The sequence below is a fragment of the Odontesthes bonariensis genome, chromosome 3 (genome assembly GCF_027942865.1).
Source record: "Odontesthes bonariensis isolate fOdoBon6 chromosome 3, fOdoBon6.hap1, whole genome shotgun sequence".
Classification (NCBI taxonomy): Eukaryota; Metazoa; Chordata; class Actinopteri; order Atheriniformes; family Atherinopsidae; genus Odontesthes; species Odontesthes bonariensis.
The window spans coordinates 24,049,559-24,121,647 of NC_134508.1; the positions used below are offsets into that span (position 1 = coordinate 24,049,559).

Sequence of the window (72,089 nt, forward strand, 5' to 3'; positions counted from 1 at the left end):
AGGTTTGATATGATGGTTCCTACGGCTTTCTTTTCATGTCAAGGTAACTTGCAAAAGGAGAGCTACTGAAACACATTTGATACTTCCTACAACTGGAAGAGACAACTACGCAATGCTTCTCCTTAATCAGGATTTCTGAGCATGTGATCCGTAAAGACGTGCCTACCTGTAGGCTAAGTAGTTCAAGTTTCAAGTTATTCAAATTTGCTTTAAAACTATGACCTACTGTACAGGCTGATTTTTACATTGTAGTTTTACATGCCAAAGCACAGTATTTGTTTCACCACTAATATGGTGTATATTAGTCTAATGTCTTTTTTATTTTAGTTTTTTTTTTTTTTTGGGGGGGGGGGGGGCACAGGGGGTTGGGGGGGGGGGGGGGGTAAATATCATGACAAATAATTGCAATTACGGAAAATAGACATCAGGCAGTATAAGTACAATGAACACAAATTGACTGGAATCGAGATGGAAATTACTTAGACCGAGAAGAAGGAAAAAGGTCCGGTAAAACAAAGATAAAAGGCGGAGTTTTTACCGTCCCTCTCAGAAACAGTAATCCGTCACACCGCGCGTCTTATCGGGCAGTGAAGTGTACTTTTATTTCGGTGCTTGCACATCCCGGTCTGGGTGTGCAGGCAGGCAAGCAGACTGTCACGCTGCTCTGTTGTTGATATGTGTTGTCAGCTGAGCGGAGAGGACAGCCTGCTGCGGAACAGGCTGTTCCCGGCCTGGCACGGAACGGGTTACAGGTCAGGGTGTCTATTGGAACACAGTGTTCTCATCAGCAGCGGCAGCGGTACAGCTACAGTACAGCCGGAACATTGTGTTACTTTGTGGCTGCTTTCCAAGACCTGCCCTTAATTTTACACTAAACGCCCTCCCACAACTCTACTCGTCCCCCCCCCCCTCTCTGTGTTTCTTTTTTTCTCTTTTTTTATTATATGTGTATCTCTGCCTCTCTACAGTATCTCAGTGTCATTTTGAAGTCAGAGCTCCATGTGGCTACTACACCGGCACGTTCATCAGCGCGGACAGAGCTAAAGGAGGGGGGGTGGGTTAACGACAAAAAGAGCGCTACCTAATAACCACATGGACAGAACACTTGGTACCCTGCTGAACACGATATAAGAGGGAAAAAGACAAGCTTGCGGAGAAAGAGGAGCATTCTAACATTGACCGAGTGAATTTTCAGCTGTTCGTCGGCCGGTTCGGGGAAGAATTTTTACAAGCGGTTCTCAAAGAGATGTAAGTCTTTTTTTTATTATTATTATAAATATGACTGAATATTCTGTCACTCAAAGGCACGATTGAGGAGCTAATTAAGTCATTAGGTATATCGGCTTTTCAACGCTTCTGCTCACGCCTGACTGAGTTACGTGGACACTTGTTAAACATAGCCTAATGATTCGCTTTTAAATCAAAGTCTGCCTGATTATGGAAAAAGTATTATTATTAGATGGATGTTGAATTTTGACACTCGAGTTAAAGCTTTGCTTCTGAAAAATAATAAGAAAATGTGCGTGCGTGTGTGCGTGCGTGTAGGTGAGAGTGTATGAATGTGGTGCTTGGTTGTTGTTCCCAGAGAAGGTGGGTGAGAACATCCAGAATCCCAGAAGGCTTAGGTGTATCTTCATAAATTACAGGCTTCCTGGCTGTTTCTGAGAATTATAACATGAACTCCTCATTATGTGCTGATTCATTTTCACCAAGTTGCACATTACAGGGCGTGATTGTAGTTTGTGAGGAACTCTAAGTCTGTGGGTGTATTTAGATTAAGACCAGGTGGGGGATACAAGCAAAGGTGGTCATCTGAAATAGACTGAGGCAAAACCCTAAGGATTCTAAAAAAAAAAAATAGACCTTTTTGTCCAGTGAGATATGTTCAAAAGGTTTCACTTTTTTTGTTGCCTAACGCCTGAAAAAAAAGTTCAAGTTAGGGGTTCCATTTCACATTAAACATACACAAAGACCAAGTCTTCTCCACTCTATAAAAGAGTGATGTGAATAAAGGAAACTTTACAAGTTTTTCCTGCATCATTTTAACACCCTGTCCTGTTGAAAAAGGCTCCGTCAGTGCGTTTGGATGACAGTGTATAGGCTTACCCTGCACAGAGTGTACTCACATGTTCAGGTATGAATCAGCAGCCAACTACGGATGTGAGACAGAATGTACAGATACACTGTGTGCGTCTGTGGATGTGGTCTTTGCTTCATTGTGTTCTGGTCCTGCATTCCTCCACAGAGTATCTTAGTTTTGGTACATGAAGTCTACATGCCTACTTATCTGTGTTGTAACTATTTGTACCCTGTTTCCTTTTTCTGTGTGTCACAGCTGTATATATTTTATGCTGGTAGAGGAACAAGATATTAGAAAAGATCAAACTGATGCACCTGGGAAATTTCCCTTATGAGAAATGATTTAAGATGATACCTAGTTAGAACATCACTGTGTTTGCCCCCCCCCCCCCCCCCCCCACCAGTTTGAATAATTTTCACAGCGCTATAAGTGTATGTTCAACTGGACAAATGTGAAAAAAGTGTTTTTGTCCAAACATTAAAGCCCGCTTGTACGTGAGGGGGTCTTAGATTGGTTTACACTCTCAGACTTTGCCAGTGGGGAACTGTGAATAGAAAGAACATTGTGTTCAGAGACACACACGTAGACACAAACGTGTGTGTGTTACATCTAAAATGAGATCCAGGAAATGTAAAAGATACAGGACAAGGTGTTGCTACTGATGGATGGACATTTTGTGCTGGTACATGCACTCGTTGTTTGAGAGAGGCAAAAAACTGAAGAAGCAAAGCAAACTGATTTCAGTGAGACAGATCTTTGTGCCTTCACCCTGTGGGTTGAGGCTCATGAAAGATGCAGTGGTTTACGGTTTATAGAAAATCACTCAAATCAGATCAAATCTATTTTCTTGATCAATTTTGAAAACGCAGTGTTGGTTCTTGTGACTCAGGCTGAGTGCTGTTGACTAATATCATCTATTTATTTACTGGATCTTTAATAAGCTTGTCACCGAAGCAAAAAAATATGTCTATCTGCTCTTTCACAGCATCTTGGATGTAAGGCAGCTCAGAGACAGAGCAACTGATGGAAAAAGAAAAAACAGCAATAATAAAGCAGAGAATAAGAGCTGCTGTTCCTCTCTGTTAAAGTAACCTGCTGTTGAGCAAAGTTTATCATCTCATATCATCATTGTGGAAATCCCAAATGACCAAAAAACTGTCTGATCAGCGCTCTGCATTACCCATCCTGAGTCTCACATTACTCCCCGTGGCCTTTTCAATCAAGATTTTACGTGGATCATCAAATTAAACATGATTTCAGTGTTTTTGTTGAGAAACGGAGCAGTAAAGGTCACATTTGTGCCTGCAGTGAAATGATCTCTTACCGTCAAACATCTCGTCTTGTAAACATAAACACAAAACGTAGCGTCTGTATACTTGCAAGCATAAAACCAACAATTTAAGAATCCTGCATTTACCTTTCAAGCAGTCAGAGTTGCATATTTGGCTTGCAGTGGTTTCATTTTGAGATAGAAATGTATTGTCTCCTCTGTAGACACATTTGTAATTTGTGAGAAACACAAAGTTCTTGTCTCTGACCTTCGCTGCACTGTGGAATGTTAGAAAAGAATAACTTAATTACACTCAGAAAACCCTCTGTACCTGATGCAGAGCCAGTTTGGGCTCAGAAGGTTGCACGTCTAAATTTAATCAAGCTTTTAAATGGAGCATTTTTTTTGTTTTTTAGCATTGTGAGTCCTCGAGAAGCGAAAAATACTTATTGGTATCACTGACGTGGGTTCTCTCTTATTGTAAAAGCGAAATTATTTTCCTTCACAACTTTGACCAAAAGTGCTAACCTTAGTAACATCGCTACACGGTCCAGAGCAGCTGTGATCTGACACTATGCGAGCAAGCGTTAATGTCTCAGCTGCTGCATGTGATTATAATCACCCAGTAGTGTTTGCCAGCATGTATAACGTAGCCAAGTTGTTTTTTCATTGTCTTCACTCAATGTCAAGATTGTTGTGCCATGCAGGCTGATAATTCTGTGTATAACTGGGCAGATAGACAATGTGCGCTACTGCGATGAAAGAGGCAACATTTAGCAGCAAATTTTTTTTTTTATTGCTCTGGCAAAGCTTGTGTTGAAACTCTTTTGGCAACACTAAGGTGTGAGACTTTGGCATTAAACTTCGGTTTGTTTGTCAGGGTACATACTGAACATTTTTGGTACGGACATATTTCCGAAAGATCAAGTTTCAAATACCTCTCCCTTATCATCACTAATTTCTGCGTAATTTCATACAGGAAAAGCACGTGTGCTGCTGCCTGTGTTAAGACACCAATTTACATTTAATGGAAGCTTGCTTTTTAATATCTAAAAATGGCTGGCATTCGATTTGGCAAAGAAAGGCTTCTGTTTTGGTATTAGGACTAAAACCCTCTTGCTGAACTGACTCCGTTGTAAGATAGTTCAAATTATATTTAGTTGCTTCGTATAAAAAAACTACTATTCTATAAAAGTGTGGCAGTTTTGTAATTTTGCAAACTAATTCTTTGATTAGATTGAACCTCATTAAAACTATATATATATATATATATATCTATATATATATATCTATATCTATATATAGATATAGATATAGATATAGATATATGTATATATATATATATATATATATATATATATATATATTATTAAAGTTGGGTTGTAAAGTCAGATTAAGTTGAGTTGTGAGGGAAATTATAAAAAAGATAAAAGAAAATGAATAAAAACACATTGAATCTCATATTTATTTGGACTTTCATTTCATTTCACTGCACGCAGCATAAAGATATTTCTTGTTTTGTCCTGTCAGGTTACTTTGATTTGATGACATGAGCTGCATGAATTTCTGTATTTCTGTAACACCAAAATATTTGGGACAGTAAACCTTTCCATTCCTTCTTAAAAGACGCTCTGGCGCTGAGCATACCAATCGATGAAGCGCTTCGGTTTTTGTTTAGTCCCATTCTTCCTTAAGATCTGTCTTAAGGTTTGCAACAGTATGAAAATGTCATAGTTGCATTTTTCCTCTCAAACTTCTCTCCACATTCTCTGTTGGGGAGACGGGTCGGGACTGCATTTAGTTCAGTCCAGCACCAGTATCCCTTTTCTTCCTCAGCCATGCCTTGTAATGTTTGCAGAATGTGGTTAATAAGAAGAATAAGCTTCTCTAAGATCTATATGAACCTTTCTGCTTTAATGTTGCCATAACAGAGGTGTAAACGGCAAGGGGCATTATTTCAACCCCATACCGTCACAGAGCCTTGCTTTTGGACTTTGCGGAGACTTGGTGTGACCACAATACATATTTCCACTGCGTGACGGTTCATCCCAGATGCCTCAGAAGTCGATGCTGCCTCAGAACAAGGTTAAAATAAGACTTTGGAGAGAAAAGTTTCAAGTGGGATTTGTGAACATAACTTCATAGTGCTTGACAAAGGTTTCCCACCGTCATCCCTTGACCACATGGTTGTATCATCTGTTCATGAATGGCAGATCTTGATGCATTGCCGTCTGAGGGATAAACAATCATGGCTGTCCAGCTTTGTGCCCTTTCCCTTTATGCACTAAAATTTCTCCATGCTTCATCAATAATTGAATGATTTTCTTAAATTTTTTTGACAAACTGGAAATACTCTGTTTCTCTTTGCTCCTCAACAATTTTGCTGAATACTGTTTTTGTACCAGTCGTGATTATAATCAGCTGCTAAGTGTTCATCATCTTTTTCATGAAAGACCAACAGCCCCTTCTCAAATTTTTATATTATTATACCATCTAAATGAATATATGAATAAATAAATAATAAATGCAAAATAAAACGTAAATGTAAGAATGATAGTTGCTTTTAGATTCGATTTTTTCAGTTTTTTCAGATTTGAGGTTTTAAGTAAAAAACAATCAATCAGCTTCAAATAACACATTTTCGTCACTTAGCTGTAGTCAACCTGCATGAGTGGGTGTGTAGAGGAACTGCTTGCGTCATGCTCATGGTGAAACTCTGAAACAGCGAGCAGACAAGAGGTCAGAGCAGTGAAACCGTGACATCGATGATGGCAAAAAGTGTCTCAAACATTTTTCTGTTTATTCAGCGCCTGATAATGGATGTGGAAACTTACGTGAAAGTGATGAAACTTTGTCTATTCTGGCATCATGCTGGCTAAAATGTTGGGCACATTCTGATTCGTACACACACTGGGTAATGATTGAAATCATGTCCAAGTCCAGTCGATAACTGAGTTTACATGATAGGACTTGTGATGATGCTAGCCAACACTCGGGTATCAGATAAATACATTTCAAGTTTCAGTCTATCTTCTGACAGTTTGCAGGGCTGGCTACTGAACCTGTATGCTCCATGTGGAACAAAAGATGGCATCAAACATTATGTCGAATCTACAGTATACATAATATGTATCTTTTGTATTGTTCATAATTTTTTCATCACAGCAACTAGAATTCCTTATCTTATTGATTGATATTATTCTACAGAGAAAGCATTATGATAATTGCAGCGCACTCACTATTTAGATGACACTGTAAGGTGAATAAAAGTGTAAAAAAGAGTTTTAACATTGGTGACAAATGCCCTCACAGTTTATTTTATGAAGCTAGATTAATCAAATTACTACAAGAAACGCAAAAAAAAGAAAAGAAATCAACATTTGAGTGATATCAAAGCACGATCAGACAAAACCAAACAAAATGCAACCTCAAATTCTGATAAGATACCGTATCATTGAATTGATCAGTTTGTGATGATGCATCTCTATCAGCACAGAGTGCGTGTGTATTCTTGAGCCCACGCTTTCTCTTTGTGTATGAGGCTCTCAGATAAAAGACTACACTAATGTTGAAATCATTAGAAAATGAACAGCAAGGGCATCTGAATGTGGCTCAGCTGAGTTGCAGGTTTAATATTGGTGCCGGTAAAATGTCCAGATATCATTTATAGATTGCATGAGATCATGTATCCCTCAAGAGCAACAAGTTGTATGATGTACTGGAAAAAGTTGCTTTTACCGAAGGAGCTATGGAGATGCTGGTTTACATTTCTTTATCCAGGATTCTGATTTTCCAGTCCTGCTCCTCAAATCTGATTCATATCATGTCATTTTCAATGCTTTTAGCTCCCAAAGTGAAAACATGCGACACCAGGAAATTTAAATAATTAACAGTCCTCAAGTTGTTAACATGCAGGCTTTTGTGTTTGTTTATATCTTTTACAGTGTTACCGTGTGATGCCCATACGCAGAAATGACCACTGATCAGGATTTGCCCATGGATGGCCCATCAGCCACAGCCCTGTTTGCTGCAAAAGGCATTGATGTAACACCAAATAAAGACCAAGGAGTTATCAAGGTTTCTATTGATATTGTTTCAGTTTTGACATTTTTTATGCAGGCACTCAGTAAAATCATTTTACCATCACATGGCAAGTCATGACTTTGTCTTTAGATCTTACAGCTGATGCAACTTTAGGTGTCTTTGCTAACTGCAAAAGTTATCCCTCTGCGTACAGGTTGTGAAGCGTCAGGGGCTCGATGGGGAGCGGCCAATGATTGGTGACAAAGTCATGGTCCACTACACTGGAAAACTTCTCACTGGGAAGAAATTTGACAGCAGTCGAGATCGCAAAGAGCCCTTTTGCTTTAGTGTGGGCAGAGGTGGGTACCAATATGCATTACTACCATGGTATGGTTGAACCATACCATAAATTCTCATCATCTTCTTTGTTGTGAGATATTGATTGAGTCTGTATGATGAACCTTTATCCTCTCACAGGACAAGTCGTCAAGGCCTGGGACATTGGGCTGTTGACCATGCAAATAGGGGAGGTGTGCACCTTTCTCTGTAAGCCAGAGTATGCTTATGGAGCTTCTGGAAATGCCGGCAAAATTCCTCCCAACTCTTCAGTCATGTTTGAGGTAGGTATGCCATTTGTGCCACGAATTAGTTATTCGTCACTCCCAGGGACTGTGATCATTTAGAAGCATGCCTCGTGTCTTTGAAGATGGAACAGTCGGGTCATAAAATTAACTGGTTTGTCTATTTTAATCCTCCTTCAGTCAAACAGCCGGCATTGTCTGGGTGCCACAGTATAGGGTATAGAGCTATTTGGGGGAACATTTCTAATGTTCACTCTCAGTAATAATTAGAACTGAGCTCAGAGAAAAAACAAGAGCTTTATTGGTCTGTTTGAGAAGAGTTATCCCCTGTAGATGGTTAATTTATGCCAATGATGGCAAAAAATGGCATTTAACGCCAATTTTAAGCCGCAGCTATGAGCTGTAATAACCAGGTGTAAACTTGATATGTGAGGAATCATCATATGTCACACAAGCAAACCTTTGAAATAATGTATTTGCCAGCCAATAAAAATCTACCATCTAAACGTGAGAGATACTACATAAACCAGTAATGAATGATGAAAGGATCAAACAAAGTTAAAGTAATATGGAATAAAATGACCTCATAAAGAATAGGGGGCAGTTGTTGTCATGTCGAAACTCTTGTTTTAGAGTTAAAGTTGCTTTATTGGTAGATCCTGTGATGTTTTCATGTAACATCTGTCTGAGAGCATTTACGGAACTATTCCATATGTTAAAGGAATTTTAAAAGAGCTCACACATAGCCATGTCAAACTTTTTGGCTAACCTTGTTTACAACTGGCAACTTACTCACAGCTCCGTCTTATTTGAAAATAGACTACACAACATTTACCTGTTCAGTCAGTGCGCGATCCTCTCATTTTGTTCTCACTTTTGCTGAAACTGTTCCCTTCGTCACTAAATTGCTCTGCTGCCTTGCAACAAAAATAGCTTTTTTTTGGCATAACCGGCACGGATCTTCCATTCTTTTATCTCTGCATTGTTGGTATGACTTCTGCAAGGAGGAAATAAGCATCCAGCAAACAGCTGCTTTGGTCTCCTTTATCTGTCATATCAGTTCCTGTAGCCTACTTTGCTTTTTTAGACTTTCTCACAACTAACCTTAAAGTTAGTTCACCTCTTTTGACATGAAGCTGTATGATATCCCATATTAGCAATATCATTTATTAAATTTGACTTACTCCTTGCTGCGTCCTGTGAGCCGAATTCCAGCCTCGTTTTGGCATTGACGAAGCTAGTTGGCTGGGGCCACAAAAATAAAGCATTTTGCTTCTCAAAATAATATGTGTTCAAAAGAGTAATACATTTGCATCACCAAATCGTTCATCCAGAAAAAGTCAGACCTCACAATCGCTTGCCGCTATTTTCTCTACCTTCATATCACTGCACGCTGCCACCTGCCGATAGCCGCACCTGTTACGGTGTTTACTGCTTGGAAGCAGGGGACTGCTGGGTCTACACAGTCTGTGTTGACCGCAGTGATACGAAGGTAGAGAGACTTTTTCTGGATGAACGATTTTGTGATGCAAATGTATTTATCTTTTGAACACATATTGTTTTGAGAAGCAAAACGCTTTATTTTTGTGGTCCCAGCCAACTAGCCGGACTACTTTTGCCAACGCCAAACGAGGTTGGAACTCGACTCACAGGACGCAGCAGGGGGTAAGTCAAATTTAATAAATGATATTGCTAGTATGGGATGTCATACAGCTTCATGTCAAAAGAAGCAAACTATCCCTTTAAAGCAATACAATGGGCCTCATGCAAGAACCGTTCGTACGCACAGATTTGTTCTTCAGTCGTGCGTAAGAGTGATTTAAGAGAATTTGTGCATTCACCAATCTTTTCGTATTTTACGTTTTCTTTCAGGTACGAACAGAATTTACGAGTGATCCAGACCTGTCGTAGGAGTTTCGTATAATAGTCCGCTGTTATTCAAATCAAGTTTGCTTGACTAATGGATTGTATATTTAATTATTTTGAAGAAAAAATAAATAAATATCAAAAGCATCAAAACTCTCATCAGTTTATCACCCATGGCACATCAAATTCCCATACACCGCTGTCCAACAAGTACAAATTAAGAGGGACTTTCATGCCTTTCATGGCTGGACTGCCAATCATAATTGGAGCAAGAGACACATATACGCAAAGCACCCGTGCCGTTGTGGAGCGCACTAAGCTGAAGGCCAGGTGGGTGTGTCTCGATACAGCGGGGGGGGGGGGGGGGCAAACTGCTCTGTAGCCCAGAGAAGGCACACCAGATTTGCACAATATTGCCATGAACGAGGGTCTCCAACTGAACCAGCCCAGGCAGACCAGAGGGTGTGGTGCCAGGAGACCCCCCTCATGGACCACCCCATCAAAGTGCCATCATGATGAGGCAACAACTGATTGCACGGCTTTAGTTGCAGTCATCGAGCGCCTGGCTATGGCGAGACGTTTTTTTTTTTTTTTTTTAAGCTATTTTCATATTAAACTATTTTTTTTTTTTTATTTCGGTGAGATTACGAACTACAGGTGACATTGAATAAACAGCACTCCTAATTGCTTCCCATTTCTTCGCTTTAGTAGGTCCTGTAATTCCACTGCTGACACTGCTAAAATGACAGATTTTCCTTTTTGGGTTTCTGAAAGCAGAACTTCAGTCTCAGAGCCCGTAAAGTTGTTCTTTATGCGCCTTGATGCCATTTTCATCACTCAACACTTCCTGGCACAGGAGAGAGGAAGCACAGCCTTATATGGTATTATTTTGGGCGTGGAGTATGCAAATTTACTATCCTCGTGCACTTGCCCCTTAAATACGCACAAGTGTGATTCATCATTTACGCAGGTCGTTTACACACTTTTTCCGAAGTTAAGAGCGTTTGTTGAATCTGATGTGGCATGTTCGTACGAGACCTTACGAAAAAAGTGAGAGAAATTTAGAATAAAAATACGAAAATGTTCTTGCATGAGGCCCAATGTAACTTCTCAAAAAGCCCATTATGGAGCTCCCCCTACAGGCTTGGAGGTAATGTACGGTTACACTGTTGTAAATACAACACCCTTTCGCTTTCACGTTTCACGTTTGTTGACGAACCGGCGAGGAGTCAGAAGGTGCAAGCTATGTCGACCGAGAAGGTAAGAGTAATCAAATGTACCTGGGAGCGTGAGAGGGGTCTATTTGTTTTTGCGGTAGGTGTGCCAGAAAGCAAGTCGAAGTACTTCCGCTCAGTTCCCGGGCCGCTACCGGGCCGGTCCAGCAAAGTTACATAGCGCAGTTTTTCCAACTCAGACCCCCGAAGGGCATAGGAGACAGGCCAATCGTAATATTAAAACTCATCCAAGCCGCACAATTTTTTTCAAAGCTGTTATTTTAACTCTTTCGGTACCATTGACGTCTATAGACGTCAATTTAAAAAAAAACGTTCACTGCCAAAGACGTCTATAGACGTCAATTGCGTTTTTTAACGGAGCGGGCTGGGGGACAATCTAGCGGAGTTCGTCACTAAATCTTAGGCTTGTAAACACTAAACAGAGAATATACTGGCAAAATTACCCGCTAGGTGGCAGCAGTGCCACTTTGCACAAAAAAAGAAAAAGCGTGTTTTCTCCGTTTTTTGGGTCAAACAGCTGATTTTGGTGAAACCAACCTATGTTCTACTGTCTATTACTAAAAGACTGAAAATGGTAGAAACAAACTTTTTTTTCCTGATCAAAGAAGAGAGTCTACTCTTTCTTTTGGTAATTTCGGTGTGTACATAGTCATAAGACACACTTTTCTGTGGGTCTTGGAAAATCAGTCAAAATACTGAAAAACACTTGGCAGTATGGGTGGCTCTGAACTGAAAATGGCTGGCAGCCAATGAGTTAAGGTAGAAATGTTATATAGTATTGCTTTAACTTCACCATCAGAACTGATAAATGAGCAGCTTGAATTACATTTACAATGACAAAGTACGTTGTGGCAGATTTTAGTGGAATTCTCAAGGCCTGTAACCCAACAAGTGAAATGAATGGAAATATTTGAAATTTTTTTTTTCACTTTGATTTTTGACTCGGACATATACATATATATATATATATATATATATATATATATATATATATATATATATATATATATATATATATATATATATATGTATATGTATTAATAGTTTCTCTATTGAGTTTTTTTGTATTCTGTCATGCATTTGTAATTATGAGGAACATTGATGAAATGTTTTCCCCACAAAACAGATGGAGTTGCTCAATATTGAAGGAGAGATTCTCACAGAAGATGGTGGTGTCGTAAGAAGAATAAAGGGCAAAGGGGACGGTTACAGTAACCCCAATGAAGGAGGAACTGTCGACGGTAGCAATATTATCTTCCCACAGATAACTGTTGAAATTGCGCCAGTTGACAAATAGCTAGAAGATGAAATAATAAAATCTGAGGATTAAAATGTGACATCTTTTCTACAGTGCACCTGGAGGGACGGTGTGATGGCCGATTGTTTGACTGCAGGGATGTCAGCTTTATAGTTGGACAAGGGGAAGATAAAGGCATTCCTCTGGGAGTGGACCGAGCTATGGACAAGATGCAAAGAGGAGAGTGCTGTTTACTTTACTTAAAACCAAAGTAAGTTACATGCAAATCTTGAAATGTGTGCAATATGTGTCTACTCTGTCAGTGTCCTTACAGTGACTTATTCTCTGTGTGCAATTTCTATATCAGTTGATATTGAATTCTCATCAGAAATTAAACCCACATTTTTTTAAATATCATCTCTTGCTCTTTACCAACATCTTGCATTTTAGCAGCGCTGTTGCTACTACATTTAACTGTACATATTTAGAAAAAATGTGAGCAGTAAAATCATGGAGTCTTTAACAAATCTGCAGAAATTCTATAAAATAATGCACACTAATAAGCCATAACATTAAAGCCACTTTCAGGTGAAGTGAGAAACACTGCTCATCGTGTTAGTATTTTAATGTTCTGTTAGGAAAACCTGCATCATAGCATTCAGATGGATGCAATTTGGACACACCTTCCTATACATTTGGCAGACCAGTCAACCCCTAGTACTCGTCTATGAGCTTAAAACTCATCATTCTTGTAAGACATGCATGTTTATTGTCTTTTGTACCTGGATGTTAAGTGTTATTGCTAATAGTATGTTCTTCTATTCTTAGTTGTTGTTCTTTTCTTTTTTTTACTTATCCCAGCTCCAAATTAATTCCAGATGATTTTTTCCAGAATACCCCCCCCCCCTTAGGGCAGTGGATTTGAAATATAAGTAAGACTGGCACAATGGTTGGAATAGTATATTGAACACATACGCACTACAACCTGAACCACACACTGTCATTCCCTGAATTAGACGTCTTATAAACATGGAGAAAAACATAGAAATTCAGATGAGTAACAGAAACACAAAGCACACGATGTACTTTCTCAAACCACGTAATATCAGTCCCTCATCCCTGCCCACTCCAGCCCTCCCCTTCAGTCACTTCAGGCAAAAGCATTACAAAGTAGTCTACTGGTGATTAAATACCAGGAATTCATTGCACACTAACGTCTGAAAACCTTGAGAAGATGCCAGATAATAGTCAACTAACAATGAAAGAAACCTGAAAGATGAACATAAACAACGAAAGGAACAAGTGCTTCTACAACTCAGATTGTAAAAATCCACATTTATCTTCAGAGTGGAACTGGTTGCAGTTGTTTATGCATGAATCAGAGCTATCCATTCCCACACAAGCAGCTCTATCTGTTTAGAAACTCTATTAAAGTGCCCAGATTTATGGTCTTCATTTTGTAGCATCTAGTTTGAAAATATATATGTGTATATGTGTATATCACATACCACCATCTCTGTAATTCACGTCCATATGGAACCAACTGTGCGATGATGTCATGGAATTATTTTTCCTTTTTCTATTTTTTTTGTCGTCATTATTTGCATGATATCTTAAAATTAAGAAATGATTAAGTACTTCTTTGTTGTATCTGACTGTTCTTCAATATTCTGGACAATGTTGTGGCTTTTACAGATATGGCTTTGGAAGCGAAGGTAAACCGGAGTACAAAATTGGACCAGACAAAGATATTCTGTATGAAGTAAGCCTCAAGGACTTTAAAAGGGTAAGCGCTAGTTTCAACTTTCCTTGGTTTAACTTTCTATTACATTAGATTTGAAAAGAACAAATGTTGGAGTTTTTTTAGTTTTATCTCCTATTAAAATAAATTCAAGCACACTTTGAACAAACTTGTAAATTCAGCTAATGACTTTAAACAAAAATAAATAAAATAATAAATAAAAACAATGTTTACTCACCGAGTTTCACTGTGTTGGCACAAGGCTAAAGAATCCTGGGAAATGGACCTGGACGAAAAGCTGAATTTGGCCTTCGAAGTGAAAAATAAAGGGAATCAGTATTTTAAGGTAAAGTTTACATATCGATCATTTATCATAAATGCTTTTTTCTTGTTCGTATCTTCACAGTTTGTTATTATATTACATAATTAGGCAGGACGGTACCACCAGGCAGTCATCCAGTATCAGCGCATCATTTCCTGGTTGGAGATGGAGTGTGGTTTTGGGATAGAGCAACAGAAGAAGATAAATGACTTTGTTTTGACAGCCCACCTCAATTTGGCATTATGTTTCCTACGTCTAAAAGAGTTCTCACAAGCTGTGGAAAACTGCAACAAGGTGAGCTGCATGGCCCTGATGACATATCCATCCCTCGCTGTAGCTGCTGAATGTTTGGTTTATACTGTGTGTTTAACTGCTACTGAAATGTACTGTTCCATTGTGCGTATGTGCGTGTGTTTGCGTAAGGTAATTGATCTGGATGACAGTAATGAGAAGGCTCTGTTTCGCCGCGGGGAGGCCAGGCTCTTCCGCAACGAGTTCAGCCTGGCCATGGCAGACTTTCAGAAAGTGCTGCGAGTCAACCCCTCAAATCGAGCAGCTCTTGCTCAGATTTCTATCTGCCAGAGCAGGATTAAGGAACATCATGAACAGGACAAAAAGATCTATGCCAACATGTTCCAGAAATTTGCCGAGCGAGACAACAAGGTCTGTGAACCCACTATTCTTGTCTAAATATAGTTCAACAGTCACCCTCTCCTGTTTTTATCTTTTTTTTCTATCCTTTTCTGTTTTTCTTTTTTTTTCTATTTTTGTTTCCTTTCCTTTTTCTTTTCTTGTCTCTGTTGTGCCATTTTTTTTAGATGTTTTTTGTCCATGTCTTTACATACAAAATAATTGAAGATTCATAAATTTAAATTTAATAAAACTAATATGAGTATTTAAAACACTTAGTTCCCAATGCACCCACCCACCCACACACACACACACACACACACACACACACACACACACACACACACACACACACACTGACATTAAGTAGCTGAAATAGTATGTAGTGTAATAAAGAATAACTACTTGAGAGAACCCTTTGTTTCCTGGAGTTTTATGACCTTTTAAAGGAGTACCTGACTGATTCCTGTATTTATTTTATGGTTTTAGGTACATTCTGATGGTAAACTGTACTGACATGTTCAGTATTATACTGACCTCTAGTGTTACGTCAGATTTTCTCACCTTCATATGAGGATAACAATGAAATGAAGGATTATAATGAAAATATGTGTATTTTACAGTTTTTTTTCCTTTACTAATCTCAGAAGCAGTTTTAGACATTATCATGAAATAGACAAACTTATGAAGAGTTCTTATTTTAATGATCCATCTCAGAATGCAAGCTTTCTTCTAGACGGCTGTAGTCTTTTGTGCTTCATCTGAAACACTGTGTCTTCTGAACAGACTGGGAAGACGAAGAGGAGGCGGGATGAAAGCACGAGGACCAGCATGAACGGTGAAGTTGGCATTAAACGACGGCGGAGGAGTCAAGACTATCCGTCATAACGGTGACATTTGAAAGGGGGAAGACAAAGCTTCCCGTCCAGGGAGCAGAGGCTGGATTGAAGTTGAAAAAAAGCCTCTTCTCCAAACCTCTTTATCCCAAAATTCAGCATGACCATTCCTGCATATAAAGCGGAGAGTGAGCAGGGATGTTTGAGAGCCAAACAGCATATCCCCTGTCACGTGGACTGTTGAACTGCTAGGACATTCCTCCCTGTGGAGATTGTACTACAGATTCACTATGTGAAGATTGATGAACACTTCTGGCCCAAGCTTTTAGCTGTAAAAAAAAAAAAAATTGTTTAATTTCCTCTAAAACACTGAAGAATCCCATATTCTTTGTCAATTGGCAACTGTGTGGAGTTGACATGTGCCTCCATAGTGTGTTTCTGATTCCAAGACAGCACTCTATGGTTTTCAACCTCTGGCTTGTATTTGGTATTAAGCCTTTTTCAGGGCAGCTGCATGCATGTATCATGAGGTATTTGGGATTCAGACTTGAAACTTTGCTAAGTTTTACATGTGCAATATGTTTTTTGGATAGGCGTAACAAGTCCGAATAGCTCAAAAGACAATAAATGATACATTTCTCCTTTGCCCACGACTTAGTGTTAGTTCCCAATGATTAATTAGCGTGAAAGCATTTACAGAAACATGTTTTTATTTAGATTTGGGAAAAAATGGAAAAACTACAAATGAAAGACTTCCAGAAGTCACATGAATAGGATGTTTTACCATTGTTATAAATCCCTGACACACACCCTACGTTTTCACCAAACAACAAAAGCAGAGTCTGAACAAAAAGCACATATTACAGGTACCAAAACTGTACAAAAACATTAGAAACTGTTGTAATTTTAAAACTGGGGCAAATTCATAATTCACTATAATCAGTGACATTTTTGGCTCCAGACCTTTTTTTTTCGGAACCCAAACGGATGTTTGGAGTAGTTTCTTCCATAAAAACCAGATGGTCATGTACTAAAATACCATATAACTTGGACATTCATGCTGAAATTGTTCTTTTTTACCTATTCGATGTGTTGGTCAGAATATACAGACAGTTTGTTTCACGAAAATCGGGTCTGGTCTTGTAGTTAATCAAACAAAGGATGCCAGGCATGTGGGAGTAATGAACTCTGGGGACTGTTTACATTTCAAACAGGTGGCATCTGCAAAAAGTTTGATAAGATAAAAACTACAAAAGATGAAACATGTTGAGCTGTTGAGTTGTTTGTGCAGCACATCATGGTGATGCAGTGGTAAACACTGTTGCCTCACAGCGAGAAGGTTCTGTGTCAGCCGGGGCCTATTTGTGTGAAATCTGCACGTCGTTTCCGTTGGTTTTCATCATTTTCCTCCCACTGTCCAAAGACCTGCATGTTAGGTTAATTGGTGATTCTAATTTACCTGTTATTGTGAGCATGAATGTTTTTAATGTACCCCACCTCTCGCTCCGTGTCAGCTGTGATAGGCTGTAGCCCATGACTCACTGTGTAGAGTAAAGTCTAAGGGATGAAGCAATTATAGCTGATTAATGGATGAATGTTTACGCTCCGGAGCTTTAATGGAATTTAGAGGTTGACAACTCAAACTTTATACTTCTGTTGTCAGCTGATTTTGAAAAGAAAACGGCACAATTGTCTATACATATAAATAGCTCATAGAAATGTAATTACAGTGGAAACCCAACACAGAAGGATTCCACTCTCACCTTTGTTTTTGACAGGGCTAGTTCTTTGGTTTCATCTAAGAGAGGGACATAAGGACTGCAAATACGCTTTAAAATCATCAGAAATGTCATGAATTATTTTTTTTCTGCTTTAGTATTGTGATCAACCACTTGACTTAACTTCTTTGCAGTGATTTTTTTGCCTCGGTCCTGAAATAGGTGTTTCTTTACTTTATGCTCAATCCATTTTTTTTTTTTTTTTTTTTTTTTTTCCAAGTGTGTGTATGTCAGTGTAGTGGACAATATTGCACTTTTTGGTAATTGTCAAACCGACACTGTCGTCTTTTCATGAAATGTCCAGATGAAATCTGGACAATAATATTGAGATGTTTTATAAACATTGGTTTGTTCGGAATGAAAACCTTTGCTGTCTTAAATATTTTGTGTAAAAAAGAAAAATGAACAGTGACAACAGTGAGTGTGTGTCTGTGTGTCGTTATATATTGTTGTATGTTTGCGAGGTTTTTAAAAACCGCTTGTTGCTAAATGTTTTCATTTGCTGCTGCCTCTAAACATTCAAATATTTTGTACATTGGAACTGAGCATGAAGGACTTTTTCTAGCCATTATAAATTGTAGTCAATGATTTACAGACTGTTTTAGCCACCTGTAATTTGCAACTAAAAGTCAAATATTTCCAGGCTTCTTAGTGATGCATTCATTGTTTTTAATATCTTCACCATAAAATTTTTTATTAAATAAGCACGATACAAATGCAGCTGGGTAAACAAAAAAGGTTTGATCAGAAATGAAAGTTTTCTGTCATCAAAATGTGTTTACATGTATCCAGAAGATCATTGTCCTGTAAAGAAATGATCAATGTTTCAAACCGCCGTTTATGCAAAAGAAATATTTTCAGACAAACAGTTAATGCATTACCTTTGTTTGTGTTGTCTTTACACATGCCTGCGTGCACACACACACACACACACACGCACCATGCACGCACAGGGTTGCGTTTCTGCTATAAGAGAGTCAACGTCTGAGGGTCACTACATAACAGTATTAAAATGATTAATATATGTGCAGACATTTGAAATATCAGCTGAGGCTACTAAATCAGCAGTAACTGCTGTATTTCTTTTTCACCCTTCTTTTTTAAAGCTAAAAGCCCTTTAGCTTTGAACTTAATCATAATCTTTCAACACTGTAACTTTAGCAGAACCCTTTTTTTTCCCATCATATTTTATGTTTATGTTTATGCATTTGGAAGACGCTTTTATCCAAAGCGATTTACACTGGTAGGCGGTTAGGGTAAGGGTAAACAACCTCTGATTTTGTCTCTGACAAATGTTGTTAAAACTATGTCTAACTCTAAGACAGGTTGAGCTTCTGGTATGATACTGAATCATGCACACAGTTAGAGCCCTTAGATAAAAATGCAGTTACAGCTTTTTTTGGCCACTTGGAGGCAGTAGAAGCAAAAAGAATAAAAACACCCAGATAAACCAGCACATCTTGATTACATTACATCCCTTCTCTTCATCCACCTGGGTAATGTATTTTCAATATTCCCTTACATTCACATAAAAAAAATATATGACTCTTCATCAGCAAAATACCACTAAATTTAGCAGTAATCACTGTGATATTGTGAACTACTTCGTGATATTGAACCGTCGGCCGTTTTCTGTTGTACAAAGCAAGTTGTATGAAGTTGAAAGTTTATTTTTTTAACTTTGAAATAGACACTGAGAAAAAAAAGGTCATGCGAACAGATCTCCTTAGCAGCAGTTTTACAGTTTTTTGAGAAATCAAGGGGTCTTCAGCAACAGGTGGACTTTCGATTTCTCTTCTTTTTTTTTTTTTTTTTCTGCAACTATTGTTTCCAAGTTGAACAATGATCGATGACCATCACCCTTTTGAGTCAACAGGGACAAAATGTCCTTGAAGTGCTCAGAAATTCTTCATCACAACTGGAACCCCTCTATCTACCAGTGAAGAAGCCTCAGATGCGGACCTTGAGGTGATACTGTTGATGAGCTATTCTGTTTGTCCTTGTAATCTTCACAGATAAAAAACAAAACTAACTGACAACAACATAAAAACAAACAAAAGCTTAAAAAATATCTAGGTAAAAAAATCACAACTCTTATGGGTATATCTTTAGCTATTTAGTTACACTTTCATTTACTGTTAACACATAACTAACAGTAATACTATAGTTAGACATTGTGCAACACTATGACGCCAGCTACGTTAATTTAGTTCTAAAAAACACAGTGGATGGTCAATATAGAAAAAAAAAGAAGCTGCATTTCAACAACAGAAACCAATTCCCAGGAATTAAGGTCTCCAGAGGACCTCAATTCTCTGGAGTTAAGGTCTCCGCAGGGGACCTCTCTTTGAGCCCCACCAGTTCCACTGCAGTAAGCTGGGCTAACTGAAGTTCAGGGGGTTAAAATTTCAGGCCCTGATAGGGAGGTATGGCACTTTTCTTTTATTTCATCCTTGCTGTCTTGTTCAAACTCAGTCCATATCTATGCTTCTTCACATCTAAGTAGCTGGGAACCAACAACACACACCGCAAGCTGTAATGGTCAAACAAGTTTGTAAGTGAATGAAGAGAGAGAGCAATGCCCATGACCATTGATCGTCAGGCAAGAGACAGTTGGTTCAAATCGTGTCTTGCAAAAACTTTTCAAACAGTCGTCTCTCTGTTTTTCTTTTTCTTTTTAATCTCTGCTTTATTTTCATCATTGCTCTTTTCTCTACCTGCTGATGGTTAGGGTTAGTAAAATTCACAAGGTTAGGTTCAGATGTTAAAAAGTACGTGGATAAGGTTATAAAACACTATGTTATCACGAACTACAAAGTACAATACTCCAACACCTCGGTCACTTATCATTTTTAAGCCTGGATTGTGAAACCACTACGTATTAGACGTGTGGGCAAACATTCCTCGCTCACAATTTCTGGTGAGGCTGGACAGGATATCATGTCTTCAACCCGATGTAAAAAACAGCAAGCACACCACCCTAATTGAGACGATACAGAGGTGAGCAGTAAACACTATGATCATTAGAAAATCAAAGCTTTTATAAGCAGCTATTCGAAATAAATAAGCTGATCTTCCTAACCTGGAAAAGTTCATTCATTCTCACTTCCACAGTCTCCTCCTTCATTAGCCAATTGTTTACTTTGTTCATAGCGTGTTTATTTAAATGCAGTGACTTGCTCAGATATATGTAATGGGCCCCTCAACATAAATGCATATCAAAGTTTTAATTTTTGTTAAGGACTAAAAAAAAAGAAAACTGTAGAATACATTACAATACATAATAGAATAGAATACAGTGTTAATATCATAAAATAAATGTACAAGTGGCAACAGTCCTGCCACTTAGTTACTGTACTGAAGTAGCTATGGTAACTTACTGAGAATAAGCTTGTGTCAATGGGTAATTATGGGGGCTCATGGGCAACAGTGCTGCTATTAAGTCTCTGCAAAAATACAATAAAAAGTCTAACGGTGTAAAACTGAGGAACAATTCAGTGATCATCATCACATACTATTTGTAATTCGTTCACTTTTATATCATGTCCTTCTTTTATCATCAGATGCGGAGTAATGATTCATCGTCACTAGTCGAGCCAAGTTAGCTTGATGAAACAATGAGATGCAAACAAAAAGGCATGGATAAGCAACTAATTAATATTCAATCAATTGTTTTTATTTTTGCAAGTTCAGGTTAAAAGACATTTTTAGACATTTTTTAACAGTGACGGTAACATAAACCCAAATCCAACATTTCAGTTATACAAAAAAAACATTGAGTGTACTGTTTGCTCTTGATGTAATTACTGGTAACATATGGATTATATGGAACAGAATCTTATCAGTTTAAACATAATTTTTCACAGTCTTTGTCAGATGGAAATCAGTGATCCTTAAATTTGAAAAATGTCACATTACAGCATTTGTATGTTGTACCATCATCACAAATACCACCGAGATCTGATACAAGAATTATACAAAATGATTAATACATAAATCATCTAAGCTTAATTTCTGATAATTCTGTGGAAAACTGAACTTGAACACATTAAAAGTGCAAATAGAGTGAAAAAAAGGGAGAAATATCATGTTACAGTTTGAAATACAATATATACTCATAGTGATTCTAACTGTGACCAATTTGAATGGTGGAGAAATTCATGACTACCTCAGCATTTCATAAACAAATTCAACTTGTACAATATAAAGGCTCGGAGGTCAGAAACGTTTCAATGTTAGAGAGCATGGTGGCTCAGCGGCGAATGAGATATTTGGCTTTGTTGGACAATTACCCTTCTCAAATTGAATTTAGTTCATTTACAGTTAGCCAAAAGTGACATGGTTGATTTATTTATACTGATACTTTGTTAAATTATTATCAAAGTTGCTTTATGACAAAAAGTTATGCAACTTTGGGCCTGTATCACAAAGTGAGAATATCACTAAGATTGTGGGACTTACAGAACGACTACTGAACATTTATCTATACAAGATCCACACAGGAACAACGTTACAAAATCTACAAAAGGACTGCAGATCATGGAATTGGAAACATTTTTCTAAGCAGCATATGTAACACACACAGGGCAGTTTATGATGCTAAGTGTAAAAAAAAAGAGGATTTTCTTTGCATTACAATGGCACATTTTCATGGATGGATTTCCATACTATCTTATCTGTGCAGCTTACAAGATAAAGGTAACCTTATAAATCTGATATTAATAATAATCCAGAATTATAGCTGTAATAAGTGCATTATCAATTCATGTTTCAGATTGTTGCATTCTATAAATGTAACATTACACTTTTCCCCTATGATGTTTTGGCAGCAGAAACAGTCTTAACATCAAAGTTTTCATGCGCACGTCATAATTCCCGCTCATGTTCATCACTTTAACATCTCGTTAAGAAATAAAATAAACCATCAATTTACTTGTGGTCACAATTTGTTTTTGCATTTATGCATGTATTTCAATGTATTTAAGTTGATGGTTCCTTTTTAGCCTCACGCATGTTTGTGTCTGTTGCAGTTGAGGCATCACTGGTCTCAGAAGGCCACAAGAAACAAAAAAAGAGTACTGCTTTGCTATTGCTAATAAGAATACTATGTTTTTGTGGGTTAATCTAATGACAAGCTGTGATGTTTTCCTAAACTGAACCACATGGTTTAGGTGCCTAAACCTAAAGTTACCAAACAAAGAACTTAAGACAAAGTAAAGAGCAGCCGGAAGATGAAATCTTTTACTTTAAAACCGGTGGAATATTCCACACCCCAGCATTCAAACTCTGTCGTGAGTCTGTCTTGACAGATTAAGTTGAAAAAAGGAGGTTTTGTTGGATCACAAAACTCCGATTTTGAGCCAAGTTGACAATGGTAAAGGAACTTAAAAAGACTAAATAAAACAAAAAAACTATTCTAAGAAACACTTTAATATCGCTTAATTTTTTTCTCCACATTAGCAGCAATAGCAAAGGTCAAATGTAATTTTCAATTGTAGCGCTGCAGATTCACAAGGCCATGAACACGGCCAGCGCTGACACAAATTAAACGGTAACAAATTGACAGAAGCAATTATAAAGATATTTAGTTAGGTAATTTATCAAGTAAAATCTCAAAATAGTTAGTTTCCAAATTCTTAAATCTTATGGGGGAACCTAAAAAAGGAATAAAGAAATTCCTTGAATACCTAAAAGCCAAATAACGATCCTACAAAGAGTCCATATGAAATGTCCATGCTGTTACAGTATTCTAGAAAGAGTCTGCACTGTTATGCTGCATGTACACCAAGAGCGACCTACGCTACCTGGTAGCGGAGGTAGCTGGAGAAGCTTCGCTTGATAATTTGCTTTGGTAGCTCGTGACGTCACATTTAGAATGTTCAATTCTTAAAGGCCCCGCGGCTGTGCAGCACCCCCGCGGAAAAAAACATGAGGAAAGAGAGGGCAGGGACACGAATAAACGTGTTGTTATTTACAATTTGTAATACAAGATATACATCACGTTACAAATGATGTAAAACTACATTAGGTACACCTGAGAAGAGCAGGAATAGCAGAGGCAGCGGTGAAAATAAACTAAATTCGAAATAAAATCCGAAATAAATGCGAAATAAAACTTAATTGCAGTGAGAAAGGTATGCGTGGGGTTACTACACTATTGTATTGAAGCACTCGACACGGCAATTGCAACAGTCTCAGGATTAAACGACTATTGTTTGGATAGGAACCAAAGTTTACACGTCTGTTTCCGCGAACCCCGCGGAAACAGACGACAATGACAATCTGTGGATTGTCATTGGTTTTCGCCGAAACACGTCATAGCTCATTACCATAATGTTAGCTTGAGTTTAATCGCTGGAATCCGCTCTGGTAGCGCAGTTCTCTTCGCCACTGGCGAATCTGCTCTGGTAGCCCAGGTAGCTCACCCTCCATAGAGAAATAATGATTTCCGGCGCTCTGGTAGCGTAGGTCGCTCTTGGTGTACACGCAGCATTACACATGCTGAGCGAGCCAAGAATGCATATTTAAACAGCACATTAGCTGGGCTGCCCACCAGGCACCCCACTCAGAGCGGTGAAAGCAGTGGATACACCCACAGCCCACCTTCCCCGTGGGTTAAAAACAAATACAAAATCTGCAAACTAGTGCAGATGCGATTTATAATAAGTCATCAAATCCAACTCCTGAAAGTCATGTGGATTTTACAAGAAGTGAGAAACATTGGAAATAAGTGTGTAGTGAATCGTTTAAAGGTGGGGTAGGGGTTCTTTTTCTGGAGCATTTTTTTACATATTGCTTGAAATACTCTTCACACCCACATTGCAACCAATTAATTAAAAGTTTTGACACAAATATGAAAAGTTTTAGTGGCCTCTAGGACGTACAATCTAGGAAAAACACTATCCAATCATACTGAACGGACCGTTCACGATGATTGGATTCTGATGCCGTCTATCAAAGTGCAATCTGCTTCTCCCTCCCCCTCCTTCCCCCTGTGTGCGTACCCTGCTCCGTGAACGAATTACGCGTCCAGAAGCTTGGCAGGAAGCTAAACTAGAGCCAGCTTGGCTAGCACCTAGCATTATTAAACGTATAGTTAGCATTTACTAAATACGGCAACGATCGATGCTTGCTGTCAGAACAGCGCTCGTGCACCTTCGTGCTCGTTCATGTACTCTAGAGGCGTGGCTTCGGGGGGAAAGTGAAGAAAAGGGTTGGGACTTTTGACCTTGGTATTTTCAAAATGCAGCTTCGCTGGACTCAAAATCCAGGATCTCCTACCCTACCTTTAAAGTGATAGTTCGGAGTAGATTCACAACAAAGTACAAACTTCAAAATGCATCGTTTTGTGAGTACAGACCATATTTGTACTACTGTAGAAGTTTGGTGTCATGGCATGTGATTTTAGTGTGGTAATTTTGGAGATACTGCCAGGTTCCATTAGCGCTTGTACTAAGCTATTTGGAATAACTCAGTAACTCAGCTGATGTTCAGCCAAGATCGAAAAAACTTCGGGTGGGCTACTTAGCTGGATGTCACGGTTCAAATGACCCTAGGGTGAATCTACTCTGAACTATCACTTTAAGTAGTGCTAGCTGACAGATCTGAACACTGACCTAGTGTGACATGGCGAATGAATGGATGGTAATACAGCTAGTACAAGCAAAAACAAAACATAAGATAAAGACATGGATAAACGAGAATTTTTCCAACCTCAACTCAGCAAGGTCCAAGGTAATTACTTAAATTAAATATTTCCTAATTTGTTGCAAAAGATTTACAAACTACAGTGTGGTTGATTGTGTTGGCTTTGCTGATACAATATCTACCTTAGATATGTGGTAAAAAATTCTTAATAGACAGTATTTCAACAATAAATGTGTCGCAGACTTGTACGTCAAAGTCAAATGCATTTTTCTTGTGATATGAAGTGCAAAAAATATTTGTGATTCCCTGGTTTCTTATCAAATATCTCTATTTGAAAGTAGCCAAGGAATGCCACATTTATAGAAAGTAGTTACAATCTACATTGGAAAATTAATATCTACATATAATATGATGTAGATTTGAAGTAGTTAAAAAAATCATTCCGTTTAAAAATATACTTTCCCTTCACCGTAAACTACCCAATGTATTTAGATAAGAATTAGATTGTCCTATAGGGGGATGAATATTGAGTAAAATTGAAGGTATGGCTGGTATGGGCAAGCTATTTTAAGACAGGCCTGTCATAACCAGCTGATGACATGTGGCTTACAACTGTATCAACATATATTTTTCTACTTTAGGGGTTCACGCCGTATGAATTGGGAAGCACTTCTTCGGAAGGACTTGGTTTGGCACTCCTTGATGGATTTTATTTCCTTTATGGTGTTCAGTGCATCTGAGACTGATCCCGTTTGTCACATCATGTTGTCACAAGATGAGGGCAAGGTTAACAGTTCTAAGGCTTTCTTTTCCGTTTCGGTCACAGGAAGGTCTTCGGCTGGTGTGCACAAGACAAAGAACCTCTAAGAGAGAGGAATATTGGTTTCAATAAAGGATCGAAAACACAAAACAAAAAACGCAAATTGTTTTTTTAAACAGTTTACCTGCCGCAGTGTACCAGGAGTGATGTAAAGATTGTACAGCATCCGAAGAGGAACAAAGAGTGTAGAGGAGAGTGTGAACCACCAGCCAAGGGCATAACCCCACCATGGATACTCGATTGTATTGTTGAACTTCAGAGGAGTGTACTTGACCAAAGAAAAAACAAATGTGCCCTGGAAATAAAGATAGAAAAAAGGAAATACTGTTCACAGTTGACATATCGGCAATATAACTCACAGAATCATAAACGTTTGATCAAAAGAGCTTCTTTCATTATAATAATAAAAAAGAAAAAAGGAACACATCGTCGCACTGCTTGTGAAAAGTATGAAAATCCCCAAATTTTGTTGTAATGGTATCTCTATGATGTGGAAATTGAAAGAGTTTTTTAAACAAATTGCGTGGTGTTGTGATGGATCATAACTTCACACATGTGAACAACACATGTAGATGTTAAATTTCTCAAAGCTATTTGTAAAATTTTGCTGACTTATACTAATTTACACAGCTTACTGTATGGAACTGGTGGACGGACCTTTAAAATGACAAACTCAGCAGTCAATACAAACAATTCTAGACACGTTATGAAAACATTATGAAATTAGAAAAAATTAGGACTGGGACTTTAGCGCGTTAAAAAAAATAACGCATTTCAATCGCACACTATAATTTTTATTTTTTTTAAATTTTTTTTTTAAATACAGACGGATGGAAGCGTCGACAAGAGCGTGGTTGTGTGCAGATTATGCAACAAGGAATTTGCGTATCACCGCAGCGTATCAAGCCTCAAATATCACCTCAACGCTAAACATGTAGCAGCTAGCGTGGAAGCTAACGGGGGCCCAACGCAGCTTAACATCCAAGATTCTATATACTGTGTTTTCATGCATGCTACATTCAGATTTCAAATAGGGATATGTTCTGTGTTTGTTGAAATATTGTTGAAAATGTTAATTTTCTAAATGATAAAGTATATGCGATTAAAATGCGATTAATTTCGATTAATTAATTTCAACGCAATTAAAAATTTTAATCGAGTCACAGCCCTAGAAAAAATGTATATGTATCTCCCAATTACATGAAACAACGACGAATAGTTTAAATCTCCTTTGGTTTAGAAAAGAAAGCCTTCCAGGTTTACTGGTTTGCTGAACTCGTCATTTTGGTGCTCCATGTACAGAGGCTGATTTCAATCATTGGATTAAATGAGTTTAACTAGTTAAAAATTGGTAGCTTTTATTATTGAGAACGTAGAATGATTGCAAATGTGTTCTAAATGTGTTATGGCGCAACTTAATGAAGACTATTCATTTTATTGCTATTCTTTAAAACTGTTTACATTTATAACTAAATAAACTACCTGACTAAAAAAAAAAACAACAACACGTGTTTCATCCACACCTTTAGCACAGTAGTTGAAGTAAAAACCAATAGAGGGCTCTCCAAGTCTTTGTGGGTCAATTTACACTCAACACTACATCACAACTATTTGAAAACAGGGCTGAATGTGGCTATCAAGTGCATATAGCAGAGCAAACCAAACCAGCCATTTGAAATGAGTCAACTAGAAACATTATTAAGTCAGTTAGGAGTCTGTGTTCAACTAACACTGTGTTAGAACTGTGTTTTCAGTGTGATAATGGAAACTGACAGTCTCCGCAACAGTAACGAACAGGGTGGGGTTCAACTAACATTCATTCAAACTTACCATACAAATCACAGGTGTGACATATTTCAAACAGTACTTAATAAGGGGAAAGGGCCTGTATCCGATCATGTCCTCTATGTTGTCATAAAATCGGTCAGCACCTGTAAATGAATGAAAACAAAGAAGTGCAGAACATTTAGATTCATTGTGAAGAAGCCAAGCACATTCCTTATGTTGATTAACTCACCGTATACCCATCCAATACACACAGACTGCAGTATGGCAAAGAGAAGCAAAGTCATTCCACTGCAGGCATAGTAGTCAAACACCTGAAATATGTACAGTCCACCCTGTGTGGAAGAATGCAGCTTAGATATTTTATACTATTATCAGCAGGAAATGTTAATTAAATGGCAGGTTAACTTGACCTTACTTCAGTCACCATCAGAAGGCCAATGAAGAAACTGAAAACACAGATGACGAGCAGGAGGAGTTTACGTCGATGGCCAACGTGGAAGAAGGAAGGATTCAAGTCAGAGATTGCTGTTGCTATAGCTTCCAGACCCACAAACTGAAACACAGACCTCTCAGTCACGTTCTCTCAAACAATTAAGGTGAGGGAAACATCGCTCAGCATGTCCTCCGCTTCCAATCAAATTCTCATCACCAATTTAAGATCATTTTTAATATTATTCTATAATCATAATTTTCTATAATGAGAAAAGTTGGAAATGTTTTATCTTGGGGACACCTGAATCAGAGTTATGTCGTAAAAATTGATCATGAAAATATAAAATGTTAATACAATGTTGATAGCAACAACAAAAGCACTATTATCAATAATAATCTTGATCCGTGCTTAACTTTTCACTCAAATGATGTGAAATCTGTTGAGTAGTCACCAAAACATCCTGGTACATAAAGACACAAAACATGACTTTATGGAAAGAGATAATAAGTTAAATTCTTAAATACTGTTTAAAATTCCAATAGCTCTAGAACTTCATAAAGATAGTGGGATGACAGCAGAACACACACTCATTATTAATATATAGTCTTTGTAAAGCCTTGCAGTGTCTTGTTCAATATCCAAAGTCCAAATTGAAAAATGTATTCTTTTTACAAAAACGCTGCACAGTGGTTCGCAACTTCGCCTCACAGTAAAAGGGTTCCTGGTTCGAATCCCGGCTGGGGCCTTTCTGTGTGGAGTTTGCATGTTCTCCCCGTGTATGTATGTATGGGTTCTCTCCGGGTACTCTGGCTTCTACCCACCATCCAAAAACTTGCGTGTTAGGTTAATTGGTGACTCTAAATTGTCCCAAGGCATGAGTGTGAGCGTACATGGCTGTCTCGTTTCTCTCTGTGTGGCTCCTGTGATGGACTGGTGATCTGTCCAGGGTGTACCCTGCCTCTCACCAATTGAGAGGTGGGATAGAATCCAACCCCCCCCCCCTTTCTGGATGTTCTGGATGGCTGTGAAAGACCACAAATGTTCCTCTATTGTACTTTTGAGTAATAGTTTGTTGGGTTATTGTAGACATCGTTATACACAAATTTTATTAATTTATATTAATTTATACTGCAGTGCAGTACGTGCAAACCCTGAACCACTGCTATCTAAGAACAACAACCAGTCAATTCTGATCAAACTGGAAATTGGAAAAACTGACTTTTTTTTTAGCCGATTTGTAATTTTTTTTGTATCTAAACGTGGCAAATTGAACAAACAAACAAAGAAACAAAAACAGCCTACCTCACTGTCCAGTCCCAGGAGGATAATCATAATGAAAAAGAATATCGCCCATATCTGAGGAAACGGCATCATGGCAACTGCTCGAGGATAGGCAATGAATGCCAAGCCAGGTCCTGCCGCGAACAAAGAGAACAATTAATGAACTGTAATTAATGAATTATCTGTTGAGTCAAACTATTCCACCTTTCTGGATAAACAAATATCTCCTTTCATCACAAAATATTCCTCTGTTTATGATTATATTTTGAAAACAGAGTCTCTTCAGTCAAAGGCTTCTTCAGTTTGGATGCAAAACGGACCGCTACAGGAAATCTTTCCTGCCCACAGCCATCAGCATCTATAATAACTCTTTGATTTAATTGAGCTACATCAACATTTAATTTCCCTCTGGGATAAATAAAGTATTTTGAATTGAATTGAATTGAATTATTCTCCTAAATATTAATTCACATCCTATTTGGCAGACTCACCTGACTCGGCCACTTTTGATATGTCGGTGTTCTGCTCATAAGCCATGAAGCCAAGAACAGAGAAGATGGCAAAACCAGCAACAAAACTGGTTCCACTGTTCAGAAGGCACAAATACACACAATCCCTATGGACAATCAAACCAAAAACACAATCCATTCAAGTTTTACATCACATTCACGTAATGTTTTTCTTGCATTGTTATCATTTACATGCTGTTTTTCATTAAGTTCAATCTTACCTATAGCAGTTATTGTTGTACTTATTATAGCTGCCCAGCGCAATTAAACACCCAATGCAAATGGCATAGGAGTAGAATATTTGTGTGCCTGCATCCATCCACACCTGCAAGACAAATGGAGGGCTGTTTTTTGCCATCCACAATAAACTACATATGAAAGTAGTTTGATAATGTTTTACACAGCTCTGACATCTGCAAATAAATAAACTGCTGAATGAAAACCATTAATAAGTTACCGATCTTTTCAGTCTCCTGACTGATGGTTATATACTTAAATTTCCATTAAGTAGCTCTATAGTAGTAAGTAGTTTGCGTCCTGCTTCTGAAGAGTGCAGACTTGCCTCTGCTTCTTCCTGCTGCTTATTGCTTTATTTGCTTTTAAATCATTTTACTTCTTCCACAAGTCTAGGATATAATTTTATTATTTTTCTTTTAAGTGAACCAAGGCTTTTTTAATAATTTTTATCTGACGAGCCAGCGACTACAATGCCCTGTGAAAGCTGTCGGATATATCAACAAGAAAATTGCACGCTACAAGAAATGATTACTAAATGATACTGTGTCTTTTCCAAGACTCTGTTAAGACACTTATAATGGACTTGGTGCTAAGCCCAATAAACGTCAAACTGTTGGTATCAACGGAGGATATGTAACATCACCCGGAAAAAAGTTAACAAACAGATTTTTACCACTGTCAGAGCCAAATGTGACTGAGTATAACAGACAGAGAACGGCACAAAGCAGCAGATGGACAGAAAAACTGTGCCTTGTGTCAAGGTCAAAGATACTCTTGTGCTTGGAGACGGAGCCATATCTAATATAAACATAAACAGAATGGTTACACACAGCCACTGTCTCTGACATCACAAGATTGCTACCAGAGGTACTGGCAAAACACCAAGGGGTGAAACAGCTGATTGTGCACGTTGGTGCAGTGGACATCAGAGAGAATCAGTCTGAAATCTTTAAAAAATACTTTGAGAAACAATTTGAGAGTCTTGATAAAGTGGCGATACAAGCATTCATGAGTGGACCTCTCCCAAACATCGACAGGAGGATAAACAAATTCAGCCGGCTGCTTCAGTTGAACACATGGCTGTCCAAAGTCTATGAATCCAGAGGACTGCATTTCATTGAGAACTTTAATCTTTTCTGGAAAAGAGATGATCTGTTTAAAGGAAAGGCCCACACGTGAACAGAGGTGGAGTGAGACGATTGACAGATAATCTCCTAGACGCTATGAGGGATCAGAATGGGCTAGGACCGGGTCCTGTGCTACTGCCGAGAGTGAAGAGCAACTGCCTCGCCACCCAAGGACCCAGCAAAGGACAATGCACAACTTTTCTAACATTCTAAAGTAAATGAAATAACCATTTATGAGATCAGCAAATCATCACATTCTTTATTTACATTGTACACGGTGTCCAAACCTTTTTGAAAATGGGGTTGTATTTTTGCTTGAAAACATTTTTCAATCAGACATCCAAAATTGTTTTTCAATTGATTAAACTATTCTAGGGAGAGTCACATAATAATTAATTGGTTAAGTGGAGAAATGTGTTTGTACCTGGGGATCACTGAGCCGGGATGGATCTGGGTAAAGATAAAACTTGATCCCATTGAAGGCCCCCGGCAATGTGAGTCCACGCACAAGCAACACAGCCAACATCAGATACGGAAATGTGGCAGTAAAGTATACTACCTGTGGAAGAGACATGGTTGATCAGTGCAACAATTGTGGACACCAGTGTTGCCACAATATCTGCTGTATGAGCAATAATTTAGTGTTCCACAACATAAATTCAATATTTTCTCAAATTTCACTCAGTTTTGGGTCTAAAAGCTGTAGTACAAATTAAAAACACTTCTGAAATTCTTACTCGTACTGTACTGTTCTCTGTGAAGATACAGTCCCCATTCTTTACTTTTCAAAAGCTCATGCATTATTACTACAATCATCAAGCAGCTGAATTCCTTCATCTTCTGGACTGTTTGAACTTGGAACAATATGTCAAATTGCCAACACACTTTCGTGGACACACTCTGGATGGAGCCATCACAATCTCTTTAACTTTGCAACATCTCTCTGCTTATGACATGGGAGTCTCTGATCACAAAGTTGTTTGTATGGAGCTTCCCTTCCTGGACAGTGCCACAAATCCAAAGCAGACGATTTCTTTTAGAAATCTGAAAAAGATCAATTCTGAACTTCTAGCAACTGGCCTTAAAGGGGAACTCCGGGGCATTTGAAGCGCATTTCCATTGCTAGAGGTTGTCAAATACTGACGGTAGGACACAGACTGGTGCAAATCGGCGCTCCCTGTGAAGCGATTGTGCTGTTTGCGCAGCCTGTCATGCTAACCAAATACGTGGTGGCTAAGGGGCAAGAGCTAAACCTTCCACGTAAAACAACAACTTGCACACTGCAGAAACGTCACACCACTTTATAAACCATCCGACAATAAAGTCACAAGCCTTACCATCAAAACCATATGCATGGTTCTCACATTACTGGCATGGGGACGTTACAAAACAACTTTATAAACAGCATGTCACTTACCTCTTGTCGATAGGCGCGCGCATGTGAAAGCCCAAAAGAGTCAATGGACGATAATCCCATATACAAAACAATTATCTTCTGTAGAAAAACTGCGTTCAAGTATTTAAAACATTACAACAATACATGCCCAGTAATATTGTTGTCGAGTGCTCGAGAGACGCTTTTTAGCCTCTGGTCTGCTAGTCTACAAGCTAGCTTATCAGGAGCACCGCACGATGTATGCAAGGTCTCACAAGGAATCCCGATCACTATTTTATTCATCCGTTATCTCAGATTACCCTGGTAACTCCAAAGTACTCTTTTCCTCCATCACTCAACTCCTTCAGCCACGAACAGCTTCAATCATTGACCCTAATAATGACCTCCGTAATAAATTTCTTTCTTTCTTCTATAATAAGATCCAGACAATCAGATCAGCCCTCACCACTCTCCCCCCAGCACTTAGCCCTACTACCGATTCACAGGAGCTTTCCCCCCCCTTTGCTCGTTTCCAGAGGTCTGTGAGAAGGAAATGCGGCCACTGTCAGGGCCATGAAACCCTCTACATGTGCCCTTGACCCCTTCCCAACAGCCCTGGTTACGGCCCATATTACCTCTCTCAGTCCCCTCATCACTGCCATAGTGAATACACCCCTCCAATCTAGTCACATTCCCCCCACTTTAAAATCTGCCACAATCAAACCCCTCCTCAAAAAACCTACACTGGACCCCCAGGACTTAGCAAACTACAGACCCATCTCCAACCTTCCCTTTCTTGCTAAGGTTCTGGAGAAGTTAGTCTCAGTTTACATTCAACAGCACCTCCATGACAATAGAATTCTGGACAAATTTCAATCTGATTTCTGTGCTGCCCATAGTACTGAAACAGCTTTGGTCTGGGTCACAAATGACCTGTTGATGACTGCTCTTCTTCACTTCTCATCCTTCTTGATTTGTCAGCAGCCTTTGAGACTGCAGACCACCACATCCTTCTCCACCGCCTACAGCACATTGCAGGACTCACTGGCACGGTCCTGGAGTGGTTCCGATCACACCTGATGGACTGTTCCGAATTGGTCTCCATTGGTCGTGCCAGGTCACTGAGCCATCCTGTCTCCTGTGGTGTGCCCCAAGGATCAGTTCTTGGACCTCCTCTTTTTAATCTGTATATGGTACCACTTGGGCGCCTTATCAGCAGCTATGGGGTCTCTTTTCATTGCTATGCTGATGATACTCAGCTTTACCTTAAGTTAGGTAGCAATGTACCTGAGACCCAACCCATTCCATCTTCATCATTGCCAGCCCCCTCATCTTGCCAATTATCCTCTCTCCACATTTACAGCTTGTCTGGAGGAGATAAAGGCATGGATGCAGCAACATTTTCTCCATCTTAACAGTTCAAAAACTGAAATGATTCACATCAAATTCAACAACAAAAAATTCTCAACATTACCTTCAGTATGTTCAGAACTGTGTTGCCAGGATCCTGATGAGAGTGCGTAAACATGAACATATCACCCCTGTTCTCCAATCTCTTCACTGGCTTCCCGTCTCTGCCCGGATCACTTACAAAATCTCTCTGCTCACCTTCCACTGCCTGCATGGTAATGCGCCATCTTACTTAAAAGACCTTCTCACCCTTCACTGTCTTTCACGCCCTCTCAGTTCCTCCAACACCAACCTTCTTCACACTCCCAGAACTCGCTCCCACACCATGGGAGACCGGGCCTTTTCCTGCGCTGCCCCTCGGCTGTGGAACGCTCTGTGCCTCCACATCTGAGGGCTCCACAGACCGTGAAACACTTTAAAACAGGCCTGAAAACCTTTCTTTTTACCCACTGTTTTTAATGATCTCCCTTTAAATGCTCTGTCCTGTTTTTATTTCTTTTTGCATTTAATGGACTCACTACTTTTATTTGTGTATTTTATTTGCATTTTACTGTCCCTGCTTTTATCTTATCAGTTGTCTTTTATCCCATTGTAGCACTTTGAGATTTTGTTGTAAATGTAAAGTGCGTGATAGTTAATTTTTTTTTACTAATAAGCATAAAAGCCTATTATAAGACAATCTCATTCACCTTTTCCAAAACAAAGTCGAAAAACTTTTTGAACAAATACACAGTTCTTTGAAAGTGTTTGAATTGCAATGCAACTTGAAATATATATTGTGAATATATATCGTGGTTCTGGTTCTACTCCAGCAGCAAGAAGTTCTCAGGTTACAAGACAACAACAAAAAATGCAACAGGAAACCAAAGTCGGATTTGATCACTTTTGAGGAAGAACCACCATGAACTTTGCCCAAACACGTCCTGTCCTCAATGCATATTCAAGCTGTAGTGATAGGGCCATGATACCTTGGAAAGTGATAAGTATAGAATGGAATGTTTTGTTTACAAAATAAAGAAATGAGAAAGGCCTTGTCCTACCTTCCCAGTAGACTTCACTCCTTTCCATACACAGAAGTAACAGATGATCCAGGACAGCAGAAGACAGAGAACCAACTCCCATCTTAAACTGCCCAACTCATGGATATTCCCTGTGATATTCAGAACTCTTCTCCTGCAAATCACGGTTATATCAGTCACTTTCACTACATCTCAATTAACAATATTCAAGTTTAGGATTCTTTGCTATTTTTACTCACTCCCAAAACTCAATTGCTGGTGATGTGGCATTTTCGGCTACAGTCACGTTAGAATAATCAGACATTTGATCAAACGTCACACAAGCGTCTGAAAAATACACAACATCAGACTTTAATAACATTTTACACTTACTTGTACAGTTTTTTTTTTTTTTTTTAGAGAGGTTTGGTTTATTCTCATTTTACTATGATGTTTGTGGCTTATAAACAAGGGCCTTTTTACCAAAGAGCTTGGTATGGTGTCTGCAGTGCACAGAGTGTAGGCCCCCAGTGTCCAACGCAATGCAGGACACTTCTTCACAGATACAGCCGTGAGAGAGTGGCTAACTCTATTTTTTTTTTTCTGACCAGTTTTATGCACATACAAATTGGGTAAACAATCTCTTGTGCTTTTTGAGCACTACCACATAAGAAAAGGACCAACATTTTACAGTATTTCAAGAAACCAGTGCTGCACACAGCCCTGCCACTTAAAGGAAATAATATGAGCTAATTTTCATAACTTTTGTACATTAATCAGCTAACAAAAAAAAACTAAATATACTTTTGAGCGTTCTGCTTGACAAACATCGTTTGTCAACATAATTAAGCATATAGTATGATAAAAAGATGATAACTGCGTATGAACATTGGACAAATGTTCAGCCTCCAGACTGCTGTGGCAGAGGACAACATGTTCTGTCATTTTATCTAACATAAGGTGTGCTGTGTTATACCAAAGTATGTATAGCAAACCGGAAAATACTAGTGGTGCAACGGATCATCATTGATCCGTGATCCGTTCGGATCAATTATTTCGGTTCGGCACACACATGATCCGCGGATTGATTTATGAAAAAAATAAATTGTGCGCATGTTCAGTCCTCACACAGCCGTTACCATTCTATTCCTGCTAGTTCCAGGGACAGAGCTACTTTCCACGCTCTGGGTAAAAGTCTGCAACAGTTCCCTCTTCAATAAGCAAACAGTCCTATGGCTCGTTTGTGATTTATTGTCCTCAGCGTACAACATGTAGAACAGTGGGCATGGAAAATAAAAGTAGGCTAGACTTCGTGACTACTGTAACAATAACTGCTGCCTCTAGTGCTACGTCTGTTTCCATTTACTCACGCTGCCACACAAACCTGTCGCCTAGGTTACCACACAGACATAACACGTAGCTGACATAGTGATAGCTAACATAAAGAAAACCCCTAGCCTGCAACACAGCGTGGTCATGGCAAGCGGAGGAACAGAAGAGCTTGAACGCCCTATGTCATTTAAATCCCCTGTTTGGGAGCATTTTGGCTTCCCTGTCAAATTTAATGAAGAAGGAAAGAGGTTGGTGGATAAAACCGTGACGGTGTGTAGGCACTGTGGCACAAGAAAGCCACATAACAGTGGAAACACATCGAGCATGGCCACGCATTTGCAGCAACATCACCTCGGTGTTTCACTGACAGGAGTGAAACCGAAAGCGGCTCAACAACCGCTCATCACCGCGGTGTTTAAGCAGCCCCTTCCTTCACAATCCGACCGGGCTAAAGCGATCACAAACGCTATTGGTGTGTTTATGTTCCACTTTAGGTTGTTTTCTTTTAATGGTCATTGGTCCATGTTTAAAGGAAGGAGATAAGCCTTTTTGTGTTGCACTTTAAGTTTTTTTTCTTTGATTATGTTGAAAAGAAGATGTTAATTGTGCACTTTAAGTTGATTTTATATATTTCAATTTAATAATTTAAAAGTGTTAACCCATTGGCGCCTAAAGCACCTGCAAAAAAGGCTGCTCAATGCCTAAGCCAGTTTTTAGAAAAGGTCCCCAATGCCTGAGGGTTTTTTGAACTAAAAACAATTCATTGAAAACACCTAAGAAAAATTTTAAAAATTTTCGCTGGCTGGATTGTATTACTTTTTTTTTTTTATCAATGTTGGACATTTGGTTCATGTAGTTTTGCTTTATGATTCAGGATAATACCCAATGCTGCTATTTATTATACTACTATTACTATACTGTTACTATACTATAACTAAATCATAATCATAATATCAGCAATAATAATGAATGATAAAAAAAAACCTGCAATATATCTTGCATTGTGCAGTTATACTGTAAACTTCAGTGACACGACTTCTAAAACATCATAGTTGTCATACTGCAGTAATTCGCACCGGGCTCTCTTTTTTTTGACATAAGGGCAACGCCACTCAAATAAGAATGAGAAGTCGTCAGAATGCAGCGCAAGAATAAATAATTACATCATGTCGAAACGATCTCGTGCCATCACTCGGGCTACATTTGTCTGATACAGCCACTTGCTCTGCCTCCAGTAATCCCGGCGAGTTGGTAGTTTGATTATTCCAAAAGTTAGGCAGAGACCGATGAAAGATTTCATCTCCTGCTTTGACACGGGGCTCCACTTCGAGTTGGATGGTGTGTGGCCGCGCCAACTCCACATCACTTCCATCGCTGTCACAGTATGTCTCGTTAACCGCAGCCATTGTAGCCGAGCTGTCAAATTAGCTACAAACGCACTATTGCAGAACAGGCTAATCGAAAACACCCACCTCATGTGTATTTGAACCAATTATTGTGCATTACATGCTGCATGCGTCTTGAAAATAATGATAAATGAACAATGTTGCGCTACGCAACAACCGGCGTTAGGGACAATGTTGCGCTACGCAACAACCGGCGCGAGGGGCAATGTTGCGCTAAGCAACATCCGGCGTCAATGGGTTAATAAACAAAAAGACAAAACATGTTTATTTGTCTTGTCTGTTTTTTTTTTTTTTGCTGATCCGAAAAATGATCCGATCCGTGACTCTGATCCGAGGAACAATCCGAACCGTGAGTTTTTTGATCCGTTGCACCCCTAGAAAATACAGCAAAATATTCAAATGGCTACTCTAACAAAACACTTATATTAGATTATTGAAATAATCTTGAAACAATTAAATGTTTCCGGCATAAGCATTTCTTTGATCCACATTCATATTAAGATCCTCCAACTCAGAAATTTTGTCCCCAAATCTAAAAAGCCCTAAGGTAGCAACTAAAATGACACACTAGAGAATTATGTTAGGACATATTTGCATATGCGATAAGTCACGACAGCACAAAATATTTACCAAAACAAAATGACCTGTTTGTTTTCATCTGTCTTAATCACATATTGGGTCCTACCTGTATTCCAGCTGTTTTTGCAGGTCACCCAGGGGAGTTCAGAGTTGAAAGAGGAGAAGAGATACAGGAATGCCCAGGCTAATATGATAATGTAATAAATACTGGAGTATAAAACAACCACTTGACTGCCGTAACCCAACCCTGAAAAACATATACAACAAACAATTAAAAAAAGACGGATTTATTACAACACATCATGCTCAGGTTAATAAATAAATCATGGGGTTCTACTAGAAAAGATCCATTTTATTTAAAGTTCAAGATACACATTATTTTCCAATAATGTACAATGCTTCAGCAACCCCTGTCATCTTTAGTTTGCAACTCTGTTTTTAGCGCCTCTCTACTTGATCAACTGACTGGTCAAAAATGATGCCGTAAGGTGAGTCAAACTATCCATGTCACGCCCATGGACTCTTGTTTTTAGTTTCCTGTTTTAGGTCACGTTTTTGAGTTTGAGTCCATGTTTAGTTTTCGGTTCATGTCTTAGGCTACGTGCCCACGACAACGGTAACGACAGATAAACGTAGAACATTTCGACAGATGTGCCTATCTTGCACACGGCGACAGCGTTTTTAGGAGTTCAAAACGGAGAAAACACAAACGCCCCCCAGAGTGGAGATCTTGAAAACTTTCCAACCTCTCGTCGCCGTAGGAACAGTTCAAAATGCAGAAGTGCGTTTTTTGCACACGTTTTGCACAGGCATTTGGTATTGTTGCTACTGCCACCTACGTCCGGGGCGTGCATACTACATCGGCAAACTGCGAGTTTTATGAGTTTTATACGTTTTCCCTGTTCCCATGATAGACAGATATCCACCCCCAAGACGCTCGTGAGAACGCAGATAAATTGTGGAGGAAAAAAACGGACATCTGCGTTTATGCTTCAGAGCGTTGTCGTGGGCACGTAGCCTTAGTTTTTCCTGCACCCTGTTAAAGGATAAGACCGGTTTTTTGACATTGGGCCCTTGATTTCACATTATAACATGATGTTCTACTCACCCCTGCTTGTTGTTGAACATTTGGAGCTGTTCCGAAGATATTCGAGAGGCGTCTGGCTGCTCTCTTGAGATATTCGGCCATGAAACGGTTTCCTATGGGCAAGCTTATACAGGCACAAACTATGCTGTTTATAATTTATTAATTACTGTACATTAGCACTGATAACGTGGAGGTGCGTCGCTTACTTAAAAAAATCCGGGTTATTGTAATTTTGATTTTTTTTTGTCGTAAAGTGGGTGTTACTGACTTCCTCGTCGTGCTACTACCACAGACAGCCCACAGACCTACTGCCTATTTATTCATTCGGCTAAAATTCAAAATTAGTAACCCGGATTTTTTTTAAGTAAGCGACGCACCTCCACGTTATCAGTGCTAGTGTACAGTAATTAATAAATTATAAACAGCATAGTTTGTGCCTGTATAAGCTTGCCCATAAGAAACCGTTTCATGGCCGAATATCTCAAGAGAGCAGCCAGACGCCTCGCGAATATCTTCGGAACAGCTCCAAATGACCAACAACAAGCAGGGGTGAGTAGAACATCATGTTATAATGTGAAATCAATGGCCCAATGTCAAAAAAACGGTCTTATCCTTTAATTAATTAATTCACTGCACCTGTTTATTCCCCTCCAGCTGCACCTTGTCCCCAATCACGCTCACTCCCTATTTAAGTTCTCAGTCCTTTTTTGTTCCTTGTGAGATTATTACCCTTACCCATGATACCCCTACCTGACCTGCCTGCCTGCCTGCCTGCCTGCCTGCCTGCCTGCCTGCCTGCCTGCCTGCCTGCCTGCCTGCCTGCCTGCCTGCCTGCCTGCCTGCCTGCCTGCCTGCCTGCCTGCCTGCCTGCCTGCCTGCCTTGCTTCCCATGTTCCACGTTTTTGCCAAGTTAAGTATTTATTTATTTATTTATCCGTGCCATGTTTAGTTCCTTATTTTGTCAGTTTGGTTTTTTGAATCCGGCTTAGCCGCGCCTTTTGTTGTTACTTTGTTTTTGGAAAATAAATCACCCTTTACCTTTGAAGTCCGCATCCGTATCCTCCCTTCACTCTCAACCCACACCTGACAATCCACAAGGCAGGTATTATGCAAATATACTATATGGTGATATGATTAAGTAAAGGAGTGAAAGCGTCGGGTCCAGTCTGATTTTAATGTTTGCTTTGGAAGTTTCTGAACTGAGTGGATTATAAGTGTTTATTGTAAATAAATTATGTAAATGTATAATTACAATGTTTTTTTTTTGGAACCCATCTGTGAAACAGCTGTAGTTTTATCACAGCAAACATGTGGCAGCACAGTGTAGCTGAGGTTGGATTCTTTTGACTGAGTGATTGTAACAAAGTGATAAATGTTGCCCAAATTAACTTTTTTGTTATGATACTGCTTTGTTTCCCAAATATCAAGACCGATCCCACTAGACAAAAAGGAAAACAAGTTTTGTGGAGATTACATTACCTGCGTATAAATTTATTTTACAAAATACAATCAAGAATATAGGATAATGTGAAAAATTGCAGTGTGTAAATGCAGTGTAGCTGCTAACTATTTTTCTTGTAGTGCACATTTGCTGCAGTCCATGAAGACAAAGTTGGACGTCATTAATTTGCTCATATTTGATAACAAAAGATAAGGTGCAGATAAGAAATAAAGTGGCTGGAAGAACATACAATAAAGTTTCCTCGGTTGGGGTTAAAGTCGAGGCAGTATTAATGTCAAACACAAACTCACTCAAACAGCTTATCGGTTTCCTATTTTACTGGCTAAAGAATCTGAGCAGGAGTACAGGAGGCTGCTACAGTTAGACTTTGATGGGAATATATATATATTAGGGCTGGGACTTTAGCGCGTTAATTTCGATTAATTAACTACACACATATTAGCGCGTTAAAAAAATAACGCATTTTAATCGCACACTATAATTTTTTTTATTTATTTATTTTTAAAATACAGACGGATAGAAGCGTCGACAAGAGCGTGGTTGTGTGCAGATTATGCAACAAGGAATTTGCGTATCACCGCAGCGTATCAAGCCCAGAGGCGGCGCTAAGGGGTTGCTTGCGGTTGCAATAGCAACCCCAAGAATGTGCTCAGCAACCCCATAGCTACCCCAACTTTGGGGCTAGAGGCAGGTTTACTGCTCACAAAGAACAGAAGTGCAGTGCAACAACGACAACAATATTAAGAAGTAAAGAATCACGTATGTTGCTGCGTGGTAGCCTATCCCCGTTTTTCGTTCTTTAGCTGATAAGTATTAGCCTGGTGACGCCTTCCTACATACTTCCGCCCAAAGATTTTGGCTCCGCACATAGTCTGGCCAAATCCCCCTACCTCGGTTCGCTCAGTGTTTTGCCAATCAGCAAACAGTTGCGAGTGGTGACACAGAACTCACGCGCGGAGTCCATTGTAGTCCATATAATTGTAGTTGAACCGCAGCGGAAATAAACATGGCGACGGAAGAACGCTAGAAGCTATCCATGAAGTTGTCTCAACTCTGGAGAGCATTACACAATTAAAACAAGAGCAAGAGGAATGCCTCGTCAATTTTGTTAGTGGCAAGGATGTCGTAGCTCTCCTTCCAACTGGCTTTGGGAAAAGTTTGATTTATCATAATGGTACCGGTATAATGAAAGCGGATGTGGGAAGCGTGATTCGCGAGCTAGAGCCTCGCGAGAGTAAGCATGAACCTCGGCGCATAACCTACGTCCTTTCTAAACATTACTGACTGGTTAAGGGAACTCCAATGAATTTAAGTTGCTGAGTAAGGTCCCACCCTCCATGGAAACGGATTCCTCTTGGGTTTTTCCAGACTGTTTGACGGAGTCAACAGTCGGCTTTCGCCCAGGCTAGATAAATATACATATGGAAAGGTATAAAACACCAGCTTTACTGGTGAAGCGGCTATCCACATTGTTCCTAGATCTACAGTAGCTGTGGTGATGTCATTCTACAGTCAGCCAATCACGTCTGTTCTAAATTACCCGGGGAAATCGGAGGTCTAAAATAATATTTCCATAAAGCAGATTTATGAGATAAATAGAAACCCTATTTAATTGTATTCTCAGTTTAATTTGTTTTTGAATAGTCATATGTTACAGTTTTCCTCTCATTTTAGCACCCATTCACTCATAACATAGCTAAACTGCAATTCTAAATGGATATTTGGCGATTCTAACTGGAATATGGCGATTTTGAGAATGTCCTTCTTCAAGTAACACAAATAAAGTAGGAAATCCCAGTTGTTTTTCATATGCTCGCCGAAACACTATTATCAAATAGTCTTGATGTGACTTGGTTTGTTAGTCGACTCTAGGTGCTTGCAGTCTATCTAGAGCTACTTGCTAAGTAGCCTAGTGTCAGTGCAGTTAGCACCATCTTTTGAAAATAACAGACACACTTTTTACTTTATGTTAGGTTGCCAGCGTGCTTCCTCTGCCATAATGTGATGCGAGTAGATTGGCTTGAGTAGGCTATGTGTCCGCTGTGGCAGCAGACAGACTGGTGTGAGCAACAAGTTTGAACGTAATGTTGTGCCTGTGTGATTTAGCACTGTACGAGGCTACTGTTGGAAGCCCGCCGGGTAGAACTATCTCTTGAAAGTTGTCGCCTACAACTGTTGTGCGTCAGATGAGATGAAATAGAAAGTCCGCACTGTAGCTCATTCACTCCCAGCTCTTTTTTTCCAAGATGAAGTTGATCAAAACTTATTTGAGGAACACAGTGGGCAAAGTAGCCTTTGTGGATTGGCTATTTTATCCTTAGTGAACGGGCTATGAATGAATGAGATGGACAGGTATGCCTGTGTGTGCGCGTGTGGTTGCGTACACGGGCTGGGGCTGTCTTGCCCCTGGACCTTCTATGCAGCTGTTCCACCACAACGCACAGTGCGACATCTGTCTGCTTAAATAACTTAAAGTTTACAGTATGCAAGGCTACATTACACTATGCAAGGCTGCATGCAGACGGTGGAGTAATGGGTCAGTAACGTTGTTGCGTTGATGCGCGGGGGGGGGGTGCTGTTTTGACTAGCAACCCCTCACATTCATGCAGCAACTGCATAGCAACCCTAACGAAAAATCGCTGGCGCCGCCGCTGATCAAGCCTCAAATATCACCTCAACGCTAAACATGTAGCAGCTAGCGTGGAAGCTAACGGGGGCCCAACGCAGCTTAACATCCAAGATTCTATATACTGTGTTTTCATGCTACATTCAGATTTCAAATAGGGATATGTTCTGTGTTTGTTGAAATATTGTTGAAAATGTTAATTTTCTAAAGGATAAAGTATATGCGATTAATTTCGATTAATTAATTTCAAAGCCTGTAGTTAACGCGATTAAAAATTTTAATCGAGTCACAGCCCTAATATATATATATATATATATATATATATATATATATTTGTTTTAGCTTTTTAGTGTTATTTAGCCCCATAGAGCTAAGTGTTGCAATTTAGCATATGCTATAAACACTATCACATTGGAAAAGCTGTACATATCTGTGCCTATCAAAAAAATCCTGAATAAATGAATAATGTAGTTTCATATGTGAACTTTGTTACGCTAACATCACATTTGTAGAAAGAATGTGAGCGTATACATTTAGCACTTTTTGTTTGAAAATTGGCCATTGAAATATAAAAGTTTCCAACTTCTCATTTTGTAAACGTGTATATTTTCAAGCACAGTCACAGGCAGCTTTTCTGACGTACTGAACATTCCAAACACAAGCAAACAACTTGCCACGAAAAAAAGTAATAAAATCATCAAACATCAGCCAACTTCAGCAGGTTCCAAATGTGGGTTTTGAGTTAAAGCCTTTTTAATCATTAACTCACAGGTGGTTCCTTCAATGACAATCAAACAATTGTTTTGTGCCATCTACTATACTTTAAATCTGCTTGTTTAAATCAATTTCATGTTATTTGTCTTTACCGTCAAATAGGGGACAGATTTTCCTCCAGCAGGTGATACTTCCCTGCTTGGTATACTGGCCAAGAGACGTCTCCAGAAGAAACAAGGGGATGCCGCAGGAGAAGAGAAAGAGTATGTACGGGATGAAGAACACCCCTGTGAAAAATCAAAAAATTCGCCCAATAGGCCAGAGTTAAAGCTCATCTGGTTAGTGAAAGGCCAGCTCTGGATTTAATCACTAGATAATGCTGATATGACACAACAGGTGTTTGAAATGCCAAATGCTTTTGGCGCATTTTCTAACGTCACTGTTACTTGTTTACTTACTGTTGTCTCTTTATTTTTGTTTTCATATTTCATATGCCAAAAATGGAGTACATTTTCACACTAAAGAAACTCACCTCCTCCATTTTTGTAGCAGAGGTAAGGAAACCGCCACACGTTTCCGAGCCCTATAATCTGTCCTGCAACAGCTAAGAGGAACTCAACTTTGCTCGACCACTGTCCCCTGAGGGAGGCTGAATGTGCTGTACCCACATCCAGACTGAACTTGCCACCTGGACCATGTGCCTTATCCATCGTGCTGTGAGGAGAGGAAAAACGTTATTTTAAATCCAGTGATATTTGTTTCAAATGGTAAATTATTTGGTCTGAACATGAACAAGCTTTGCATCATTTATCTGTTAACTATAATTTGTGTAATTTGTAATATTTCAGCAAATTGTAAATTAAGATACATAACCAGCTGTGCACATAAGATTTATGGTCTCGTTCTCAGGGGAGAACCTGGGGTTGTTGCTTAGTCCTCAAATTTTAAATAAATTTTTTCCTTAACCCACCTCACGGGAGGAACGAAATAGAGGGATCCGTGGATAATGTGACATGTACTTTAATTTCAACTGAAAATGAGGAGAAGCAGCACAACAAAATGTTGTTGTTTATGTTCTTTAAACCCATGTAATTTTCTAATAACATGATTGTGTTTCTGGGTCCTGGCTATGTGTGTTTTCATTATCAGTTGCTTGAACTACTTTCTGGTGCTCTCTTCTATTGGCAAGCTTATCGTAAGCTGGATGACTAAAGTCTTTGGTGCCTGTATAAAAGGCGCCGTTTTTTTGTCCGCCAGAGTGGGATTTTCACGGCATATTCTGCACCCAATCTCTGTGCGTTCATCATTCGTTTGAAGCCAACTGACCTTCTGCAACCACTTTTCTGAGAACACACGCTTCTTTTGCGGTTCAGACTCAGCCTGACATTTCTTTGCAGGTGGAGGAACACCAAAGTAATCGCTTAAAGGATAAGATCGGTTTTTTGACATTGGGCCCTTGATTTCACATTATAACATGATGTTCTACTCACCCCTGCTTGTTGTTGGTCATTTGGAGCTGTTCCGAAGATATTCGCGAGGCGTCTGGCTGCTCTCTTGAGATATTCGGCCATGAAACGGTTTCCTATGGGCAAGCTTATACAGGCACAAACTATGCTGTTTATAATTTATTAATTACTCTACACTAGCACTGATAACGTGGAGGTGCGTCGCTTACTTAAAAAAATCCGGGTTACTGTAATTTTGAATTTTTGTCGTAAAGTGGGTGTTACTGACGTCATCGTCGTGCTACTGCCACAGACAGCCCACAGACCTGCTGCCTATTTATTCATTCGGCTAAAATTCAAAATTAGTAACCTGGATTTTTTTAAGTAAGCGACGCACCTCCACGTTATCAGTGCTAGTGTACAGTAATTAATAAATTATAAACAGCATAGTTTGTGCCTGTATAAGCTTGCCCATAGGAAACCGTTTCATGGCCGAATATCTCAAGAGAGCAGCCAGACGCCTCGCGAATATCTTCGGAACAGCTCCAAATGACCAACAACAAGCAGGGGTGAGTAGAACATCATGTTATAATGTGAAATCAAGGGCCCAATGTCAAAAAAACGATCTTATCCTTTAATGGGGCTTGCTTCTTTGACATTTTGACAAACGTTCTAAAACAGTGGCTCATAAGCCTCGTTTCCACTATGCAGTCCGGTACGGGTCGGTTCAGAACGGTTCGCTTATTTCAGTGTTTCCACTACCACTAAAGTGTACCGGTCCCATGGTACCCATTACCATTTTTGTAACCCTTCTGCTTGGGGTACCTAGCACACAGGACTGGTTCCAGACTCTACTCTCCGTTGTTGGTGAGGAGGCTGTGCAGCGAGAGCTTGATGGCGCAAGTTTTCCAGCTGATTGCCACAAAAAAGGCTTCAGCACGCACTCTGCCCACCCCTGAGGGTCCCCTTTGTACAGTGGGAACACAAGCTGACCCCAAAGCGACCAGACCTGTACCGTACTGTTCTGAACCGACCCGTACCAGACTGCATAGTGGGAACGAGGCTATAGACCTATCCTGCACGACAGATTGCGTAACTGTCTATCCCAAAATCTTAGGTACGCAAACGAGTGTTACAACGTTTCGTCTGGCGCGCATTTTTGGTTTTTTTTTAGCACCTGCGCACCACTTATGTGCACCTCTCTACATAACAATGTCCAATGACGACAACATATTAATATCTATAAACTCCACCCTGCCAGCAGTCTTACTGCAATAGGTCAACAAAGTGTGATCCTTTTAATTGATGTTACTTTTGTGTGGCTGTCTTGGATTTGATGCAGGAGTGAAGTAAGTTGGCTGCGATCTCTGTGCTCTGCTACTCAACTCAGTGGGGTTACATGGCACTGAAAGGATTGGATTATTGGCTAAATTGCAATAAAGGCCTCGGTATGCTTTTACGTCGCTATCCGTCAATCCGACTCCGTGGTCACGGAGAGGCTATTAAACCTTTTGAAGTTCTCCGTCAGGATGTCGGATACGCAAGGCAATTCACCTCCCTATCAGTCGGTGTTGCCACGCTAGACGACCTAATCTTGCGACGGCAATCGTGAAAGTTGTTGATTGATTGTTTACCTTCCGGCTCCGTTTCACCCTTCACAGTGAACAATGGCGACCGAGAGAGAAAGACTTTTGTTGGAGTTGGAGCTTGTTGATATTGAAATGCAAATAATTTTGACCAAATGTTGACCGGCACACAGTAAGCTCTTTCAAAAATGGCGTCGTTGTTGTTCTGACAGGAAGGAGCTAAATGATGTCGTTAGCCGACCAATCACAACCCTTGCGGTCTCTGCGAGTCTCCGTCGCCTCGACGGATAGATAGATAGATAGAATTTTGGCCGACGCACACAAGCAACGGAGAGCGTCTCCGGGAGGGTCTCCTTTGACAGGGCTCTCTGTCGCTCTCCGTAGCCTTTCCTGGACGACCATAAATCAGGCTTAAGACTGAGTTGCTCCTTATTTGAGCAAGGGTAATTATCCTTGGATATATGGCGGTGAATGAATCGAATCATTGGCACAAAGCATGTCATACTCCGATACGATAGGTAGGGATGGGAAAAGATTTTTAAGATTCCAATTCCATTTTCGATTCTGCTTAATGATTCGGTTCTTTATCGATTCCCTTATCGATTCTCATTTGGGGGGGAAACGGTCGATTGGCATCAACTTTGTTTAGTTTAGAAGTAACACGAGTCATGACCTTACAAACCCAACAACGGTGAGGTCCACATTGGTCTATCATGGCCTGGGTAATTTAACTCTTCCCTGCTCTGGTGAAAGGAGAAGCTGGAAGTAGACGTGAACTGGGGGTAGTACCACCAGCCTCTGGCTCAGAGCCAGTCAGGCTCTGTCTCTCATGATTTCATCTAAATGTAATGCATGAGAAGGCATTCATTTAACCTTAACCGTTACAAACAGCAGGTTTTACAATGAGGCAAATGGCGCTAACATGATAGGCAGTGTTTGTTAGTTACCTGCAGTGTTAGCCGAGGACATGCTAACATTGCTGCTGCTGGGTTGAGATTTACCAACGTTAGTCCGGAGCAGATCGAAAACGCGACATTCATTCATAGTTATTGCATGTTGGTAGTATTTCCTCCCTTTGGTGAAATATTCACTTTGCAAGTTGCCCTGTTGTCGTCTTTTTTAGGGAAGTGTAACCAAACTTTTGAGCGTTTGTACCGCGCCATGTTTACTGTTGGCTTCTTTCTGCACTGGATGCCATTAGCGCCCACTGGAATCGATAAGGGAATCGTTTGCAAAATTGCAAAACGATTCCAAGGAATTGAAACACTGGGAACCAGTTCTCAACAAGAACCGGTTTTCGATTCCCATCCCTAACGATAGGTGGCGCTGTACCCATTTCAACTATTGCTAATAGAGCTACTTCCGGTTGACCGCTTCACCACCAACAACAACAACAAAGTCAGGTATTCGAGAAAATGGCGAATGAAGAGCAAGATGAAGCTACGTCCCTCTACATTTCGTTTGTGGTGAGCATGCTTATTGCACAAACGCGATGCACAATGGCGCATTCTCCATCTCGTTGTTTGTTTCTTTTCCGACGGCGGTGGCGACGACAACAGTAATATCGTCTCTTCCAACTTCCGGTTCACGACCCCAGGAAAAAATCTCGAGCATGCACAGAACGCGAAGTCTAATTCACCACGTGCTTCACCCGTCTACAAGCACTTTTAATTTGACTTTCAACTGAGTTATCTCGGGGTCTTAATCCGATCGCGAGTAATCTGATCCGATCCAATTTCTTTTCCGATTAAGGTGTCTACATGAACTTAATAACTCAGTCTTATTGTAATTTAGCCAATAATCCGATCCTTTCAGTGTCATGTAATCCCACTGACTGTTAAGAAGCTTGAAATTATGAGATGCTGAAAACAATCCACCTGTTGTGTTTTAATTATCACTGAGAGAGCCAGCTGAGAGGAGAATAGTGAGAAAAAGCGAATGGGAGTTATTAACACCAGAATGCATTTGGCATTTAAAAGGTAGCTTGGCAAAAAGGAGCTATGAAGTACACATAGCTTGTGTTTAGGAACACTTGACTGGTGGCTCTGCATTCCTACACAATGTAATCACAAGTTATCGTGATATAAACACTAAAGACACTGAACAGGAAATTTTACCAATGTAAGTCTGGTGTTTCTCATAAGCTCTAAAAAACCACATCAATAAAGTCTGACATGATCTGGATTTACGGAAATTCGCAAAATTGATCTTTGAATTATAATTCGGTTAAAGGCAGGTTTGAAAAGAACAAAGAAGGTTACACTTTGGTAAGGTTGCCACACTGTAAAAAATTCCTTGCAAGTTTTTTCATGTCTCAATTTCAACATTTGACATGTTTTCTATATTCGATTGTGAACAGAATATCCCTCTAGGATGCTTGCAAATAACTGCAAGAGTTCTTTTGCAGCATTTACATTTTACACAGCATCCCAACTTTTTTGGAATTGAAGTTATAGATTATTTGGTTTAAAATACTTTTTTTTATGTAAATACGTCTTGTATTGGTAGGTTTAATTTATATCCTATTATTAGTAGGAATGGTTAGCCAATATGCATAACTTTGGATTCATTAGACCTTCCTGTTTCTGTTCATGAGATAAATCCCTACTCTGTGGTGCCAACTTCAAAACACTGCTGTAAAACCTCACAAAAGCACAGTGTGTAGCATAGCTGGCATGTTTATCATCTGTTCTGTTCATGGCATTATATAAATGGAGTCCTTGTTGTCTTGGGAGACAACTCTCTGTTGGAAAATGTTGATTTACAATGGGTCTCATTCATTAGTATGACAGCAATGACAGCAGCAGCAGCAGCAAACTATTCAAAAACACAAGAACCTTCAAACAGAGGGAAACACTTGCGTAACCACAGACAACCTGTCATCTAAATATGTGTCACTTTTCACAGGTATTCTTGAACTATCCTTTGATTGAATGATGTGAGTGGACAAGTGCAAAGGTCACAACATGTGTTTTGTGAGGTCACACTGACCTCTGAGCACTAGAGTCAAATCACTTCATCCTAGAATCCAAGTGAATGTTTATGCCAAATTTGACTCAACTTCCACGACATGTACTAAAGATATTGCATTTAAGAGAATGAGATAGATGCTTGCCCATGTGACAACTCAAACCTAACATGTCTGGTGCCAAACTTTCTCAGAGATTAGTATCTTTGCATCATATAATTCTGTTATACTAGACTATCCAGGCAGTTGAGTCATCACCATTTTCCAATGTGTTTATGACACATGTGTTTATGTGGCAATATTGATCATAGTGACAAAACAGTTTATCATGTAATATTGATTAAGGCCTCAACGGTCATATTCTGTGGTTTTTGTCCTTGACCTTTACGCACCAATATTTCCCTAGACTGCCTGAATGTTCTCGCAATATTGTGCACTATCGCTGTTAAAAGAATCCAAAGTTCTTTGTAATTTTGAGAAAAATATAAAGACCATGGGTCCGTTTCACAAAGCAGGTTCAACCAACTCTGAGTCTATTCCTGAGGTCCGTTTCACGTAGCAGGTTTAGTGAAAACTCTGAGTTGGTTAACCCTGAAATGAGGGAAACCCTGAGTTTTCCGTTTCACAAAGGGAGGTAACTCAGCCCCGAGAAAGAGGGGTAACTCTAGCCTGTTTCACAAAGAGAGGTAACTTAACCTCTCGGTCAGTTACCGTAGTAACAGACTCTCTGAACCTAACCTGGTCGGGACCAGGTTTTATTCAAGAAACTTCGAGTTTCTTTCTGTCTCCGCCCTCTTTCAGCCACACACTACATTTGATTTCCTCATTCATTCATCAGCAGAGCGAGTTCTTCTACTTCTAGAAGTTCTTTAGGCACAGTAGGAGGCGACTTTTTTCACGAGCATGGCATGTCCTTTTGACAACGATCCCGTGGATGAAGGTGCAGCATTATTGCGCAGAGAAATAAATATTCGTCGGAGATGGTTATCAGACCGCGCACAGATTTTTGCATTTACAGACAATTATCTTTTTGAGCGGCACCATCAGAATGTGTTGGGACAAAAGAAAAAAAAGACATAAAAGACAAATAAATATTTGTATGAATAGGCTTAAAAAAGACATATATATGCCTATTATATTTTATAAAGGCACTCGTGTCTTGGGGGTGGACTCCCTCCGGGGATTCCCTCAGCCACTGGCCTCCCGTTAGAGGTGGCGGTGCTGGGCAGCACCCGTTTTATGGGCATCTGCCTTCTTTCTGTTGGCTCAGTAGAAGTCTGTGTTAGTTTAAATAGGCTTAATTATTTAACAGAACATGATATAGATGATGACTCTAAATTGTCCTTAGGAGTGAGTGTGAGTGTGCATGGTTGTTTGTCTCGTTTGTCTCTATGTGGCCCTGTGATGGACTGGCGGCCTGTCCAGGGTGTACCCTGCCTCTTGCCCATTGACCGCTGGGATAGGCTCCAGCCCCCCCGCGACCCGACTGACGGATTCAGCGGTATAGATAATGGATGGATGGATGATATAGATGAGAAGACATAGTTTATGTGTGTGAAAGATCAGGGGTCCGTTTCACAAAGCAGGTTCAACCAACTCTGAGTCTATTCCTGAACTCTGAGTTGATCTACTCTGAGATAGAAAACCCTGAGTTTTCGGTTCCAGAAACGCTGATTTGAGTGAGGTTAATCAACTCTGAGTAAGTTCACCTTGAGTTTAGCGCGTGCACCACAACTTTAAAAAGCCAGCATCAATGGAGCCCCGATTCGACGAGTCACCTTGGCAACGGGGAAGAGGAGGGGCTACGTTTTTCACCAACCTCGAATTGGAAATCTTAATGCGCTCATACGGCGAGTTTCAATACGTTTTTAGAAATAAGTGCAACACCGTTGCAGCAGCAAAAGTGTAAGTTTAAATGTAGTCCTTTGCAATCACAATAATATTACAGGGAAACTGCTTGAATGGTAGCCCATTCATTTATTTCATTTAGGTGCAATCTCGCGGGGGAGAAGCGCACTTGGCAGCAGTTTAAGATGAAATATAAAAACATTGTTCAAACAGGTGAGACCTCGGCATGGAGGTACCTCATTTTGATCATGTTTTACACTGTAAAATAAATATTAAGTGGCTATTTGACTGTGCAGTTATTTTATTCCCAACATAAGGCTGTTTTCACACACATAAACTATGTCTTCTCATCTATATCATGTTCTGTTAAATAATTAAGCCTATTTAAACTAACACAGACTTCTGAGCCAACAGAAAGAAGGCAGATGCCCGTAAAACGGGTGGTGGTCCAGCACCGCCACCTCTAACGGAGGGCCAGTGGCTGAGGGAATCCACCCCCAAGAGACAAGTGTCTTTATAAAATATAATAGGCCTATATGTATTTTTAAGCCTATTCATACAAATATTTATTTGTCTTTTATGTCTTTTTTTTCTTTTGTCCCAACAAAATTCTTATGGTGCCGCTCAAAAAGATAATTGTCTGTAAATGCAAAAATCTATGCACGGTCTGATAACCATCTCCGACGAATATTTATTTCTCTGCGCAGTAATGCTGCACCTTCATCCACGGGATCGTTGTCAAAAGGACATGTTACTGAAAAAAGTCACCTCCTTCTGTGCCTAAAGGACTTCTAGAAGTAGAAGAACGCGCTCTGCTGATGAATGAATGAGGAAATCAAATGGCGTGTGTGGCTGAAAGAGGGCGGAGACAGAGATAAACTCGAGGTTTCTTGAATAAAACCTGGTCCCGACCAGGTTAGGTTCAGAGAGTCTGTTACTACGGTAACTGACCGAGAGGTTAAGTTACCTCTCTTTGTGAAACAGGCTAGAGTTACCCCTCTTTCTCGGGGTTGAGTTACCTCCCTTTGTGAAACGGAAAACTCAGTTTCCCTCATTTCAGGGTTAACCAACTCAGAGTTTTCACTAAACCTGCTACGTGAAACGGACCTCAGATCATAAGTGGATGCTTTTTTGACCCAATCTGGAAACCCTAACCTGTCATCAGTGAATCTGCTGATTGTAATATCTTCCAGAAAAGTGTTACTTGTATATTGTTTTTTTGCCTCTCCTCCAACTTTTTGTGCGTGTGCAGCTAATATAAAATTTTAGATTTGTTAATAGTTTAATACAATGATGAAAACACTGAAAACTATTAAAAAAATGTTGGTGTCTGTTAAAAAAAGTTAACCACATACATATGTGTGCATTTTTTAGAAAACTCCTAAACTTTTCAGAAAATGGGGTTTGTATTTGTTTTTCCTTCAAGGTAGATTCATTGGAGATGAATCATAAATTAATAGTCACATGTTTCTCTTTCATGATCCTGAAGCAGGTCCCGAGGCAACATTCTCCTGGAATCAAACGAATAAATTCCTCCGAAATATTCCCATACACGGCCACAAGACTTTTATGATGGGGGATCAGGTTGAGCAAATAGAGTGGCGCAGAGTTTTTCTTACAAATGGAAAGGCTGTAAGAATAGGGCAACAGGGTTAATCTCATCAATCCGTCCATTTTTTTTGGTCCTGTTTTATCAACGACAAAATCTCTGACAAACTTAGTGTTAAGGTCAAAGTTGAATTAAAGTTGTTTAAAGTCATAACAGAGTTATTCTATCCTACAAGGGACAGAGTAATGTGAAGAAGAGGTTCCTTTTACCAGAACTACAATATCAGTCAGTCAGCTTTGATGGACTAATGCTCTGTCAGTGACCAAGTGACGAGTAACAAGTTGAACATACAGGAACGATGTTGGGGAGCAGGTGATGAGACTAACTTCTTACCACTACTGGCCGTATTTCTAAAATACCACTCATAATATTTTATAATAGTTATAATAATAGTTTTATAAATGCAGCAGGACTGGTCTACATGTCTAATCTCAGCCCATCACTTGCAGTAAAGCTTGACTCACTAATCTTGATTTTTTTTTTTCTGCAACAGTTTCAGACCAGTTTGTGCAAATGTGTTGTTCTGCTGTAAATTAGCTTCAAGGGATGTCTGACTTCTATGACTTAAGATGTTGCAAATAAGCAAATTGAGAAAAAAAGTAAATGAACTTATTAATAAGTTTATTCAAATATTTGCACCAGAGCAATGTATTTGTTTAGAATGTTTGCTTTTTGCAAACACAATCAGAGTGGCCTGAGGTGTTACACTAAACAAGGGAAATAGCTGCTCTCACTGCAGCGTAGCCAGTAACCTTTGCCCTACATTATACAGCAACAAGCGCCAAGCCAGTGTGCAGCTCTTAACTGGATTTGTTTCCTTTTTTAGAAAATTAAACAACTGAAGAGTCAACTTGAAAAGTATAGAAAGAACACATCGATAGAAAAAAAAAACCTCCATGACAATAAGGAAAGAGGAAGAGTACCTGAGAGAGATGCCTCACGACAGTAGTCTTTGGTTGTTTTACGCATCCATTCCAAGTGAATTTATCTGGTGCCTTTAGAGTGAAATACAAATCTAGATCCTCTAGTCTCACCAGGACATGTGTTAATGCCAGCTCTGATCACGAACGAGTCCATGAGTGGAGGTTTGAGAGAGCTGAGCGGTGTGACAATGAGGGGAGAACGAAAGAGCAAGGGCAGAGGGAGGAGGGGGTGGGGTGTTTCTAAACGATCAACTTAAGGCGGGACTGTTCTACCAGACCACATGGTCTCAGAGCAGACCCGGCGGCAGAGACAAGCTATTGGACGGGCATTTAAATGAGTAGGGGGGGCCCCCTAGCGGGGGGTCTGGGGGTCCTCCCCCAGAAAATTTGGTATTTCTTAGATGCAATTTTCTGCATTTTAACCGAATTGTGGGCCCCGTTTCAGCCCAATAAGGAACTGTCCTTTTGTTACTAAATACGTGACGATTCCATTATTTCAAGGGACGGTTGGCAACTCGTTTAGGCAGCCCTGGCAAACACATCACGCTTAATCCACTCTGTATAATCATCGGTGCATAAATTGAACGCAAAGCCCAGATCACGTTTGCCCCTTTCTAGTCGCCATTAATACTAATACACACAACGAGCAAACAGGAGCGCAACAACAACAGCAACGCCCACGCACGGCCACAGTGAATTTAGACTGGCGTTGAGCCGACATCAAAACGCACTTGAACATGTAGTTCAGGGTCGGACTGGGAAAAAAAATCGGCCCTGGCAATTTTCCCCGGGACCAGCCAGTTAATATTGGGACACACGTATTAATTCCAAATGAATGGGTAGGAGCGTCCAAACTAGACTGTTATTTGATTTTTTTTTCTCCTCTGTGAGTGTCATGATGTGGCGCATTTTCTATGCAAAGCCATCACTGGGTGACCTTCAAATCAGACTTTCTCCGTGCATTTTCAGCTTTACAGATCTAATCAAATCCAAATTACTGACCCAACTGCTGAAGAGTTCAGGTAGTCCTGCAAGCATTTCAGGTTTAATTCTTGTGGCGATCAAAGTGTAACCCACCTGGAAGGTAAGTAACACGGACCAGAATTTCCTAGACACGTGAGGGAGAAATGGTAGAGTAATGAACTGGACACCAAATAAGCAAGAGGGAACACGCAGAGGTAGTTTTAGCAATATTTGAATGTATTAACAGACATCATAAAACACTTACAATTTCGGCCGGCCTTTAATCACACTTTAAATGTCTCTGAATCGGGTGCACACTTAAAATAAAATAAAATAAAATAAAATGTCTCTTTTCCAAGAGTAGAAAATAGTGTTCCTTTATTGTTTGAGTCGTTCTTAGTGTCTTTAAACCGATAGGACGTTGGTTGACGAAGAGATGTCCTATTTAATCCAAGTGGTCTCACGGGTTGGCTCGCCACTCTCCCTCGTCAGGAAGAGAATCTCACTCCAAAATCCAAGGGTGTCCAAAAAACCCAGCCGGGCAAAGAAAGGAATAAACAAAGGTAGGGTTCCCAGGGTCGCTTGTGGTGGTTACCGGACGCTCAGGTGCCAGCTCCAACAGCTCCTCTTGCTGGATATGTGTTTTTTCCGAACTTTTTTATCATTCCAGACATCCGTGTCTCTGCTCTCTTCATGCCACCGCGCTCTGCGTGCGTATCTCTGTGCATCCCACTAACTTGCGCCGAGGAGGCGGGCACGAGCTGGCTTTCTCCTATCGCAATCCGGCTGCTCCGCTGCTTACTTATGGAACAACAGGTAGGTTCTTTTTTTTTTTTCTGTCTCAGATTGCACAACTAACAGATTTCTCTTTTTTTTTCCAACAGGTTACAAAAGTATAAAAGAACAAAAACATGTAAGCATATTCCTATAAACCTTCAGTAATTGTTTTTCTACTATGTTGCTCATCTTTATATTCTACATACTTCTCTTGAAATGGATTCATAATAAGTACAATAAAAATAATGTGTAGACAAGGCCATCCTGGGCACCTGATAGCATAATAGGGTGCATGACATGGAAAAGATAAGAAACTTTGTTGCTATAAAGTTAATGGACAACATTTCTTGCTACATAATGTTGAAGACTTTGTGTAATTTGAAAACATGGTTTTCAGCTGCAGGGGATTTTCAGTTGACAACCTTGTTTTCAGCTGACCAGCAGGGCTGTGACCGTGCTGACCAGACTTCAGAGGGAAGTCCATTCTTGCGCTGTTGGTGCCAGATCAGAAAAGTGACACTCTGTCCTCAAAGTCATGGGGTGGCCAGTCAGGAGGAATAATAGTGCAATAGTCACACCACAGTTTTTTGCACCAGAGTCTCTGAGTAACCATCTGCTTCAACAATGAGTCAATGTAATGAACAGAGAGGCTGTAGTGATTTCTAAAGAGGTCGTTTTTTTAGGGTATATTGCTGAAGTGCAAGGGCTCAACAGAGAGATTCTTTCTCTGATCAGTCAGTGCTTGACAGTTGTGATGAACCCAGGCTTCATTTTGAAAAACTGATCCATCCGCATGATTTTCTTCCTCTAACAGACTCACTCTGCACTTAAGGAAGTTCTTCCTGCTATTGTTAAACTGCTCACATCAGTGTGACAAATGGCCATTTTGCAGTATATATCCAAACATTATCATTAAATATTTAATGCACTCGCACAATCAGAACATTCACCTTCTTAATAGTAATAATACAAATTATAAGAATAAGAATCATATTAATAATAATCATAATACTAATCATAAAAATGATGTGCCAAAAATAACAAGTGCCTAACTACATGGTGATGAACTACATTGTTATTGGGGACGTGTTTGGGTGTCTTATAGGGTTCAGGACAAAATGAGATCAACTGAGGCAACATAACTAAACCATAAAGCAGGGTGCCTCTTGAGAGGAGCAGAGTGATTGGACTGCAGCTAAGACTTATGCAATCTGTCTGGAATCACACTGAGTGCCACAGGTGTTCCAGATCATGCCAATGAGCCAGCTGCAAGTAGAGACACAAGCTGCTTCTCAAAGCCAAGGAAGGATTCTGCACTGCTGCATTTCTACTATATACCCAATTGAAACTATATCTGTCTATTCCGGAAATATCTTTAAGGAAAACACAAGATTCAATTGAATATTAACGGGCATATAATGCACTATGGCTCTCAAGCATTTTGCATCCATCTTATTACCAATTCTCCTGTACATAATCTTTTATCTTTATTGTTTATGCTAAGGCTTTATTAAAGCCACCTACACTGTACGATTAGAGTGTTCTTAGAAGTTTAAGCCACACTGTATGATGACTCAACTCAACTCTACGACAGGCATCTGATGAACTTGGTTGAAACATCATGTTTGATGTTTGTAGGCTGTGTGATGATGATATCTGCTGAATCAACTGTGAAAAGCAACATGGATTGTAAGCGTCATGCTGACGTAAAGTAGGTTTTATGAACTACTGTACTGAAAAATTACTGCTGTTTTTACTTTGGTTTGTTTTACTGTGTTCACAGGTTTGGGTCTCTCTTAGCTGTAGATATAACTCCACTATTTCTTTGCATGCTGTGTCATTCTTGGTGTGGTCATGGCCTGAGCTGGAGGACACATTGCACAGACAAGGCTTCTGCTGCTCCAGATCAATCACATTTGCTTCTTCGTTTGATTTTAAAAAATTAAAAAATTATTATTATTTTTTTTTGTCCTCGCACAGTGGCTCCAGCTTTGACTTAACATATCACTCTGTGCTACGTTCCTATTGAATGGTTTGAAAGTAAAGGTTGAAGCAGCATTCAGACCAAATTACAAAAAGTTTATGAAAAGTCTGGGTGCAAGTCTTTGGTCTAAAGACGGCTGCCATTAAGCCACTCCTAAAGAAGAGAACTCTAGACGCCTCAATGATGAACAACTACAGACCTGTCTCTAACCTCTCTTTTATATCTAAGATTATTGAGAAAGTTGTATTTAACCAGCTCAACGACTTTCTGAATGAAAGTGGAAGTCTTGATAAGTTTCAATCAGGCTTCAGACGTCATCACAGCACTGAAACAGCTCTGGTCAAAGTGTTAAACGACATCAGGTTGAATACTGATTCGGGTAATGTTTCAGTCCTGGTTCTGTTAGATCTCAGCGCTGCGTTTGATACTGTAGATCACAGAATCCTGTTGCACAGGCTGGAAAACTGGGTTGGACTTTCTGGAGCGGTCCTTAACTGGTTCAGGTCCTACTTAGAAGGCCGGAGTTGTTTTGTTACAATTGGCAGCTATGAATCTGAGCGAGTGGCCATGACTTGTGGAGTTCCCCCAGGGATCAATTCTTGGACCTCTTCTGTTTAACTTGTATATGCTCCCTTTGGGTCAGATATTACAGAACTTTAACATCAATTATCACAGTTATGCAGACGATACACAACTTTATGTGTCTCTGTCACCAGACGACTGCAGTCCAGCAGACGTACTGTGTCAGTGTCTGGAGGAAGTAAACACCTGGATGAGAGAGAATTTTCTACAATTAAATGAAGACAAAACTGAGATCATTCTGTTTGGTAGCAAAGAGAAGAGGGTCAGCGTTGGTAAATATCTTGAGACTCGGGACCTTACAATCACTGACCAAGTTGGTAACCTCGGAGTGTTGATAGACTCAGATCTGACTTTCAGCAGCCACATCAAAGCTGTCACCAAGGCAGCTTTTTACCATCTCAGAAACATCAACAGAATTAAAGGTTTCCTCTCCCAAAAAGACCAGGAGAAACTCATCCATGCATTCATCTCCAGTAGACTCCATTACTGTAATGCTCTTTTAACTGGACTTCCCAAAAAGAGCATTAAACATCTGCAGCTCATCCAGAACGCTGCTGCTGGAGTTTTAACCAGGAAAAAAAGATCTGAACACATCACAGAGGTTTTAAAATCTTTACACTGGCTTCCAGTCAGTTCAGAGAATATAAACCCAGCAGAGCTCTTAGACCCAAGGACTCAGGTCAGCTGGTCCAGTCCAGAGTCCAGACTAAACATGGAGAAGTGGACAAGTGGAACAAACTACCAGTGGAGATTAAACTTTCACCAAATGTAGACCCTTTTAAATCCAGGTTAAAAACATTTCTTTTCTCATGTGTCTTTGCATGAAATCTATACGATATCTTTTAATTTATCTGGACTGTTGCTTGTTTTTAAATTCATTTTAATAATTTTATTTGTTTCTCTTTATATTATTTTATGTATTTTTAATGCTTCTTCCACTCCCTGCTGCAATGCTTTTATTTTCTGTAAAGCACTTTGAATTGTTTTGTACATGAGCTTTGTACATGTGCTATACAAATAAATTTGATTTGATTTGATACATATTGTCCATGTAGGACAACTGTTTTATCCATGATCAAAGATGCCCTAATCATTCTTTCAGGTTGCTCATCTTTCATCTGGTAGGAGCAGGAATCTGACGCTGTGTACCGGACTGTAACGGTCTCACATCTCAGTCATCACGAGGGGGAAAAGTTGTTCATTGGCAATTTGATTTGTCATTGCTCTGCTTTGCGAGTACAGTTTGAGGAACTGAAAAGAACAAAAAGGTGTGCATTTCTAGGCATTTGGCAGGAAAGAAATATTGGTAAGGAATAGGTAGATTGACACTCATAAAAACACACTCTCTTTACATTAACAACGAATCAATAAATTATAAATTGTACCTGTATAAATAAATTATATTTTCATTTCAGCAGGAATTTTCAAAACACTACACAATCAGAACATGTCACATATATCTGAGTTTTGGGTGTAATTTGTTGATTCACATGGTCACAATTCACAGGATCACAACATGTCTGTAGGATCCCTAAAATCTTAATAGTGTCACTTCTGATATTTACGTGTTCAGTGCGTTACTTGGTAACAGTGGTGGCTGAATTATTTCCTATCGCTGACCTATCAGTTACAAGCACTGGCTTATCATTGTCCAGATCAGTACCTAGCTTTAGCAGGGATATAGTCTCCTTCAGCTTCTCAGTTGTCTTAATTTTGTCCCAGCTGTGACTTACAATTCTACAGGCCCAGTCCCAAAACACAACAGAAATAAGTGAAAAGCCTGGAAGACCACAAACACTCAACATCTTTCAAATCTTTGCAAAAGTAATGCCCAGCACTAAACTATGCAACAAGTTTGACTGATCAGTGGAAGGATACACTGACCAATCTCTGTGTATGAAATGATGTGAGAAACACAGGTGTTCTTGGGTTAAGAAAATAGTTATGAAGTAAATAGCTGTGTTGCAAAAATGGAGCAGTGTAAAATTCACCACATATCATGTTCACTCAAAGCGTGATTACATTTTTGAGTTTTGAGTTGTTTTAGAAAATTGGCTTCTTTGCGGTCCTGTTCTTAGTAGCTCTTAGCTTAGCTTCGTGTTAAAGTATCTCCCTGATTCTTCACAAGAGAGACAAAAGCTCTTGAAATTTAATAAATTTGAAAAAAGACAACTCCACAATTACATGGACAGCCTCTAAATATGCTTGATACAAAATCCAATATGCAACTATTTTTGGAAACATAACAAAAAACAGAATGTGGAGTCCAAGAAAACAAATTAGTAAATTACATTTCCTAACAGTTTACAATTTTTTTTTTTTTTTTTTAATATAATCATTATTATTATCTCCCTGGAGTGATTTATAGTTAAGAATGCGTATACGATAGAACTGAGCACGGTGGTTTGCCTTAAGAGCATCTGGCAGAAACTAACAAAACGTAATCAAAGTGTAACTTGATCCCCGGCTCTGTCCAACTCCACTCATGGCATAATTATAGAAAAATGCTAAAAAATTGGACAGCCAGCTGCATGCACATGAGTGGATATATGAGACAGGAGCCGCTCAGTGCAACAAAATGTAGTGATGCAGATGTAGATTTTAGGGCAGTGGATGAGCATTGTGGTACGAGGTGTACCAATTCAAGCTGTTGGCTGCTGCCTTAATGCCAAAGCTGAATCTCTCTGCACAGTGATAGGAGAATTTTAATATATAAAAAGCTTGGGTAGACACTCAGAATCTGAGTGGTAACATAATGTTACTTGCAAAGGAAATAATTCGGTGCACTTGTGTCTTTGAGCAAAAGCAGAGGGTTGGTAAAAACTATTATAAACTCCCATGAGTGATGACAGTCAGATAATCAGATATCCTCTGAGCAGAGGAAATGCTTTAATAAAAAGCTCATGATGTAGAGATGTCTGAATCAGTTGCCTCAGTATGCTTTCTTTGTTTTAAACTGGCAGCTTCAATCCTTTAGCATATTAGACCTTCATTTAACCAAATGAATTACAGACCATGGTCACACATGAACTATGCACAATGTCTCCATGGACATTTTCCATAGTCACTTTTACACACATGCATAAATCAACAAGAGATTGTCCTTTTGAGACATGTCTTCATGAATGGAAATACTGTAATGTGATCCCTGAGTAGAGGAGAGTCGTATAGAGGAGTGAAGAAAGGATGGAAAAATATCTTGCAGAAATCAGTGTTTTGTTTATAGACTGATGACTGCTTCTATGCTAATATCAATTCTGCACCAGTTACCTGTTCTGTTAGAACTTTGGTTCAGACATTCCCTGCATTTAGAAGAAAGGAGTTATCTAGTCTGAATGATTTGAAAATTTGCAATCTCACAACCTGCTCTTATGGATAATTTGGGTCATCAAAACAATTTTATTGCTTCAGTGCATGTATGAAAATGGCCTAAGTGAGCCAAACACTGTTGATTGGCTTGACAAACACCACTTAGAGCTAATTCCCTGGCATGAAAATTTTGTGGACTTACTCATTCCCAGGGCCTGAAGCCTCTCGATGTCCTGGGATTCCCTCTGACTTTGTTTTAGCTTTTTCCATTTGAAAACACTTGCTGTCTCCTCCAGGCTGACGTCTGTCTGTGTTTGTCCAGCTGAAGAGTTTGCAACGTGCATAGTAGATACATGTTGGACAAATCATTATACGAGCTGTAAATGAATCATCTTTGACAATTTCCTTCAAAATGAGGCTCAACAGGATTACTTGAGTTCAAAGAAACATTTGTCTGAGTTAGCGAGCCATTCTTTTGCCAGTCATATGCTGAACAACTGAGTAACACACATTCTAATGCTACTTCATGCCTATATGGTGTTATTTCTATCTTAACTCACTTAACTCTATCTTAAACACTTGTGTCAATGGATGCACTGTATACATGTTGTATCAGTTATTTCTCTTCCCACAATGAAATTCAGAGTGATGGTTCGGCGAATGTAAAACAGCTTACAAAAGACAGCAATGATGCTTTCAATTTTTCTTTATAGCAAATCACTTCAGTACTACCTAAATAAAGATTTAACATTTTGGCTCTGGGCAATTAAGACAATACAGCACTTAGAGTTTCAACAGTCTCCATGACAACACAACTGTGTGTTACACTGTACGGATTAATTCAGCACATGTTGTGTTGAATAGCTCACCAGAGTATCTTAATCAAACTCAGACAGCTTGGTACTTAATTCTTTGTCGTGTTCTCAGATTTGAAAGTGTTCGTGATGTGACGTCAGTTACTCTTAATGGTTCCTGAAAAGGACGGGTGAAACAGAAATTAATATTTTACGACCACGAGGAGCTTACAGGACATAATGAACATGTTAACTGTTAAGCTTACACTGGTCTGGGCTGCCCAGGTAATGTTTTCACCCAGAGTTAGACAATTACTTGCAGTATACATACAAAGGCAACTGAAACAGTGTGCCAATAATTTACAATGAGTAACAAACTACAGAGACACAGGAATAACAATCCAGCTGAATTTCACATAAATAGTGACCTCTAGTGGTCATGTGAAGGACTGTCTTTTCTAAAAGGCAGAATTAATGTGTTTTTGTTGCTGTTACAAATGCCCTTTCTTTTAGAAAGTAATTAAAAAAGTTGATTATAATAAAATGAAAACATGTTAACATGTGACATTGTTAAAAAGAATTGCTTCTGATTATCGTCCAGATGAGTTTAGTTTCAGTTCACATTTTTTTGCTTGGTTTCTTAGAGATTCATTACCTGCTTCCTTGTGGGAACTTTGTAAGTGTGAAATATTTGAGATGTTTCAATGTTTTGTTTTGGCACGAATCAGAGTGTAACTAATGCAAAGCTTTAGGGCTTTAAAGCTTCATTTAGGTCTACTAATACACTCTTTTTGTTTGTGAAAAAAAATAATCCCACAATACGAGACAACCTGATACCAAATTGAACTGAGTTCCTTTTGTTTAGATTTTCTGAGAGAACAATAAAGTTGGGAAATATAGTACTTTAACTGCTCTTGTTATACGGTACAACATGAAAGAACAGAAGGCAATGTCTCTCAGCAATCCTTCAAATTCAGCTGGACACGCAGGATGCAGCATAGAGTAGCAATCATTTTGCAGCAGTTCAGTCCAAAATAAAAACAAAAGCTATTTGAATGCCTCACAAGTAACTAAACTCATTCTCAAAATAAACCAAACTTCTTCAAATGTGTTTTCGGAACAAGCAAGCTTCATTTAAGGGTGTAGCTGCAAGATAAATTTGAACCCCCCTTTTAAGGGCCCCCCAAGTGGTTATCAGTTTTATCTTCTGAAACAGACAAAGCAGACACTGACGCCAAACTGTGCCCGTGTGTGCACCTCTGGTTTCTATTGGCTCTCAAGACAAGTCTCCTAGCGTTTGTCTCACTGGCCACTCCTCATAGAAAGCCATTGCACGTCTACGAAACAGGCAAAAATCTTAACTCAGAGGACAGCTTTCGAAGGACAAAACACTCAAGGTGCTCAAGGTAAAATATAGATTATTTTTTTGCTAACTGGCAGTTATTGCATTATTAATTTATCTATTTGAGATTAACACTTCATACCAATTCCTTCAATGAAAAGTAAATTAATTTCATGAAACAATATTTATCTCACTGTATGTTGTAGATTGTGTCATTGATTGTTAAGAATAATCCAGGGATGAAACATGTCTATACAAAATGAACACGGTAGTATGCTATGGAGTGATTTAAAAGATGCAAAAACATGTAGGTTTATGCTGGTACTGTTAGCTTGTAATGGAAAATATATCTGTTTTTAGTTCACAGTATTTCAAGTTATTCCCTTTGGCAAATTCAAGATGGCATTCAGCTCAAAGCACCACTGGGGTTACACACGTCTAACCTTCAGTGTTGTCGTAGACTCTTCATTTATGATGTTTTGATATCCAAGTTTGAAGGTGACAAATGGGATTTTTGTTTTGTCTGAGCCTTAGAATATCATGGAATCCCTGAGAAGGAAATTTTGAAGACAGATGTTGATCAATTTTCCACATATGAACCAGCTTTTTTCTCTTGCATGCTCATGACTTCACAGGTGAAATAAACTGTTTAAACTGTGAGCTCAGAGCGGCCACACCAAAAACAGTGGAGCGCTCTAAGAAAAGGCAGCTGCATTCTCTCTTTATTAATACTCATTTTTATTAATTGGACACAGTTGTAAAAAAAGGCTCTGGCACTTGGAAAAAGGGCACAATGTGGAGTTCAGTTCTAAAAGAAAAAAAGATAAATTAATAAATGAGAAAAAGGGACAACTAAGTCAACTGATACCACCTCTTGTAATTGAAATTAGTACTCCATCCATCCATTCATTTTCTTTATCCGCTTAATCCGGTGGCTGGAGCCTATCGCAGCGTTCATCGGGCGAGATGAAATTAGTGCACCAAAAACAAAACTTTTTTCAAAACGGTAACTCAAAAAGAAAAACTTAAAAAAAAAAAAATATATACTGATTTACAGTTTTTTTTTTTTTCTTTTACTACTGTCTAGTCCAATTTGTATCTCAAACGTGTAAATCTTTTGTAGGTAACAATTAATTGTGTCCTTTATTATGCACCGATTCACTGATTTGATGATTTTACATCCCTAAGGTTAACATGGACCAAAAACAAAACTCCCACATGAAAATAAATCTGGTCAATGGAAACAGATCACAGCATATTCAGCCCAAACCTCAGGAGAGGGACCAGTGGGGCAGTAAGATGGAGTTCATACTGGCAGTGGCCGGACACATAGTTGGTCTCGGAAATGTTTGGAGGTTTCCCTACCTTTGCTTCAAAAACGGAGGAGGTAAATCTTTGTTGTTATGGTTGGGTGTATATTACTGTGTTGTAGGCTTAACATTTCGTTCGTTTAATAACAGGCTGGTTGACCAACATTTGGCTATTGGCAGTAGTATAAAACTTTAAACTCTGTTGGTACAGTTGTAAAGTTATTAAAAACTACCCAATTTTTTTGGAGAAAAACATGATGAACACTGATTTGTTTGCTTTTAGGGGTTTTCTTCATCCCCTACATTTTGTTTTTGTTCACCTGTGGCATCCCGCTCTTCTTCCTGGAAACATCTTTGGGCCAGTTCACCAGTCAAGGTGGTATAACATGTTGGAGAAAAATCTGCCCTCTTTTTGAAGGTAGGCGTTAACCCAGTGCTTTAATGAAACGTACAAAAAGTACACACAATGATTACAAAACCTGACACCAAACCTCAAACCTTAGCCTTATTCTAAACTGTGTGATAAAAATAAATGTTTTCACCATTACACCAAAAACTACTGCAGATATAATACCAAATAACCCTGTTGGTTTTTATTCTGAAAACTCTTTGACTCTTGTTCTTGTCTTTGCTTAACTGTTACAATTGGTCAAATTTACAATTCTATTATTTTCTAAGTGGCAAAATGACTCAAATCACTTTGTTACAAAAGGTAACAGATTTTTCATGTAAAATCTTACTCAAATCAAAGTGTAAACCTTTTAGGGGCAAACAATTTAACTAGCAATCAACCCCAGTAGGTGTTATAAATATCAACAGTGACAGCACAGTATGGCTGGTATGTTCTCCACATGAATGTGGACCAACCCATGATTTCTGAGGACTTATCTAATCATGTGATAATATAGTGGTTGTTAATAGATGTTGTTAAAAGGCCAATAGATGTGACCTCTCTCTTCACAAGATGGTCTTAATGAGTACTCAGCACTGAGGACTTCAATCGGACCATAGTCCGAGGCAAGGCAATTTAGATTGGACGGCATGACAGCTTTTAAAAGGCACATTTGTATCGACAGTAAAACATTTCACAAAATTAAAATTCAAGATATTTTAAAATGTAATTGGAATATACCGCAATACATGACCAATACATTACACAGCTTAGACGTTTGTTTTTTTTAGATGTTTTTTTCCATCTCGTGCTGTAGTTTGAATGATGTGTTTAATTTGGTTAACTATTACAATACATGAGGAAGAATGTCTGAAAGTAAATTGTGCCAAGGTGTACAACCAACTTAATACTTCAACATTTGTACCCATTTAAAGAATTAACTTGACAAGATCAGTCTTTAGTTTAGATGTCAGTTCTGTTGGTGGCTGTGGATCAATTGGTCGAGGAGTTGTCCAATGATTTCCCAAAGTTTTGCACTGGAATAAGGATTGATTTTGAGGGGCAGTCCACATGGGCACATAGCTGTCTTTTGAGTACCCAAGATGAAAAGGCTGGCAAGAGGTATAAGCTTAGAAAATTGATAAACCTGATATTTTACTTGCTCTTTAAATCATAATTCAGTGCAACTATGAATGTTACTTTTGGCTGCATTCATAAACATAATATTTGACATGATGGTGTCATAGTGTGACATAACAATCTCTCTACAGGCTTAGGTTACGGAAGCCAAGTGGTTGTTTTGTACACTGGGGTGTATTACATCATCATACTGGCTTGGACTTTTCTCTACCTGTTTTCATCCCTCAGGGCTGAGCTTCCATGGGTGAGCTGTAACAACTACTGGAACACAGGTACCAAGACTGCATTCTGAATCTATTACACATATGCCATGTCTTATATTTCCCTTGTTAATAACAACCTCTGTTCCTCGTTCATGGAAGATGCTTGTTTTGAGCACAGTCAGAATCAATCATCCCCCCTGCACCTGTATGGAAATACTACATCTTCAGTTGTAGAATTTTGGGAGTAGGTATCATAAATCAAAGCATCATATACGGGATTAGGTTTGCCGTTTGTTACTTAATAAACTTGTTACTTAATAAACTTGATTACAGGAGGAGAATCTTGGGGTTGTCTGATGGAATTGATAACATCGGCAATGTTCGTTGGGACCTGGCTCTATGCCTACTTCTTGCCTGGATATTGTGTTATTTCTGTGTCTGGAACGGAGTCAAGTCCACAGGAAAGGTACATCACAAACGTTCAACCGTAATGTCTGATTTAATGTTAACTCCTCTAAAGTATCTAATCTCAAAGATTCACTAATGCTTAGGTGTTTTTGTGTACCAGGTGGTGTACTTCACTGCCACTTTTCCATATGTGATGCTGGTGGTGTTGCTGGTTCGGGGTCTTACATTACCGGGAGCCAAAGAGGGCATCATGTTCTACCTCTACCCAGATCCATCACGCCTTGGTGACCCAGAGGTATAGATTCAGATGCTGCTATTATTGTCATTGAAATTAGTCTCCTAAGAATTACATTCATGTACTACTCTCTGGTAGAAACATATGAAAATATGTTTGTTGTAGGAAATTTAACTGATGCCCAACTTACAAAGTTTTTACAATGCAAGACTTTTTTGACAGCAGGCAGGGATCCATCTGGGAGACAAAACAGTTGTGATGTTGACAATACTACTGTGCTAGACATAGCTGAGTTTAGGCCATGACAGCACTTTACTTCATGCTTGGTTTTGATTAAATGTTAATTAAACAAAAAATATTTCCTGTATCAAGCTTTAAGTAACTTTTGGAAACATGGTTTTGATAAAGAACTTAAACTTTATCAAAACCATGTTTCCATTCCTCAACACTTTACACTCTGCACAGTGCTTTGACCTAAATTATGAAAATGCCATGCTAGCATGTCTAAGAATACAATACTAGCATGTTTAGCTGTAATGTTCACCAAATTCATGGTGTTTGCAAGCTAAAAGGAAACACAACAAAGTCTACCAGAGATGTGCACTGGGTTAGTGAAGTATGTTAAATCTAAAGTCTTAGTTCAGCTGTTTTTCAACATCTTGATAGTGGCTCTTTTTTAGCCTGTTGATATAATGCTGCATACTGAATTATCACCATGAAACTTAAGCCTTCCCAGCTGGCAGCAATTCGTAATCTGCAAATATAATATCTAGGAGACATGCAAATTTTATAACTTGCGCTGAACATGAACACACTACAATCCCTCAGGTATGGATGGATGCTGGCAGTCAAATATTCTACTCATATGGAGTTTGCACAGGGGTTCTGACGTCATTAGGAAGTTACAACAATTACAGCAACAACTGCTATAGGTCTGTATTTTTAAAGTTTCACTACCTGCATTCAGCTCACAAACTACTTATGATTAATCTTGTTAGTTCGCATGTTTTTTCTCACGTTTGAATATTTCACCAACAGGGACTGTATTTCCTTGTGCCTGTTGAACAGTTTAACCAGCTTCGTAGCTGGCTTTGCCATCTTCTCAGTGCTCGGTTTCATGGCAAAGGAGCAAGGTGTGGATATATCGATGGTGGCTGAGTCAGGTATTGAAGGTTGATGGTTCATGTTTGACAGAAGCCCAGAGTGATGCTTAAGAGTGTGACTACATTTATATTTTCTTGATGAAATTTTACAGGTCCAGGCTTAGCATTTATTGCTTATCCTCGAGCGGTGGCTTTAATGCCACTCCCCCAGCTGTGGGCAATTTTCTTCTTTGTCATGATCATCTTCTTAGGATTAGACAGTGAGGTAGGTCAAGGATTCAAGTCCATAAAGTACTTTACACCTATAACATATGACTTAAAACCTCCATAATAATACAGAATAATGTCTCTCATCACCAGTTTGTGTACCAGGAGGCTCTGGTCACAACCATCTCTGACATGTATCCTTCGTTCTTTCAAAACACCTGTCGCCGTAAACTCCTTCTCCTTGTCATTTGTGCTGGAGGTTTCCTAGTTGGACTTGTGATGGTAACTGAGGTAAGTGGTTTGGGATTTTGATGAGCAGTAGGCCTATCAATTAAGTTTAAAATCTAATGCTTTTCAACCCTAGAAAATGCAAGCATTGAAAAGTTAAAAAAAACCTTTTGTATACTTTTGTGAGGAAAGGTCTTCCCATCCTCACTGTTGGTGAGGATGGGAAGAAATTTGCCTTCTGTGAAAATATGTTAACCCTTTGAATGGAGTAACAAAATGCAGAGGCCTTAGAAACTTCCCACAGTTTGACCAGACACAGGAAATATTTGTTCAGGACAAATATATGAACAATTATTGAGGAGAATGCTCTGTGTCTTATGTTCCAAGTTTGGTTTTGATGAATAAATATGCAGTTGCAATGAATGAGCTCTTTTTTGTGTTTGGTACTTTGGTACTGATCTCAAATTGGTGTGACGAACAAATAGTTTTTGAGAAAAAATAAATCATCTGATAACTTTTTTCTATGAAGTCTGGAGAAAATGAGTGAGATTGAGAAAATGACACTCAGAGAAATTCTAAAACTTTCTGACATAGCCAATATATAATTTGTCATTATAGGATCTAAATTTTGAACCATAGGCCAGTTTTGAAATTGAGGACATGGTTGAAAACGTATGTACATGAATGCACCATGAAATTCAACCCAGTGAGAATGCTGACTCGATCATTATAGAAAGCAACACTACCAGTTTCATTGATTGGCCCCCAAATTAGATGTAAAGCCAGCTAAAAGATAGAGTGATGAATAAAAGTATAATCATTTAGAGATACTTATCCACAACAATAAAACCTCTGATAATTAGACTGATTCTCTCATTACAATGCATGGCAAAACCTTTGGTTCATGCAGAAATTAACAGTAGATGCTACTTTACACACCATCCACCTAACACCTAAGAGTTTCAGACCAAGCACATCCTTCATCACAAGAGCATTATCAGATGGCAGCAGGACAAAGCCATTCACTACACCATGAAAACTCCTCAGGATATAGCCAAATCCCTTGATCCCTCACAAACCCCTCAAATTCTTCTCTGACAGAACATCCACAGGTACACAGGAACAAGCTCAATTCACTACCAATACTAAAGTATCCTCTGCCAATGGCTAAATATTGCATGGCTCCCCCTGAGGTCCTATGCTTATGCTCCAGTGGGTTAAAGCTGTTAAGCTTTTACGAGTCAGATCTACAAAATTTTAGATTGTTGGTTTTAATTTACTGGTGATTGATGTATCATTAAACAGAAGAAAAAAGGAAAATTAAAATAAAACGATTCACAGTTTGTTGCTGTGTTAATGGGTCATTCACACAGAACAAAGGCATTTGTGTTCTTTGTGTGGATTGTTTTGTTTTGTTGATTTTCAGTGATACATTCTGTCTTTGTATTTGCAGGGAGGTCTTTATGTTTTTCAGTTGTTTGACTACTATGCCTGCAGCGGGATGACACTTCTGCTTTTTGCGGTTCTTCAGTCCGTTTGTATTGGATGGGTCTATGGTACGGAATTATTTTAACATAGTAAAATCTTCCAGTGCCACTGTTACAGTATGTTAGGCAATAAAGTTGAAGTAATTATTTAACACTACTTATTTTCTTCAGGTGCAGATCGCCACTATGATAATGTAAAGGACATGATTGGATATTATCCCTGGCCTTTTATGAAATACTGTTGGAAGTACTTTACGCCAGCTATCTGTATAGTGAGTATTTGAAATGTAAATATATCACCCTGCAAACTTTGTTTACTAACTAACAAGCCAATGTAACTGACAGATGCCAGAGTCCTCTGTTAAAACAATTGTCCATATCTCAGCCAGATGGAAGTGAAGAATTTAGCCCCGTACAGGCATGTATCTTTTGAGAGGTGTGCAAACTTTTGGAAAAAAAGACTTGCATCTATACCCTTACCTCATGAGACATGGCAACTTATTTCTGAAGACAAACAAGAAAAAGAATCTGGCAAACATAAGCATATAATCTTAAAATTTTAATAAATTTTCGTGTCTTTGTCATTCCCAAATGCATCAATGATGTACATATTTTACACTTGGTTGAATAGAATTTGATTTAGATCAAATTAGTTTTTTATACCACAATAAGCAGAGAGAAAGCGGTACATGGACAATGGATATTTGCAAAACCAACAATAGGAAAAATTTTAACATGAAAGAAAGAAGAGGATTTGCCGTAGAAGCCTACGTGAATATGAAGGAATATTAAAAGCTGGATGATGCAAGCTTGAGTT

At 39.2% G+C, this 72,089-nt stretch overlaps 3 protein-coding genes across 4 annotated transcripts in view; 2 read left to right on the forward strand and 1 right to left on the reverse strand.

The window, feature by feature from the left end:
• Positions 1–958: 958 nt before the first annotated feature.
• fkbp5 (FKBP prolyl isomerase 5) lies at positions 959–18,467 on the forward strand. Its single transcript, XM_075461177.1, has 11 exons — positions 959–1,248; positions 7,295–7,427; positions 7,588–7,732; positions 7,851–7,993; positions 12,182–12,296; positions 12,407–12,563; positions 13,988–14,078; positions 14,296–14,379; positions 14,464–14,649; positions 14,779–15,018; positions 15,772–18,467. The coding sequence occupies exons 2-11, from the start codon at positions 7,323–7,325 to the stop codon at positions 15,871–15,873; spliced, it is 1,368 nt and encodes a 455-aa protein (XP_075317292.1). The 5' UTR covers positions 959–1,248; positions 7,295–7,322; the 3' UTR covers positions 15,874–18,467.
• Positions 18,468–21,253: 2,786 nt separating this feature from the next.
• Positions 21,254–55,030, reverse strand: LOC142377253 (sodium- and chloride-dependent GABA transporter 2-like). Of its 2 annotated transcripts, XM_075461175.1 has the most exons (15): positions 54,810–55,030; positions 44,963–45,144; positions 44,583–44,717; positions 38,648–38,788; positions 35,485–35,572; positions 35,267–35,399; positions 31,866–32,000; positions 30,299–30,402; positions 30,060–30,184; positions 29,590–29,702; positions 28,270–28,407; positions 28,084–28,186; positions 27,897–27,997; positions 26,191–26,361; positions 21,254–26,109 (listed from the first exon to the last, which is right to left on the reverse strand). In XM_075461175.1, exons 2-15 carry the CDS (start codon positions 45,138–45,140, stop codon positions 26,002–26,004), a joined length of 1,773 nt encoding a protein of 590 aa, XP_075317290.1. In that variant the 5' UTR covers positions 45,141–45,144; positions 54,810–55,030; the 3' UTR covers positions 21,254–26,001. The 2 variants fall into 2 exon arrangements, with proteins under 2 accessions (XP_075317290.1, XP_075317291.1); XM_075461176.1 differs by lacking the exon at positions 31,866–32,000.
• Positions 55,031–64,507: 9,477 nt separating this feature from the next.
• The window catches only part of slc6a22.2 (solute carrier family 6 member 22, tandem duplicate 2), an 11,882-nt gene continuing 4,300 nt past the window's right edge, over positions 64,508–72,089 (forward strand). The window contains exons 1-13 of the mRNA XM_075461178.1: positions 64,508–64,624; positions 65,749–65,947; positions 66,154–66,288; positions 67,533–67,673; positions 67,764–67,848; positions 67,938–68,070; positions 68,173–68,307; positions 69,076–69,179; positions 69,286–69,410; positions 69,503–69,615; positions 69,711–69,848; positions 71,239–71,341; positions 71,444–71,544. Of these exons, the coding sequence (XP_075317293.1) occupies positions 65,755–65,947; positions 66,154–66,288; positions 67,533–67,673; positions 67,764–67,848; positions 67,938–68,070; positions 68,173–68,307; positions 69,076–69,179; positions 69,286–69,410; positions 69,503–69,615; positions 69,711–69,848; positions 71,239–71,341; positions 71,444–71,544 (1,506 nt within the window). The 5' untranslated portion in view covers positions 64,508–64,624; positions 65,749–65,754. The remainder of the gene's footprint in view (positions 64,625–65,748; positions 65,948–66,153; positions 66,289–67,532; positions 67,674–67,763; positions 67,849–67,937; positions 68,071–68,172; positions 68,308–69,075; positions 69,180–69,285; positions 69,411–69,502; positions 69,616–69,710; positions 69,849–71,238; positions 71,342–71,443; positions 71,545–72,089) is intronic.

Coding starts and splice junctions, on each gene's coding strand:
- fkbp5 (XM_075461177.1), top strand. CDS start 7,323: ATGACCACTGATCAGGATTTGCCCATGGATGGCCCATCAGCCACAGCC. Junction 12,297..12,406: donor TGAAGGAGGAACTGTCGACG/GTAGCAATATTA, acceptor TCTTTTCTACAG/TGCACCTGGAGGGACGGTGT. Junction 14,650..14,778: donor CTGTGGAAAACTGCAACAAG/GTGAGCTGCATG, acceptor TGTTTGCGTAAG/GTAATTGATCTGGATGACAG.
- LOC142377253 (XM_075461175.1), bottom strand. CDS start 45,140: ATGGATAAGGCACATGGTCCAGGTGGCAAGTTCAGTCTGGATGTGGGT. Junction 26,362..27,896: donor TCACACCTGTGATTTGTATG/GTAAGTTTGAAT, acceptor CTTTATTTCCAG/GGCACATTTGTTTTTTCTTT. Junction 26,110..26,190: donor CTCCTGGTACACTGCGGCAG/GTAAACTGTTTA, acceptor CCTCTCTCTTAG/AGGTTCTTTGTCTTGTGCAC.